A 72089-nucleotide genomic window follows, 5' to 3' on the forward strand; every position below is an offset into this window, starting at 1 on the left:
AAGGGAGAATCCATCCACACTTCTGAGGAAGCCCATTTCGGCCGCTTGTACTCGCGACCTAGTTCTTTCGGTCATGACCCAACCTTCATGACCATAGGTGAGGGTAGGAACAAAAATTGATCAGTAGATCGAGAGCTTTACCTTTCGACTCAGCTCTCTTTTCGTGACAACGGTGCGATAGAGCGAATGCAATACCGCCCCCGCTGCCCCGATTCTCCGGCCAACCTCCCGCTCCATTGTCCCCTCACTCGTGAACAAGACCCGAGGTACTTGAACTCCTTCACTTGGGGCAAAACCTCATTCCCTACCTGGAGTACGCACTCCATCGGTTTCCTGCTGAGAACCTCTATGAGAAGGTCATCTGACCTCTATAATGTCATTTCCATACATGCACCAAAGCTGACATTACAATTGTTGACCTTGTAGCCTATTATACTGATTTATTTTGCGTTTTCCCCACTGTGCTGGGAGATCATGGTACTAAATGCTTCATCACATGGTTGGACCACTTCAAGGGATAGTTTACCAAAAATGAAAATGGTCATTTACTCACCCACATGTTGTTCCATCACTGCATTAATTCATCTCTCTGGTTCTGTTTCAGCATATACACTCACCTAAAGGATTATTAGGAACACCATACTAATACTGTGTTTGACCCCCTTTCGCCTTCAGAACTGCCTTAATTCTACGTGGCATTGATTCAACAAGGTGCTGAAAGCATTCTTTAGAAATGTTGGCCCATATTGATAGGATAGCATCTTGCAGTTGATGGAGATTTGTGGGATGCACATCCAGGGCACGAAGCTCCCGTTCCACCACATCCCAAAGATGCTCTATTGGGTTGAGATCTGGTGACTGTGGGGGCCATTTTAGTACAGTGAACTCATTGTCATGTTCAAGAAACCAATTTGAAATGATTCGAGCTTTGTGACATGGTGCATTATCCTGCTGGAAGTAGCCATCAGAGGATGGGTGCATGGTGGCCATAAAGGGATGGACATGGTCAGAAACAATGCTCAGGTAGGCTGTGGCATTTAAACGATGCCCAATTGGCACTAAGGGGAATAAAGTGTGCCAAGAATACATCCCCCACACCATTACACCACCACCACCAGCCTGCACAGTGGTAACAAGGCATGATGGATCCATGTTCTCATTCTGTTTACGCCAAATTCTGACTCTACCATCTGAATGTCTCAACAGAAATCGAGAGTCATCAGACCAGGCAACATTTTTCCAGTCTTCAACTGTCCAATTTTGGTGAGCTCTTGCAAATTGTAGCCTCTTTTTCCTATTTGTAGTGGAGATGAGTGGTACCCGGTGGGGTCTTCTGCTGTTGTAGCCCATCCGCCTCAAGGTTGTGCGTGTTGTGGCTTCACAAATGCTTTGCTGCATACCTCGGTTGTAACGAGTGGTTATTTCAGGCAAAGTTGCTCTTCTATCAGCTTGAATCAGTCGGCCCATTCTCCTCTGACCTCTAGCATCAACAAGGCATTTTCGCCCACAGGACTGCCGCATACTGGATGTTTTTCCCTTTTCACACCATTCTTTGTAAACCCTAGAAATGGTTGTGCGTGAAAATCACAGTAACTGAGCAGATTGTGAAATACTCAGACCGGCCCGTCTGGCACCAACAAACATGCCACGCTCAAAATTGCTTAAATCACCTTTCTTTCCCATTCTGACATTCAGTTTGAAGTTCAGGAGATTGTCTTGACCAGGACCACACCCCTAAATGAATTGACGTACATCTGTATGTTTGGAAGACTAAGAGGGCAGTGTTCTGCAACTGCTACGGCAACAACAAAAACTTTGACAAACACAATTTGTCTTGAGGTATTATGTGAGAGTGGTGGCGTAGTGGGCTAAAGCACTGAGCTGGTAATCAGAAGGTTGCTGGTTCGATCCCCACAGCCACTGTGTCCTTGAGCAAGGCACTTAACTCCAGGTTGCTCCGGGGGGATTGTCTCTGTAATAAGTGCACTGTAAGTTGCTTTGGATAAATGCCTCTGGTTCACATAATACGTTTACATTTATGCATTTGGCAAATTATTCACTTTCGCAAGTTTTGGAAAGCTTAGTTTCTCCCATCACTACTGTACCTTTATAGTCCTTATTTAAAAGTCATTTTGGGGAAAAGTTGTCAATGAATAAATAAATGTCTTTAATGAAAACACTTTTAAATCAATCCTTTATTTGATCATTGCAAATATAAACTGTTGCAGCAAAATAATCAGCATGCGAGTGACAATCCACAATTCTTAAAATCAGAGGTTCATTTATAATCAAACGTATGCATAAGGCTAGTGTTTGTTAGACAGTACAGACAAAAACAGTGACATTTCAGCAATCCACTGACATGTTAGGCCATATCATATATATATTAAAAAAAAACAAGCGCTACAATAACAAAAAAAAGATACAGTACTGACTCTCGATGAGGTTTATTAGCTTTCTGCGATGGCTCAAAACCATCTGAGCTAAAGGATCATAATGGCTGGCAGTGTTTTCAATGCCCACTGGCATATTCAATGGCTTGAACAATGCACTTGTGCAAGTCTGTGGAGGAGACATTCACAACAGTGAAAAGAAACACGTTTTGGACCAAAAACGTCTCTTTAGTATTAATGACATCGGTTTGAGATTTGGCTGGTGTTTACATTCCACAATATTACACCTGAAAAAACACAACATTAGGTTTAACAATAAAGTAACTTCTTCAAACAATTGGCAATATTTCCTAACACATGTGACCGAGACAATCACGTCCCATATATTGTAAATGTTCGTTTGTAAGGTCTCGGACCGTCTGTCACCATGTACTGCTGAAGAGATGTTTTGGGTTCAGTCTGTGATCATGTAATTATTTACAAACAGCTTCTTTAAATAAAAATCACACTAATATTTCCAAACTACCAAGCAACAGTAATTTTCACTAAAAACCATTAGCCAACTATAAAAACTGGTCTATAAAAGAGACCTAAAAATGTCTTATAAAATAGAAACATGATATTAAAAAAAAAGTTAGTCACAAAACCTGACGTGAATGAGTCTATAAAAGGGGTTCACTCTCAGAGAACTTATTTATACAGGAAAAGAAAAAAATATTTGGTTCATTCAATTTTAAATTGATACAATAAATTCAAATGAAAAGCTAAAAATAAAGGACAAACAGAAAAGATCTTCACTCAGAAAACAGTTCAGAAAAACAGGGAGTTGAGCGGCAGCTCTGATTGGCTGTAGTGTGGATCACATGACAGAACATCCTCTCTTAGCAGCATGGGGATCACCCTGCACAAACACACAGCAAAACATGAAGTCATTTATCCACATCGACACATTCGTAATTCAACTGAAATGGATGAAGCTGATCTGTGAGACCTGCTGGTGAAAGAGATGCTCCTTAATGACTTCAGCTTCCCGTTCATCTTCCTCCTCCACTGCAGTCTTAAACACTGTACTCCTCACGGCCACTTCCTGCAAGAACAATCACGCTTCAGAACAGATGTAGTGCTGGACAATCTAACACAGAGAACACTTGAACGTTTCAAGTCAACATGAAACGCCATTTACATCCTTTTTACGTTGACACATTTCTGTGGGGAAGACTGGAATAACACGCAGATAAATCATTCACAATGGCCAATGTATTAAGAAAGAAAGAGTCCATTTGTAAGTGAGCTGTTATGGTATGACTATTACATTCTCTGGAAGACCTGAAGCTTTACTTCAGATTTGGTAGAATCAAATAATTGTGTTTGTAGTGATGGTGGCATCTCACCTCTCCATCTGGACTCATGAGAATTACTTTAATGTCCTCTCCGGTTCCCCACAAGTTCTGGTTCTTCCAGATCAGATCAGTGGGAGGACTGGAGCTCACACCCGCATTACACGCCCAGATCTGATCAAATCAATCAATAAAAGCACCGGTGAGGAGTTACATAGAGACTACGTGAAATGCTTCAATTAAGTGTGTAAAGGAGGTCAAGTCATCATGTTAAACTGAACAAATCTCTTCATTTAAAGCTCCAGAAACATTAAATGGAACGGCGTCTACACTTCCACCACTGGATGAACTTATGGCACTTGTACAGACCTGCAATCAGGGCTTAATCCTTTTGGACCAATTCATTTCCATGACTTAAGATATCTTGAAAGTGATTTTTAAGGATCATTTTGATTCAGACTGAATTGCCAATGAATCAAATCGGATCTATTTCTGAAACATTTCAAACAAATAACTGAAAGAACAGATTCACAAAATCACACATTGGCTTGAGTAGAGACTACACAAGCTCTAACCAAGAGAACATATATATATTTACTGTAGACATATCAAAGACTTCAGATTTCAGAACAGGAAAACAAAATCAACCATTCCCTGGTATTTCCAGGCTTTCCATGACTTTGGGAACCCTGTTGAGAGCAGACATCTAGGAAATTGTCTCCAATATTTGAATCACAGACACGCATGTCTCTTAAGCATCCTCTTTATTCATTCATTAAGTTTTTCACCAAATGTCTTGTGAAACTGTCTTCATCTGGCCAAGAACACACTTCTAAAAGACTGTTCATTCCTGGTTAAGTAAAGATGAAGTCCACCATTATTTTAACTGACTAACAGTCTGAGAGCAGATGACATCAGTGAAATGTGTGGTTCATACCGTAACTTTATGTCCAGCTTTCAGGACGTATTTGGCTGTGAACTTATATGTAGCAGAAACATCAGCGACAGTTCTGATGAGGTGAAATCCAGCCATCAGCTGATCCTGAAATAATCAGACACACAGTAGCGTTTTATTCAAATGAATCGCATGCAAAAGTAGTTCATAGCAAACAAACATTAAAACACCTCTTTTCTGGTGAATAAATATTTATTAAAGTTCACATGAAAATTCTCATAATTTACTCTTTTAGACCATTCTGCAGTCTCAAATTCGTATGACTTTCTTCTGCTGAAAACAAAGACATTTGGAGATATGATGTGAATATATTCACATAAGTTAATGGGTTCCAGCCCTTTCAAGCTCCAAAAAAAAAGTCTCCTCGGTGATCATTATTTCAAGCAATTACACTTCCTAGTGCTTGACGCATTCACTAGACGGTGCTACAGGACATGTAATTGAGCTTCATGATTTGAAGATTTATAGTGAAAATGGAGTTCCATTTTGGTCTGTTTCTCACCCAAAACTGTATCAATTCAGAAGACATGGACTAACTTTATAATGCCTTTTAGTCCTTTTTGGAGCTTGAAAGTGTTGGACCCCATTGACTTGTATTGTAATGATACATTCACATCAAATCTCCATCAAATATCTTTATATGTTCCACAGAAGTCAGTCTTACGAGACGGCATAAGAGTTTGTAAATGATGAAAGTGCTGAACGATGAATTAGCATTTTAGGGTGGACTATACCTTTAACATATTAGCTCTGATCCAAACCCCAGTGAGTTAGCTTGCAGTCTACGGCCTATATAGACAGCTCATTAATAATTAATTTAGTCGAGTCATAATTAACAGTTTGATGTTAGCCTTAAAAATATAACAAATTCAGCACACAAATATTGGTCAAAATAGTACATTTTAATTAGACACTTCAATAATGAATAATATTATATGAAATATAATTAGAAGTATTAATTAAATTCTTCAAAAAATATATAATTATCATCATTATTTAATCTGCGCGTTTTACCACATGGCTTGTTGAGCGCGTTACTGCGGAGACCTAGCACGTGTGGAGGCTTCACGCTATTCTCCACGGCATCCACACACAACTCACAACGCACCCCACAGAGAGCGAGAACTACATTATAGTGACCATGAGGAGGTTACCCCATGTGAATCTACCCTCCCTAGCAACCGGCCAATTTGGTTGCTTAGGAGACCTGGTTGGAAAATATATAATTATTATTATAATAAAAAATAAATATGAAATGATATTTACAAAATATTACATTGCTGTATTAAAATAATAAACTATTTAGATAATAAATGATATTCTAATACTTAAATGTTTCATTCAATATTTAAAGTATTGACAATTAAAGTTGGCAAACATTTTATTTATATTTCACACTTCAGTTTGTCACCAAGATGGATGAAATCCAAGATGGATGGATTTTTTCCACAAAGCTTGTTGAAATGCATTCTGGGATTGCCTTTACCACTACAGATACTTGAAATGGTGTCTTAGAAAATGTCCAAAACAAATAGTCTTAGAAGAGAGCATCATGTTGCTGCCCACATTTTGGAACAGCCCTCACGTCAGGACGGAGTGTGACTAGGAAGCTCACTCTGGTTGGGTCAGAGCTTACAGACTGTGTGGTGATGAGCGTTGCACCTGTTCAGAGTTGTTGTACAAGCGGATGAATTTTCCATCCACGTCAAGTTCATCGATACAGACGTTTCCAGTTGCGGCTGCTGAGTGAGCGATACTGATACTGCTGCTCGCCTCGGATTCCTCCACATCCACACGTTTCCTCTTCCCACGCGTGGTGCGAACGCTGTGACTGGAGGACGCGCGAGACACCGTCACACGAGACGAAGGACTGGGAGACAGCTTCAACCTGACACACAACACACAATGATACTATAAGTCTGTGTATGTGTGCTCTTGATTCACCAGTAAACATCAACATGTGAGACTGATGAGAACAACAACCTTAAACTAGATCAGTGTTACTCAACTGAGAATCAGTGAGATTCGCAGTTTGCGGTTGGGGAGGAGCTATCAAGCCGGACACTGTGCGCTTACCGTACTCTGCTGAACCTACTCCAGTCACGGAAGATCACGTGATGTTTGCATAAGAGGTGGAATTCAGATGCATGAATTTGACAAAATATTTAGAAACATTTTGAAAGGTTTATGTGCTGATTAATAGGTACAGTGCCTGTTGGGTGTGCAAGAAGAAAGTCCAATAGAAGTCTTTATTAATTTTATTGACAAAAAAGGAGTCAGTATTTTTAAATAATTTTTTATTTTTATAAAACATGTATATGATAAACATAACCTAAACAAAGCACTGTTATAAAAAAAGGATTTGTGAGAGTTTTTGCAGAACTGAAGGTGTCAGAATAAACACTTTGATAATGACATACTACTCTTATTTATAGTCTGACATTAGAGAAGTATTTTGTGAAGTACAGGGCTGGTGATTGTGTAATGATTACTAATGATTATCTTTGATAATCGACTAATCTAATGATTATTAGAATGATTATTCTGCGATTAATCATTAGCTCTTAAATGACTATTCAGCTTGTGCCCAGACTTAAAAGGTTCAATTAATAAACGTGATTACTAACAATAAAGACAAAATCATCTTTTAAAAATACCTCAAAATGACATTCACTGAATTAAAGGAAAAAATACTTTTATTAAGATTAATTCAGTAAAGAAATTCCTATTATCATCAAGTGTTTGTCTCGTTTTCCATTTAAACATATTTTAAAGTCCTTAAGAAAGACACATTTACTTGAGAAACAACTTCACCTTGCTTTCAGAGAAACTTGAACATAATTGAATTCGATTTTTTACTTGTTTATTCATCTGCCAGAGCAGTAAAGACAAAAACACACTTATATTCCAGATCTATTCTCTAAAAGCAAGTCTAAATATAATAATAGATTTATTATATTCATCATTCTCAGACAACAGATTCTTCTTCTGCAGCTCCTAAAGTAAACATATTTTAAAGGTGTTTTAGATATTTATATTGGAAAACAAGCCAAAACAAACACAAATCAAAAAAGTATTTAGTTGCGGTGTATAATGGGCAAAGACTCTCACCTTTCTGTTCACATCGACCCATCTTTAACTCTCAATAGAGCTGCATATCGCAGATTTTCTTCATAAGATAAGATACACATGTATTATGATTCAGCAATCATGTTATAATCCAACTGAAGCAAGCGTGCAACAGAGTGTGCATCAGTCGGTGCAGTTTCAATCTCTCTCCCTTAGATCGGGACACTTCACACGACTCATAGAAGCAGCGCTGACCGCACAGAGAAATGACCGTTTCAGCGTTTATACTTATTTAAATGTCCTGCTTCCTTATTATTTGAACTTTAATAAAGGCTGCATTAAAGATATAACGGTGAGTGTTTCCGTTAAAGACGCTCTGTCATGCAAGTTTTGCTTCAGTGGAACGGCAGCTCCAGCTCCGCTGTATTTCACAATGAGAGTGCTTCTGTATTTATTTACTTTGTATTTTTGTATAATTCCCTCTTACTTTGTGATGTACATCACCTGAAGCTGTTTTGAAGGTTTAGAGTTCATCTGGACTGTGATCTGTGTAATTCTTTCTCTCATCAATCAGAACTGCAGTGCTGCTCTCACACGCCATCATTACAGTTTAATGTGACCTCAAGTTACGTTAAATGAGAACAAACTATTTGACAAATGGAAATGTATTTTTTCTTTGTATTGTCAACGTTGTCAATAATGTCGACTAATCGTTTCAGCACTAGTGAAGTATGCAATTGCGAACAGCCCAAGAAACGTGTAACCTTTTGGCACTTTTCCATTGAACGTTACGGTTCGACTCGCCTCAACTGTACTCGCTTTACTTTTCTGAGTTGCATGTCCACTGCAGTTTAGTACAGCCTCATCGTGGGTGGGATTATAGGCTGATCGTCATAGTTGAAAAAGTTTTGGTCAGTTTGTGTCGTGTTTAAGATGATAAAACAACCGCTAGCTGTTAGATACTAGCTCATTGTGCTGCAAAAAAAAAACGTTGCTGCATGGTGATTTTACAGTGTAACAGTTAAATTGGCCTGGTTGTTTTAGAAGCAAGCATCCAGTAGCTGGTCAACTAAACTATACTCCGCTTGAAAGCTTCACTTTATTTAGAGTTAATGTAACAAAACGTACCATCCTCCATAATGGATCAACAGGGCACTCTCCCTCCCATTACTCGCCGGTTTAGATAGCGTCCATTTGGTCGAACCACTTCCACTTTTCCTTGATGGTTTTGTAGTCACTTAAGTTTTTTTTTTTACTATTCCCTACACTGTTGGTCCGGTGGTAGCAGTGTGTAGCCAACAGCTGAGACATCTCCCGAGACATTTTAGTTCCGCTCATCGCTAATGAGTGTTCCGTCTGCACCTCGTTTATTGACCACAGCCATTTCTTTTTTCACAATTCGAAAGTCACGTGAACAAACGATTAATGGCTTCCAAGAGCATGACACAATCTAAATTAATGAGACATTCAGAAACGGTAATTTTGCATATTGTTGGACATAATGGTCATGGTAAAATTAATAAACTTCAGTGTCTGAAGCAGAATTTTAGACAAAGTGGCGACCAAACACTACCGAAATTGTTCTCTGTAAAGTGTTTCGTCGCCACTTTGTCTAAAATTCTGCTTCCTGAAGCAAAAATATTAGAGAAGTACAGATCTCTATATTGATGTTAATTATATTCTAGGTCACCTCTAAAAAGGTCAGATTGTCATTATAAATGAATGGTGAAGGTGTCACCTCTCCTCCTCTCCCTCCAGCAGTTTCCTGTAAGCGTTAATCTCCATGTCCAGAGCCAGTTTCACATCCAGCAGTTGCTCATACTCGTCTAGCTGTTGCTGCATTCTTGCTCGGACCTCAGCAATTTCTCGCTCTTTCTCAGCCAGTAACCTGCGGCTCAAATCTTTCTCATGAGTGAGAGCCGCTTCCAGTTCACTTATGCGATCCTGCCAGCTATGAGCCTGAAGAGAGAAAAGAACTTGCATTACAGACAAAACACCGCTGCAGAAGCAGTAAACACACCGTATTCTCATATCAAAAGTTACTGTTGTTCAACCTAAAGCAAGAGGTCCAAACTTCTCAAACTGTGCTACCATGACAATGAGCTCAAAGTCTAATGAATTTGGGATTTGATACTCAATTGCACTTTGTGATGAAATGAAATCATGTGTTTTTAAATATTTGCAGGTATTGCACACAGTTCTAATTACTCCTGCAAGTTCCACTATCACAATGCACACATTAAATTTACTTGAGCATGTGGATGAGAATTAGTAAATTAATCTAAATAAATAAAAACAAATCAAATCAATAAATGTTGTCTTTCTATCAGACAGTAATTCCGTTAAATCAGCATGCTCTCATCAGGTTGAGTTTACTGAGGGCACACTGTGAGCCAACTCTTGATATTCACATAGTAAAGGAAGTGTGTTCTTGCAAGTTTGTTGAACGTCTGCCAGACCGTAAGCTGCAGTCTACATTGCAGTGTCACATCACCACTTGCTCATAATATAACTTCTGACGTGATAGGAAGAGCAAAATGCTACCAGAACTAGGGATGCACCGATCCACTTTTTCTCTTCCAACCAGATATAGGAAATCTATCGGCCAATCCCAATCAGATACCAGTGTTGGTTTTTGCATAATCTGTTTAGAATATCTTTACATTATTGTGTGGAATTTATTGGGTGTACTCTTTAATATGTAAAGAAACACAAACCTTTATCTACACATTATTTCATATAAATGTATAGATTATTAAGAAACATGTTATTATTAACAAGTATACTGGATAATGTAGCAGCAACATGAACAGTAATTCCAGTGTAAGTCATCAGTAGAAAAGAAACCAGTGTTTTATTTTAGCCTTTTTTTCTCTTTCAACTTGTATCTGGACTTCAAAGGTTTGTTGTAAGATATCAGCTCACTTTTCATTCAGTTATTTTTTGGAGCCCATTCAACTTAAATATTATCATAATATATATATATTATAATAGTAGTATATAGAAATATATCTCAATTGTGCACCTTTAACTTTTAAATCCTCACACTTTTATTTTGTCATTCTAAACTCTCCAGGAAGTCCTGTCTGTGGGCAAGTTCACAGTAGTTTAATTCACTTGTTCAAATTCTGGTAAAATGCTCCTCCGGTGTCGTTCTAAATGCATATTATTAATGAACTGAACTATTGAGCATCTACATTACGTAATCGTGAAAACTAAAGATTACAGCGTTCAATTTAAGTCTTCTGTTGCGTCAATGGTTTCTATTTACAAAGTGTTTTTGTAGCGGTTGAGTATTCTAACCCATCACCAACAGGTCCATTGAGCAATGAAACAGCAATGGCCAATCAGAGCCGCTTCGATTAGTCCTCTGTCCTATCTGTAATGACAACTGATCCTAATGCGCAAGCTTTAAACAATCTGAATGCCCAGATGCTTGCCTTATGTTCTAGCTCTGTTCGCGCAGCACACGGAAATAAATACAGAAGAAACATCACCTGACACGTGAAAAAAAAGCTGTAGAACAAGAGCGAAAAGCACTTTGTAATTATTTTGGATTCATTGCATATTGCACCGCTCGCTTTGAACGTAGATGTTAAATACACTGCAAATGAGCAACACGACAACTAAAACGCTCCCGTTCTAATCAAGGCACAGACGCGGTGTAAATAATTCATTTATTATGCTGATTAGACAACTTTGTTTTTAATGAGAGCATTCGTGAGAGTGCAGAACATTGTGCGGAGCGTCACTGAGCTCACCTCGAAATGCAGATTTCAAACCTGCAGTGAGTGACCGCAGTTATTGTAATGGGAGTGTTTGTCCTGTTGTTCGAATTCGGTGTACAATTTATTAAAAATGCAATAACAGTTTTGTCATGTTAATAAGTAGGCCAATGTGAATTTGATTTGTACAAAACAGCAATTAAGTCATTCGGCTGAACTGTTCAAAGTGTGTTTTGGAAGTGTACCCATCATAAAGAATATGGCATGAATGGCATATTTCAGAACTCACCGTCATTGTTATCATGTCTGCTCTAATAAGACCCATTTGCCACGCAGCTGGTATTGGTAGATTTAACATTTTCACAAGTCGCACAAATTCTGAAAGCAAATGAATGTTTTTAATATCCAAAGTGCAACCACTGAGGCCAAAAATGATCTAAGGATGATCTTACATGAACAAGATCACCATTGAAGATCTAACAGGATGAATGGTCCCGTCTCTCCACTAAATGTTTTTACTGAATGCAGTAAATTGGTCGATTTAAATCGGCTGTTAATAAGTTTGAATATGCCATATTATTTACTGTACATGGACTAATCATTTAAGCATTAATTTAGCAATAATTACATTTATTCTATACCATAGATATCAATATACAATAAATTTTATTTGCCTTAGGCATTATATTGTATTGTCTTTTTATATTGTTATAATGTTTAAAAGAAACTGAAGTGCAGTTCATATCCACCAATGAAATTTGCTACTCCGAAGAACCACACAGTTGCTTGCTTTGTGAGGTCACGGTAATTTAAGATTTTAAATCGACATTATATCAAGAGCAATAATTGACAATTATAATTTTTGCTAGAATTACGCACCCCTAATCTGAGATGTTTGGGAGTAGTGCTCAAATATTGCACACGCGTGAAAGCTACAAATAGCCATGAGTGTGTGTTAACAGAGCAGCGCCATTCACTGATGCGCTGGAGCTGCGTGCGCATTTTATCCATTTAATTATTCAACACAGCTTTTTGTTTTTTCACAGAGCTATCACACGTCTTCAAGTGGCTTTGAATAAAATGCACGAGTCTTATGAACTACTTTAATGGTGTTTATATGGTTCTTTTATGTCATTTTTGGAGCTTGACAGTAACGAACAAGACTAACACACAATATCGGATTTGAATTGGGCTCTGACCGAAACACGATCCGTTTAAAAACGTCAGTATAGGAGCGGTGCATCCCTAACCAGAACTACTCCACTGCAGAGTGAAGAGATATGCTTAAAAATCTGTTACATCACTCATCTCCAATGCTGCTCCATCTGACGTATACACACATTTTCTCTTCCTTGTGAATCAGTCAATTTCAATGTTATAATATACATAAACATTAAAAATGACATGTCTATATATATTTTCAATAAACATCATAACGGACTCAGCATCAATGTCCTCTCTCTTAGGATTCCTCTGGTAATATTTTCAATGCATTGACAAATTGCACAAAGCCCCAATTTGTAATATCCTGTGGAGACCCTTATCTTTCTATTAAATGTGCTGAATTGTGAAGTCAGAAATGTTTAAGTCCAAGGAGAGGAAGTTTTCATGGCAACCACAAAACACTCCGATTCTCTAAAAAGCCTAGGGTGTCTACTTTCAGATACATACATTTTAACTGTTACATGTGGTCTTAGAGAAATAAAAAACATTTGTCCTCTACAGAAGACAAAAACAATTGACTGGGACTCACTACTTAAAAAGGTAGTAAAGGTCGATTTTTATATCTGCAGAGAAGAACATTATAACCTTAAGTCAGTACATGATTGCGTTATGTCTTGCTGTGACTGATCAATCATTGACTTCAATAAAGTAGACCCGAAAGCTGACGATTTCTCCAGCATCATCCTTTCACTTTCAGGTGAACATGGCTGGCTAGGTACAAAATAAAACTAGTGTAAAAAAGAAAGAAGATTCCCCTTGGGAAGAGCGGCAGTTCATTAAGGGGAAATTAAAAACATCATTAACCTAGTTTCCATCCGCTTTTCGCACTATTTTGTTATCGACGATGTGAAAATAGGTAAAGCAAATTTGGCATCTTCTTCCTGCTTCCATTCAAACGGCCTTTTATCGAAAACAGTTGTGTGCGTGGTGAAGTCATGCCTAAAAAACACTGTGGCATAAGTTTTGTTTTATCGCAAAAGAAATCTGCCATTAAGCCGTTTCCATACAGAAATGTATGTTTATCGCTAACGGTGTACCTTTTGCCTCCCAGATGTCCCTCATTATTTTCCCTGAAGTTTTGGTCAAATGGGGAGAGTATTGACACAATTCATTGAAATTAGCCAGCTTACTGACATTTTAATTTCACAAATAAATGCAAATCAAAAGACAAGGAATTACAATCAAAATGGAGCAGTTGCTCTTCTGACAGGACTGTAATATTGGTCCTGATGTTGCGCCTATCGCAGGTTGCCACCGGTTCCGACCAGAAAGCGAATCGCCATGACCCTGTTCAAGCTGGCATCCTGCACCAAGTAGTGGGTAAACTTTCAGTCTTGGTATAAGGACCATCCATTATTAAAGAAACATTGATGTGGTGTAATATATGATGCATAGAGATGCACCGATTGCAATTTTCTTTCCCGATTTTTTTTGCAAGTGTGAACTGCCAATACCGATTCTTTCCGACTCCGATTATCTTTCTTAGAACTATTATTGACCGCATATACAAACAGCTATTAAAAGAAACATTGATGCTGTGTAATATATGATGCATTATTGATATTCAATAGGCCATTTTGAACTACCATCTAATCAAAAGCGTCGCCATCACAACTGCATTATGTCCCGCATATTTGTCCAGCAACTTCATCTGAAATTAATTTTAGTGTCATAATACAATTTACATTTTCTGAAGAAGCTCAGCAAATGCGATCCGAGGTAAAGAGGGTTAAATTTAAAATATTTCAATGTTCAAAAGCTTGTTTTCTGAAAGTGCATTTCTGCATTGGAAAATTGTTCTGATAGTTTCTAGAACATTCTGAGAATGTCATTCAGCCGACTTTTTTCATCCACAGAACAGGGTAAAGCTAATTTAAGTTTGTGTAAAGAAAAGTATATAGGCCTAACAAAATTATATTTTCATTTGGTAATTTATTTAATTTCATACAGAGAATTTTGAGAATGTTTTAGAATTGGGCTGCAAGTGTTCCAAAAAAACACACTGATGTTTTTCTCCTAGTATTGTGTATTTGTTTTTTTATTTAAAACATCTTTGTCCTCAGAAATTATATGTTTTTTTATATTGTGGGCTAATTCCATGACTGCCATCTATTATTTTGAATGGTGTGGAAAAGCAACTTTAATAAATAAACTGACGTCTACAGCAATTAAATTAAATCGCAAAGAGTGGCCATTCATTTGTTCTCCGTGCACTTGTCCATGACAGGTGCATGATACGAGATATTTCTACCCTCCTGGATGTGTCATGTTTCCATCTAATCAGTGTTGATCTATATGCCATTAAGATCAATCCATAATCACATACAATAAATTGGCTTTCAGTGCTGTATACCTTGTCATTAATATCACAGGCTAAAGATTGGGCTAAACTCTGCCACGTGACACTACATTTTTGTGTAAATGCCAATTTTCTCAACAAAAAGTGTTTCCAAACTAGTTTTTCGCAACATTTGAAGTATCGACAGAGTTTGTGGGAGTTAAACGGAAAAATATTATTTCCATCAGCTTTATTTTGATGTGCCAAAACTTTTTGAAAAGCAACAAATTCTTGGATGGAAACGTAGTTATTGATAGTTTTTCTGTTTTGAGGCTAGATATTTTTAACTGGATTTCAAATCCAAATGTTTTGCATTAAGTGCATTTCTAAAAGTTAGACTAAAGGAAATGCAAATCAACTTTTACCTACATCATGCTAATTATTTTGAAAGAGCCCACCTTGTCATGAGCAGCTGAATGTTCTCTTTGCTTTGGATGGATGGAAACCCAGCAATTGAACAGTTATGTTTAAAAGAAAAACTGTCCTATCACTTTAAAACTACATAATATAGAATTGATATAGTCATTTCAAACACTAATTTAAAGTGTGTATTGTCAGTTTTTTTGTTTTTAAACCTAGACTACAGTGTCACAGAGAATTAAGGCAGTCAAATTAAAATCTGTCAAACTTTATATAAAATGCACATTCGAATGCTATAATAAACATTTACATTTTGAATATGTGCCAAGCACTGATGATCACTTACATTCTCGAGCTAAAACAGGCACAGAAAAATGTATGAAACAGAACTAATGTTTCAAGACTGGTCTTGAATTTCCTTTTAAATTAACACGTGTCTAAAAAAATGCATCGTTGCTGCACAAGATGCTGAAAATTCAGCAAGACACAGCACAACACTCAGACGTCGATCAAAGACATGTTTACATTGAACGCATTCATCTTTTTCTGAGTGAACGGCCCCCCAGAGGTGGAGGTCTCTGGTTGTCTTGACTACGTCTTGCTCTGTAATAAGCATGGACATTGAAACATACAATGAAACAAAGATAAATAGAACAATAAAAATATATACAGAAGATGAAAAAGATAACTAAATAGGATAACATGATGATTGAGATACAATTTTGTACTTCTAAAACATTTATGCAATTTAAAACTACATTTTACATGTATACGATAGAACATTACAAATTCATACTATGTGTATATTGTAGTGGTCGACTGATAATCGCAGAGGCAGATAAATCGGCCTATATTCTGACTTTTTTCATTATCTGCATCGTTCAATATATATTTTCCCGTTTGGCCGATTTGTTTCTTGAGGGTGCTGAGAATCACCTGCTAGCGTGTGAAATGATTGAGACATGTAAATGAGCAATCACAGTTCATTTTGTGCCATCGTGTTTCTACAATAATAGGCCAGTGTGCAACACAGTCTTATTTAAACAGTCTGCATATCAGAGCCATGGCAGATGCGTTTGAGCTCATAATGTTAACCGGTTTCATTCTCCCTCTCTCTCCTCAACAGCTCCCTGTAACCTTTAACTGTCTTGTCTAATGATAAAAAGGCAAATATCAATAAAACGTCAACAAAGATGCATATATCGGAATTCAGTATTAACCCTCTGGGGTCGACGGACACGCCGGCACGTCCTGCTGGATTTTTTCGTCATTACAGCGGAAACATCATCAAATTCTCCATTTTTGGGTATACAGATAAGTGTAAGACATCATTAGAGACTATAAAGTGTCTACTTTTATTTGTGTACACTCACAATAACAACAAAATCTTGTGCTTTTGTAAAATAAAGAAAATAAAAAGGGTGAGCTGTAAGCAGTCTCTGTGTTCACGAGCATATTTCTGAAACACGTCACAAATGAACTGAAACTCCGCAAATACTTATCATACAAACATGAAACATATGTCTAAAGAAAGCTTAAAATGTCTACTTTTAAATAAAACAATTCAAATTTAAAACAAATATTCTCTTGCAATTTTTTTTTTTTTACATTTTATGCATTTGGCAGAAGCTTTTATCCAAAGCGACTTACAGTGCACTTATTACAGGGACAATCCCCCCGGAGCAACCTGGAGTTAAGTGCCTTACTCAAGGACACAATGGTGGTGACTGTGGGGCTCGAACCAGCAACCTTCTGATTAACAGTTATGTGCTTTAGCCCACTACGCCACCACTACTTTTTACTGGCTCCGCTCATTATAGCTAATGTGATCACTCCCACCAGCAGAGCGCGCTATTCATACGCTAATGTGCTGACACGATTTAATCAAAATGGTAAACGGCCCCGACTGTGCCGTAAAAATAAAGTTTGAAAGACAACACGATACACAAGTTAGAAAACTCCTGGATAGTGACGAAGAGTTACAATTTTCCTCAGAAGAAGAGCGGGACTCCGATGAACATTTGTATTTTGAAGAGAGACGTGATCCAGATACAATTTCAGACGAGTAAGTCATTGAGTTTTAATTAGTTGACATGCTATTTTATATAAACATTTTCATATTGTACTAGTGGGACTGTTTCCAGACAGGATTCAGAATATTGAAATATGTCCTAATAAGCAAGATTTAGTTACATGTAAATGCTGCTTCAGCTAAAGCAGGTATTTAAATTGTATGCTGTATGATATAAATATGATATAAAATTATATGAATGTTTAGATTATATTTTAAATAGTGTTTATGCTGCCTCATTATCATCAACAAAGCTTGTGCTTGCAAATATGTGTTAAGGTTAAATGAGTAAAATGCACTTTAGAATATGCTGATTTTCTAATATGGACATATTTAATGATTTCTGAAGTATCATGTGACACTGAAGACTGCAGTAATGATGCTGAAAATTCAGCTTTGATCACAAATTGCATTCTACAATATATTCAAATAGAAAACTGTTCTTTTAAATTGTAAAAATAGTTCAAAATATCACAGTTTTTACTGTGTTTTGGATCAAATAAATGCAGTCTTGGTGAGCAGAAGAGACTTCTTTTAACGGTAGTGTAGGTCTAAAATTATGTAAAGTCTTAATGTAAAGAAAATGTAGAGTCAGATTACTTCTTTTAACTTAAAACTTGATTTTGATCATTAAGTCTCCTCACATTCATTCTCTTTCTCTCACATTCCTCATTGATAGGACCAGGGGAGGGGTCTTTTGTCTCTCATGTGTGAATTACAATCAATATTCATGATAGTTCACGCCTCCTCGCATATGACCTTTCTAACACTAAAAGTGTCTTACAAAAGTTCAATTACTATATTGTTTTGTATGAATGAGTGATCAGGATGGTTTTCACATCATTTTGTAGCAAAAACTCTAGGCTACAAGATCCAGTTCTCAAAAGTCTTGTGGACAAATGTTTATTATGTGTTATATGGCCTTATTTCAATTACTTAAAAAACCATGCATAAACGTTATTTTCTCAAAAATACAAACATGTACACACATGTTGCTCATATATTATTGTAGCCCAGTTTGTGCTGAATACAGTGTTATCAGACTTTAGACATTGTGTTTTTAAGCAACTGAAAAAAGCACAATGTCAAGGCATGTCAAAACTTCTCCAGGGCGCAAAACACCCTCAGACCCCAGAGGGTTAATATGGAAAACAAATCACATCCCTGATGTTGTAAACGCAGTAGAAGCAGACTCTGATCATTGAATTATTGAAAATGAATTCACATCCAGGGTGTAAAGGCTGTATCCTGATTGCCATGCTTATAACTGATATGCCTATGGTTTTCATCCTGACAATAATTGGCTAATAAATATCGGCAGATGAAACATCGGTGCATCCCTAGTGTTGAGCATGTTAAATACAGAGGAGCATGCCTCTTTATTAGCAGCGTCTGCTTGTTCATTTCCTGTGATCTCACAGTGGCCAGTTACCCAGCTTCTGTGTCTTCAGGGCCACAATTTGATTTAAACATTTACAAGAGCTGGGTGGTCATATGAGGAATGCAATCCAGTGCTTAAATTAGAGCATTGGCCTCAGCTGTAAAACATAAGCTTTGAAAAGTGATCATATTCCCCTTTTTGGTGATCACAAATGCAGCAGACAGGAACTCCAAACATTGATCCATTGAAAAATGTATCTGATATTCAGGAGTTGTTGGTAGTCATTTGGATGGGTTAGAGCAGGGGTAGCCAACCCTGCTTTTGAAGAACTACCTTCCTGCAGAGTTTAGATCCAACCCTAATCAAACACAACTGAACCAGCTTATCAAGGTCTTCAGGATTACTTGAAAATGACAGGCAGGTGTGTGGAGCTAAACTCTGCAGGAAGGTAACTCTCCAGGAGCAGGGTTGGTCACCCCTGGGTTAGAGATTTGTTGTCATTCTTAATATTGTGACAGGTCTTTAAGAAAGTTTTGTGGTAAAACTGAAACCAAGATTCTGTTTTGACTGCCAGACAGCACTAAAGGACGTTTAAATCAAGATTGATCATTCCACATTATATTATTATAACATTATGATGTCATTAATGCATCAAATCAAAAGTTCTGAAAATGAAAGTTCCATGAACAAAAGTTCCAACATTCAGAAAAGAGGAATGGAGTGTCTTCAGTGTAACGGTGTAGTAAAGTGTGTGAGCATCCTGCTATAAATTACATACCTCTTTCTGCAGGTTTGCCAGTTGTGCGGCGAGATTCTCCACTCTGAGCGAGGACTCGCGGAGCTCCTCACGGGCCATACTCGCAGAAGAACTGTTCATCTCTGACGACAGACGCACATTCTCCAACTGAAACAATTATGAGATACGCAGACACTTGTACAATGAGGAAGTGAAGACGAGAGTTCACAGGAAGCCAAAGAGGAAATGCAGATGTATTCACACATGCAGATCAGTGTTGACAGAAAATCTCAAACTGTGCTGCTTGAACATATTTATTGTTGATTGTGCTGTAGTGAATGTGAAGTCACCTTGGCAACATATGTCTGCTCCATCTCATCCTTGTACAGTCTGACCTGCTGGTCGTGTTGTTGTCTCATGTCAGTAAGCGCTTGAGCCAGTTTAAACTCGTACTCCATCTGTCGACCAGTGTCCACCTCCACCAGACGAGTCTCATGTCTGTGCCGAGTGTCTTTGATCTCCTGTCAACATCAAAACATACAAGACTTGAAGTCCAAATGAAGCCCCATTTCATGATCAGACAACTGACATATTCAACAAATAAACAATTACACAAAACCATCATAGTCAAACATATCCATATCGAAGGGAATAGTGCTGTAGCAGCTTCTGTGCTGCCACCTGCTGGAGTCTCAAAACACCTGAAAATTCAATACTGGAGTCCATCTACATTCACTGGGCTCAGCGGTAGAGAAGAGCATGTCAACACAGATCATCCTCTCCCTTACACCTTGACAATAATGTGCATATCCAAATAATGTATTGTTTGTTGTCTGTTATGTATTCTAACAGCAGAGTAAAAACAGCACATGTAACTTCTGCTGTCTGCATTGATAGAACATTCAGTAGATATTGTTTTGAATTCAACTAAATTTCAAGAACATATCTGAACTGTTAACCAGCGGTTTTGTAATTCTAACAATAAATTTTTTTTTATGTAATCTTTTCAGTGACAATTTTATGATATGCTAATGCTCAGTGAGATGTGAATGAGACTGACCTCCTCATACATGCTCTTCCTGAAGTCCAGATCCTCCATGAGGCTTTGACAACGGTTCTCCAGATCCACTCGGAGAAGTGTTTCTTCTGACAGCTGCTTCTTAGCAGAACTCAAACTCGCCTCCAGCTGAACACAGAACACACAGCTCTAATCTGTCTTTCAGAGAGAAGACATTTGCTTGTCATGGGTGTACATGTATGAATCACATTTAAAACATCTCTGCTGAATTTAAAATCTTTTACAAAATTAAAGCATTCACCAATATATTTTCTGAAATTACCCTTTTCACACCTCAAATTTATTTTGACAACCTTACCGTACAATAAAATCAAGAAAATGCACATGTGAGCCAAGCACTGACTGTGACCTCAGAACGATCACTAAAAACAACAGGAGACTCATTTTTAGTTAATGAAAACAGTGATGCACCAAAATTAAACTTCAACTTTAAAACTCTCTGCCTTTTATGTTGGCAGAACATTCCAGTAAGAACTTTGAGCTGCACTAAAAACAGAAGTGCTTCACGAGCCGTATGCGCGCATGCAGACGAGAGAGAGAGATATATACATACAGTATATATGCACTTATTAAACGCATCCTTTGAGATTCACTAAATTACTGTAAGACTCAAATGGACTTTAAAGTTGTCAATATGACTGGTGCATTATATTCAAAGCCTTTATGCTTCTTTAATGTCATATTGGAGCTTGGCAGTAACTACTATGACAAACAAAAACATGCATATTATCGGAGCACAAGAAAACTCTTCATTAACGCACAAATAACCAAGACAGCGATGTGCACTTAAATGCCAACATATTCTTTTTCTCCATGTTTGTTATAATATTATTAAGTAATTCTTTCTGCCAAGATTTTCAGCCTTTTTTTCCCCTCTTTCGGCCAGAAACCAAAAATAGCCATTTATGCCATTTTCAGCAAAAAAATGTCTGTGTATCCCTAGTTATAAATGCAGTGCTCCTATACGAAATGCTGAAAAAGTAGCAAGATGTGGCCAAATAGTCAATGATGTCCATCTAGCGCATATTAACATAGAAATTATATATATAAAAAAATAATAATAATAACTGAAATGGCGGATGGACACAAACATGTTCACAGTGAACGCTTCCCTCAAGTGGTGGACTTTGGACATTGCATTTTGCTCTCTTAGCAGCATCTCGGAAGCATTAGCAATGTGACAACTATATAGCGTTAAATGTTGGACAAAACAGCACAAGCGCATAAACACAGCGTGCAAGTGAATTACAACAGTGATAGCACCATGACAAAGTTTGCACGTAAAATTTAAACCTGCAGAACAAAAAATATGATTGTGCACACAAATGAACAACTCGCGAGCAGAAATAACAAAACCTCGAGTCATGATAGGTCTCACACACGCTCGCAGATCTGCACACACACACACGAGTTATTTTCTGCACACGCGCGCTCCGATCTGAACACACACGCATGTTATTTTCTGCACACGCGCGCTCCGATCTGAACACACACGCATGTTAGGGACCTTACATAGTCAACGCATCGGTACGCGTACGCGTCTGAAAGGCTACGTGTCGCTACGCTTCGGCCGCCATTATGCGTCGATGCGTAGCCAAATGTGTCGTCCTAGTTTTTGATACGCGACACACCGATGCACGCAATACTATGCGTTGTCGGTGGGGGCGACATTGCAAGTATTGTACATTAATTCAAGTATATTATGTTTACAGAAGAAGATTTGAATACAATGGCGGGCGAAGAGGAAAAATTATGCAAGCTTATACGCATACATCCGCATTTATATGACAGTTCGTCGCAATTACACTCCAATAAAATAGCGTTGGAAAATGCCTGGAGGGAGGTTGCAACCGCGATGGGAAAGACCGTAGATAAGGTGAAAACGGACTGGAAAAGTGCCCGTGACAAGTTTACTAGGGCGCACAAAAAGTGAATATGACGTGACCCGACTCTACTAATATCACCAGACTCTACTACCCCGTTGTGGGAGCGGTGTATTGCATTTCACGCATCACCCGTGACACGTGCGTCTGCTTGCGTCCACTGTTTAGACTATGAAAGGGAGCGCGTCGCTCACGTCACTCGCGTTGACTATGTAACGGCCCGCACACACGCGCTCCGATCTGAACACAGACGCAAGTTATTTTCTGCACACGCGCGCTCCGATCTGAAAACACGCGAGAGTTATTTTCTGCACACGCGCGCTCCGATCTGAACACACGCGAGAGTTATTTTCTGCACACGCGCGCTCCGATCTGAACACACGCGAGAGTTATTTTCTGCACACGCGCGCTCCGATCTGAACACACGCGAGAGTTATTTTCTGCACACGCGCGCTCCGATCTGAACACACGCGAGAGTTATTTTCTGCACACGCGCGCTCCGATCTGAACACACGCGAGAGTTATTTTCTGCACACGCGAGAGTTATTTTCTGCACACATGCGCAGCTGAAATCTTTACGCACACAAGTTGGTTCCTATTTGCTATGGACTGCTGATCAAATCCTGTATTGATTTGCTGCATCTCGTCGAATCTCCTGATTGGCTGTTGTTGGACGAGGACAGACAGAAAGCGGGACGATTGGAAGTGGATGATGCAGGCAGTAAAGAGGTTATGGTTTCTTTCTAAATTCCTCAATTTCTTGTAGCTGTAAGATGTTTTGTGCGTGTAATATATATATATATATATATATATATGAGAGGCAAGATGACACTAGCTGTGTTTGAATAAAACGAGAGCACGTCCATCCCAAGTGTGATAAGAAACATGGAAGGGCCGGATGAGCGGTCATTATAAAGCCTTGCTACTGACAACGATCGTTATCGGTCGTTATAATGTTGCGACTGACAAATCAGAATAAAACATTTCAGAGAGCCGTTTCATAAGAATCTTAATGTACACTTGATTTCCTAACCTGGCCATATTCTGCTGCGCTTTCCCAGCGCCAAGGGTCCCAGGGCCTGACTGGCTTCCTCTCGGAGCCTGCATTTCATCTTCATAATTAATGTAGAGGCTGATGAGTAGTGGATGGCCCTTGCAGTACCAGTACCACACTAACAAGCTTGGAACTAGGGCTGCAACTAACGATTATTTTGATAATCGATTAATCGGACGATTATTTTTTCGATTAATCAGATAAAGTTTTTTAAATTCAATTTGATTTTTTTTTGTAACAAAATAAAACCCTAAATCAGTGTATTTATGTGTAAAAGTGTACTTTAAAAAGTGCAAAAGCCACACATTGAGTTTTACTAATATAATCTTTAATTTGGACATTTTAAACCTTAAAACACAAAAGCTTGTCCAGTTTTTAAACAGTAAAACTTAAATATCCAAAATATAAATAAACAAAACAAAATATTGAGTTGTGCTCATATAAACTATTAAGCAGCAGATTTAGTTGAAATATCAAAATTATAAATAATAAACAAACAAACAAATGTTACTGTTTTATACAGAGGTAGAATGTAGAAGAAGAGGAAAACTGTCACTGTTCAGTGTTGTTCATACGAACATGTTTCTTATTCACTATTCCAAAACTTTGAATTGGAATGCAAAAATGTCAGCATGTCCACATGCTCCGGGCTGAGGCTGGCTCTCTTTTTGCAAGCTATGTTACCTGCAGCAGAGAACAGACGCTCAGATGGTGTTGAGGTGCTTGGGATACACAAGTAGGATTTAGCTAATTTTGCCAAAGTGGGATATTTATCTTTATTATCTCTCCACCAATCCAAAGGATTTTCTTCCTTGGCTAGGGGCCTCTCAACAAAGTAAGCCATGACTTCATTTCTTATTTGAGTGTTGTGGTCCTCCTCAGCTTTCTCCTCTCTGCTCTCTTCCTCACTGCTGTCTCCAGACTCAAGGAGTGAGTCAATCAAAGATGTTGAAGGTTCAGCTGCGGTTCTTATGGTTGAGGTGGTAATTTGCTGCTGCTGCACCATCTCCCTTCTTGCTGCAAGTGCTTCAGTTTGCAGTTTAGCTTGAACTGTTATAATTTGCTCAGGTGACAGAAATTTCAGTTTTCTGAACCTTGGGTCCAGAGCAGAGGAGAGAATCACAGGATTATCTACCTGATCAAAGAGTGTTTCCTTCCATCTGTTTTGAAGCAGCTCAACTGCTGTGACTTGGAAGGACTTCACTGAAGCTGTATCGTAGGCAGCACCTTCAGTGGACTTCAAGAGCCCTTTCACAAGTGGAGGCAACGAAGAGACTGTTATATATTCCTGCCCACTCATAAAGACAGTGGCACATTCAAACGGCTTAAGAGCAGTGGAAAGCTCTTCAAGCAGACTCCACTGGTCTGGTTTCAAGTCAAGATAGCGTTTGCCTCTGTGAGTGAGGGATGGGTCAGATAGAGTTGCAGTTACAGGCCACCTCTGTTCAATCAGTCTGTTAACCATATAAAATGTACTGTTCCATCTTGTACTTACATCCTGAACAAGCTTATGGTCAGGTGTGCCCATTTGTTTCTGTTTTTCTTTCAGCTTGCTGCAGGCTAGCTCACTTTTTTTGAAATGCTCGACAAGACATCTTGCAGCTCCAACAGCTCTTTGAATGACTGTGTTCTTTAATGCAGCATTAATCACCAACTGCAAGGTGTGGCCAATGCAGCGTATACTGGTCCACCCATGTTTCTCCTCCAGTAATTTTGCAGCAGCCACAACGTTCGCACCATTGTCATGTACAATGGCACAAATTTTCTCAAAAGGGATTTCAAACTTGACTGCTACTTCTTCCAACCACTCTGCAATGTTGGTTGAGGTATGTCTGTCTTCGAGTGGCATGGTGGTAAGGCAGACAGATGTCATCTTCCAGTCATTCCCAATGTAATGGCATGTAATGCCAAGGTAAGCTTCAGTGGCAACACTTGTCCATATATCAGTAGTTAAAGCCATTCTGCTGTTGGTGGTGTTTATAGCACTCTTGATTTTTTGGAATGCCTCCTGGTACTTCCTCTCCATTAATTTTGTGAAGTGGGTCCTTGAGGGAAGAATGTATCCTGGGTTGAGTATGCTGACCATTTTTTTGAATCCTTCATCTTCCACCATTGCCATTGGCCGCATGTCAGTTACCAACATACTAAGTATGACATCTGTTACAATGGCTGCTTGTTGAGGAGTGCATGGGGGATTTCTCCTCTGAACAAATTCACTCATGGTAAGCTGTTTCTTTCTGGAAAAAAAAAAAAACAGCATTTGAGTATGCAAGGAGAAACAATTTATGTTTAAATCAACATTTGCATTGTTTTTAATGATAATTGCTGATGGCAAGTTGACAACCATGATTAATGTAAAAAAAAAATCAGAATTATATAAAAATTTACACAGACATGTTGTTCAGATGTGAAGATATAAACCAAAAACATCTCAAATATATAATTCATTTAATTTTTATGAATTATAAGAATATATTGATAAATTAAATATAGAAAGACTGAAAACAAGCTTGTGAACGTAGTAGAGCTACGCATTTTTTTCCCGACAAAGCCTTTTTAATCGGGTGATTGATGTAGAATAGAATGACTGCTGCACTTGACAGGGCTAAAACGAGCAGAGAGAGCTGAGGCCATGAGAGAGAGAGCCCGGCGGCAGCTCTCTCACGTCTTCAAACAACACGAGCTGTCTTGCTCTCTCTCCTCGCGCATATTAATCAAAATCTATTGACACGATAGTAAAAGGTCAGAAGACCGCAGTTTCACGTGGAGCATTTGGAGATTTTTAGAGATTAGAGACTCTAGGAACAACATCTCAATGAACAAAATCTCAACTAAATTATAAAAGGCCTGTCTCAAATACAAGCCGGTGCAGTTCGACGATTTGGGAAAATAAAAGCCCGGGCTATTATTTGAAGTTTTACGGGTATACCATTTTCACATCTTCATATAATGAGGATACAGTTTTTGCTTACCGTGCTGTTTCACCTTCATCCGTGACACCAACGTGTTTCCTCTTCATGTGTTCGTGCATCACTGTGGTACTTCCATGCCACACAAGCTCAGCTTTGCATAACTTGCAGGTAACGATCTTCTTTGCTGCATTTAATGTAAAATGCTCCCATGCCTTAGATGACTTGGGGCACACTTTTTCTGCCGCCGATTGATTTGTACTCTCTGCCATTTCGCGTGTGACTGTTGTCATGAAAGTGACGTCATCAGTAAACGCTCCCTGTGACGTAAGCAGACCAACTAATCGATAATGACATTCGTTGACAACGATTTTCATAATCGATTATTATCGATTTTATCGATTAGTTGTTGCAGCCCTACTTGGAACTATCTGACATCTTGCCATCTACACTTACCATTTTGTGAAACACTAACGTTCCCTTCAACATTAACGTTAGATGGACCTGCGTTCTCAACAAGTTCACTAAACACCTTGCTGTGTTCTGTATTTCCACCTATTTTCAGAAATTGAGGAATTTAGAAAGAAACCATAACCTCTTTACTGTCTGCCATCATCCGATTCCCAATCTTCCCAGTTCCCTCCTTTGGAAAAATAAAACCCATTATATTAGGATATCACAGTTAGTGAAAGAGAATGATAAGGGTGGCATCAACGCCTTGGAATCAATGTTTGGGGCATTTAAGGGTAAATGGTTGAAATCATACTTCTCACAACCTTACTCTGTGATTTCACATGCCTAGATCTCTATTTAGGGTTAGGTGGGTTTGAATTTCTTTTAAAATGTGATTTTGAGGTAACTAAGATTCCTATTAAATTATCAAACTTCCAGAAACCACTTCTCCAATACTGTAAAATTATATTTACCCACAACTTTTTTCCCATGGATCCACCCTATGGACCCTATATAACAGGGTCATTACAATTAATAAGAAATCGTTGTTTAAAAGTGATTGGTATGAGATGTGTCTTGTGTTTGTGAATGATTTATTAGAAACTTCTTGGAACATATTGCCTTTTTGCTCAAGTATAATCTTAACCGCACTTATAGAGAATATAATATGATGTGTGAAGCAATACCGTTATTACAGTTAATCCAAAACACATTGATGTATGTGAGAATAAGACTTTCACCAACCTTACAAAATCTAGTAATTAATGTAATTTGCATTACAGTAAATGTAATAAATGTATTAATGATTTTTGAAATCTAGAACGTGTTTGGATTATTAGAGGATTGTGTGTACAAGTTCCAAATATGAATGCCTTGTCCATAGATAAACCACATTTCAAATTCATCAAATGGCCCATTTCCCCTAAAGTCAAAGAGACTCACTTTAAAATAATTTATAAAATATATCCGGTTGCTGACTTTCTTAGAAAGAGGTTTAAATTTGAAGTAGATCCCTGTGTATTTTGTGAGGCAGCTGATGAGACTCTGGAACACTTGTTCTTTGTATGTCCTATGGGCAAAAGCTTCTGGTCTGATTTACATAATTGGCTGTCATTTAAGATTGATGACATCCTGATGTTTGACTTATCACACATTCTCTTTTATATGGATCATGTAGACTCATCCCTATCTGATTTGGTTAATACGATTGTTCTCATGTGTAAATATCATATTCATTGTAGTAAGTGGAGAAATTTGAAGCTGCCTTTTTCATGGTTTATGAACGATTATATATTGTATTTTCCTCACTAAATAAGTCTAGTAAAATTGCAAGAAAGATGTGTAGTGATATATCCAGACAATTGTTTCGATAAATATCCACTTGTATGCCATTTGTAAAGGATGCTTTTAATTTTTTCTTTAATATTAATTTTTTCTCTAGAATTTGCTCTCGAGACTCTTTTTTAAAAACGAATACCCCCTTGTTGTTTGCTTTTTGTTGTTCAGTATAGTGTAGGGGATGCTTTTCTTTAATTTACACTGACAATAATTGTATTGTTCCTATTGATGTACATTTCTTATTTCTCCCCTACGAGAGTTTTGTATGTTTTTTTCTTGTCAAAAAAAAAAAAAAAAAAAAGCAAAGTTCCATCTTTCTGTCTGTCCTCATCCAACAACAGCCAATCACGAGATTCGAAGAGATGCAGCCAATCAATACAGGATTTGGTCAGCAGCCAATAGCATTTGTTAAAGGATTGGGCCCCGCCCCGAGTGTCAAAACCGACTTGTGTGTGCAAAGATTTCAGCTGCGCCTGTGCAGAAAATAACTTGCGCATGTGTTCAGATCTGCGCACGTGTTTGGGACTCATTATTACTCGCGGTTTTGTCATTTCTGCTCGCGAGTTCTTAATTTGTGTGCACAATCATATTTTTTGTGCTCGAGTTTGGTATTTGCACGAACCGTGTCATTGTGCTAACACTGTTGTAATTCACTTGCATGCCGTGTTTATGCGCTTGCGCTGTTTTGTCCAAAATTTAACGCCATAAAACTAACTCATGCACTTCCATCTGTGAATATAACTACCCTTCATACAACTGTATTGAAAACCACTGCGGAAGGCTGAGTACCGTGGCATCAGTATGCAGTACAACACTAAGTTAATATAGAACAGTCTTTTGATGTTTTTTCCGTTTTCATATTTTTCCCTTAAGATTTGAGAATAAAAACTAGCTAAATCTTTCATTTAAAACTAGCTAAATCGAAATCTTTAGTTTCAAATGGAATGCACTTTTGTCTCTGTTCTTTGGGTTTATGTATTTGTTGTGCCCTCTAGTGGACTTAGGAGACAACATTGATTTAACAATTAACACAATATTAACCATTTTGCTTAATTGCACTGGTCTTAAATTCAAAAATTCAATTGAATTTTGGAAATATTGGAATTGCACACACTGTTCCTCACTATCAGTTTGAGATGTTAAATGTGTTGTTTTGTACCTCTTGCACTTGTATCTGCAGATCAGCGAGTGTGATCTCCAGTGATTTCCTCTCTGATACAGCAGTGTTCAGCGCAGCTTCTTTAGAGTTCAGCAGAGCTTCTAGTTCCTTCAGTCTAGCATGAGAGCCGGACAGATCTGCATCTTTCTTAGAATAACTGACATACACACAAAGCAACATTATGAGCGCATCATCATCATCATCATCATCATCATCATCAGACGGATGTAAAGAACACAGAGTAAACCTAAAGGAGTTCAGCTGAGTAAAGAGACATCAGCAAACATACACAAATATCAGTAAAGTTCTGTGTTAATATCACATGGGGTTTCTATCTGTTACAGGGGTCAAAAGTGCTGGTCGATACCAAAATAAAAAGCTGTAATGATACCAGTCGTTCTGCAGTACAGAGTACCGATTCAGTATCATTGCCCGTGTGCTGTCTGGCAGACAGGTGAATTCACAATTCAAAAATGATGTCAAAATGCCCATTAACCTGTTGATACGCACCCCCTTTTTGAGCACAACCCATGAAAATGACATACCTGAACTTAAAGGGGTCATGACATGGGTTTTTTTATTGTATTATTATGTTCCCTTAGGTGCAATTATAGTATTAATATATTTTTTTTTAAGAAAAACTTTTAAAATCTAGTGATTTATGACCTTTTCCCACCCTGTTTCTCATCCTCTGATTCAAACAGTCTGTTTTGGGGGCGTTTTCCATTTAAGACTTCAGTGTTAACGCCCACTGTTATGATTGGCTAACGTCAGTGCCTATGTATCAATTATTGACGCTCCAGCCAGAACAATATGCAAGTAAACTAAGTAAAAACACTGTGATTATTCATAATGAATGAAATTGCGCTTTAAAAAGTAGTTTAAAGTTTAAAATAGATTACTTACAGTTTGCGTCGTCGTTGTTCCCAGAATAGTCGGCACGGACTTATCTTTGAGCAACAGTTTTCTGGCAAAGCCAGCATCATATTGAGATTTGTTCTCAAAACAGTCATCCTTAAAATGTACAGAACAAGCGCTTAAGTTAACACTGCCGTGACTGGGACGTCCGCAAAAAATAAACTGCATCCATTTTTCCCTGACGTCTGGATCTTTCGGCAGCTTATTCAGAGGTTTTGTTTGACCACAGCCAGGAACAGCACATCTGTGTGGCATCGTAATTTTCCTGTGCACAAGTAGTCTCTGTCAGAGCTCGCTGTCCATCGACTGAACACTTGTGAGGCGACAGCGATACTGAAATGAGCGTAGTTGTCTTGGCGCTTAAAGCGTAGTTATCTTGTGCTGGAGGCGGTCATATGCAAACGCTGGTACGTCACTTCTAACCATCACGTCACTTCTAACCATGAATCCAGAACGAGCTGTATTTTGAGCTTGATTAAATAAATGATTCGTTTAGAATGGGGAGGACGTCTTAAAATATTAAACTTGCAGGACGTTTTAATGATACAAAGACCTCTTATATACCAAAAGATCAAGGCAAATTTGGTTTCTCATGTCATGACCCCTTTAAATGGTTGTATTTACTGGACCCTTTGGAGTATGGACACATACATATTTGAAAGAAGACACTTTGGCCTTTATTTCCAAATTATTTCAGAATTAATATATGTTGTTATTTTTTAAAGTTAGAGAAGCTGAACTTTACAGTATTGGAAATAAATTGTGCTGATCATATTTTATAAGTTAAAATATTTAACAAGTTTTTAAAATCTCAAAGCCACGAGTCTAAAAGACGTTATGTTTCAAATTTGAAGATGATCTAACAAATAATGAGGTTTCTGCAGCTTTTTTCTCTGTAAAAATAGCTGGAAGCATACAAAGTCAAATAAATGTATTAATAAAACTACACCACATTTTTAAAAATAGACTTGAGACAGGCTGGTTTTGTTTATGAGACTCTAATATATAAAGATAATATACAGTTTTACAACATGAATGCTGCTCAGATTGCAGTTTCTTGAAGAACGATGATGAAGGGTAATTCTTTCAGGAGAGATCTCATGTAAACAATGGAGAATATATCAATATTTCTCAAATGTATCACTTTTATGGACAAAAAGTGCTATTGGATGTTTTTCAATGAACGCTTGTCCATGGACGATTGACCCAAGTGTGTTGAACTGGATTCATCTGCCGATCGTGTTTTCATAACAAAGGTATGAAGTCCCATTTTGATATTGAATGTTTTCATTTGTACTCCTGACACAAATAACTCAATTGCTGTTTCTGGAACATTGCTATCATGAAACAGAGATCGGATACCGCGTGCAGGCGATAGCGTATCAACAGGTTAAGATGAGATATAACAGTCAGTTATGTCTAAAGTGAACACTGCAGCCTAGCACATTTTTACTTTGGTATTCAGATTAGTATTGTGAAATTTTAGTGGTACCAACTGAATTTTATTATGGTGACAAAACTCATGTGAGCTCCTTATTAAAGTCCCGGGCATTTAAGATTTAGTCTTGCAAAAATGAAAACACACAGCCTCTATGCCTACTGTCCTCCATTACTGCTGATCTAAAAGGTAACCACAGTAAAAGTAAAATGTGTAAATATATAAATATTTAAAGAGGTCATCATACATTATTAAATAGTTTTAATTCAACAAACACTGGAAATGATCATAATATGCATAACTAAACTATTTATTCAAAATAGGCTTACATAAAAGATGTAATATATACATTTTCAGTTCAATGTTACAGAGAGATAAGCTACTATTCGTCATTTAAATGGCTTACTCCAAGTAATACTGGATTTAGAGGGTGACAAAGCAGCAGACCCAAAAGGGCAAATATACCAGTGGATTATATATAAAGTAGGGCTGCACAATTAATCGAAACCTTGTGCGATTATTAAATTTCAAAGGGCTGCGATTTAAATAAATCGACTGCTCATTTCAAAGTTTATTTGCACTGCTCTGTCCAGTCTATATTAAATTAGCGCATTGTTAGTGTTTTCAGATCGGTTCTGTGCTCCACAACTCCCTCTCATGCTTACAGTAACAGAAGTGCTCAGAGTTCAGTTCCGTTTGCTTATGTGCACTAAATGCTTTATTTACACTAAACTGGCGTGTCCTGCGTGAAGCATTTTTTATTATTATCTGCGGTAGCAGCATCTCCGTCTCCACAAGGCACATCAAGGTATCATAATGATAGTCGCAGAATATAAGATGGGGTATAATTCAAACATCTTTATTAAACGATTGCTGAGCAAACAGCATTAACAGTAACACCTGTAGAGTCCAGAAACTTCTCTTCATTCTTCTGTCATTTATTTAACTCACGAGAGAGCATGTCACCCTTAATACACTCCCCGCGGAAACAAGTGAAAGAGGAACTAATATTACCAACATCCAACAAAATGAAAAGGAAGGAACATACAATAAATCTATATCATATATTTAGGTACTATAATATAGTGTTGTCACGGTACCAAAATTTCAGTAGTTGGTACCAATACCAGTGAAATTTCACTGTACTCTATACCATTTTCAGTACCAAAGCAAAACACAAAAACAGGTTACTACACACTTTAACAAAGTCTACAAAACATTAGCAGCAGAACTAAGAACAGAAATATGCCATTGAGCAACACTTTAAATAAATTACTTTTTAATTATAACAACACTGAACAATGTATGCTTAAAGTATTTTTGAACACTTATGTAAGATTTGCTTCAACTTTAAGTTTTTACCAAGTACTAAAAAAAACCTAAATAAACAAGCATACAATAGAATGAATAAAAAACAATTCCCAAACTAATGTGCAAAGTGCTCTCATATTAATAAAGCTGCATTTTGCCATTTTTCTTCATAATAAGAAATGCATATGGATATATATAGATATTATGATTAAATAAGTCACGAGCAAATCGCGTTCTAATCTAGCTGCATTAACACTAGAACTACCACGGTGGTCATTTTCAAAAATTTCAAATTTTGCAATGTAATAACTTTGTTGAAATAAAACCCATATAACCATAGGACCATGACTTTTCTTAAATGTGTGTATATTTTATTCTAACATTTTATTTTTTTTATGTTAATAAAATAACAGAGTTCTGAGTATTTCTACCTTGAATGGCCATAACGGTCATTTTGACCGCACGCATTTCAGCATTTGCTACGTAAAGGACCAAACGGCGCTGTTCACCACGGAGGTGCTGAGAAGTGACAATGCAAAGCTCACAGTCTATCAGTGCAAAAGAAGGAAAGCACTGTCCACACAGCTGTTGCCATCACAAGTGGCCAAAAGGCTAAACCAGAGACGGTCACATACTACAACAGAAGTTCGGAGTAGATGAGATCAAATGGCAAGGAAATACTCTGTGAAAGCACCCACACGTAGACGGCCAGTGGCTGTGTTTTATAATATCCTTGACCTGTCTGCGAAACATGCTTCCATCATGTTCAAGAAATGCACAAATGAGAGAATGTCACGTAGGAACTTCATAATGCGACTGGCAAATGAACTTCGCTACGGCAATATGAGAGCAAAAGCCACACGGCTGACGGTGCGAGGACCCAGACAGGAGCAGCTGATGATGGAGAGGGGAAGGCAGTGCCCATTGTGGAGAAACTGCAAGAAAAACTAAACTAAGGGCACTTGTGACAAATGTCAAAAGGTAGTGTGTGGGAGCTGCACATGGAAGGTAGAGAGTACCTGTGTTGAGTAATCAATCCACAAGCGTCAGTGAATGATTTTACAGCATAATATTTTCATTATAGTTTTACAGCATGATATTTTTGCTCACAGAAAAACAAATATTGCTTTCTAAATCAGTTCGTTTTCCCACAGTTTAGCGAACGTTCATATTCTTTATTAACTGTTTTGGCAATTTTGGGTTAGGCCTATATGTGTTTCATACATGTCTATGGTTTTTACTATGCATTGAAATACACATTGGTGATGTTTTTATAAGCTATTGTATTGATTTGTTTTTATTTTACAAAGAAAATAGAATATGATCAAATTTGTATCTGTAATTACTACAATAGCAAGTTCTGTGGTTGTCGATTAACTAATACATTTTCACATTCATTAGAATTTAAATTTCGTGTCCTGGTGTTTATTATTAATATAACCGATTAATTTATTCGTGGATTTTGATTCCAGTGGTGGCTGCATAGGATTGTTTCCGATTCATGTTGTCCAAACATTTCCAATAACTCCAGAGCATTGTAAAGTCCAAAAGAAAACATGTTTTGAAAAAAAGATATGTAATAATTTCCAAAAGTCACAACCATGTCTCAAGCTATGTTTGTTGGCGTTTAGACTTTTCAAAAGCACTTTCCCTGTGGTGAAAAAACTTGCTGGACACAGAGCGAGGCACGCACCTTCCGGGGCAGTCTAGCAGTTATAATATATATATATATATATATATATATATATATTAGTCTAGCACTATTTTTAAAATTAATATTTTGCATAGTCTAGCATATTATTCCATTTTATTCAAATTGAGGATTTTGTTCGAGGATTTTTAAATTTTTTAGGGTGATGACATCATAAAACATAAAAGCTTCATTCTAAAACCTCAATAGAAGTTTCGAATGGAGTGCAATGCTTGTTAGTGATTTCCATGAAGAAACCCACCAGAATTTTACTCCAAGAGATCTCCCCCAATTGCAAGTCACAGCAATAGTATTAAATAGGAGGTCGACCAATATAGTGGCGCCAATAACAGATTTCTGGAACTATCGGCAAAAACATTTGCACAAATTTTCTTCACTGATGCCTTGTGGTGTTTTTGACACGCGAGACTACACTCTGCATGAAGCAGAACACTTAAGATGCAGATTTAAAACATCGACAATGAAAAGGTATGCATACAGAACATGTTGTCATATCATTATAAAGTAATGAATTTGTTGACTAGATGCTGCATTAATAGAGAACAGCAGTATGTTTGCAGAACAGGCAGAGAGGACACTAACATTAAAGCTAACCTCAAACAGTTAGAACAATGTGACAAAAATACACGCAAGTCCTACCCAAATGTTTAAATGTCACAATTGTTACCATCTATTAGCATTAGTTTATATCCAGCAGGTTATGTTTATGCAATAGTTAGCCAGCTATGATGCATATTTCAAACTAGTGACGTGAGAAAGGAAATTAATCTCTTCATGCAACCAAGAGAAACGTTTAAACAAATCAGAAAAGCATCATATTTCAGTTAAATGTTTTTATCCTCCCTGTAATACGATGACTTCAGATCGATCACATTCTATCACTAAAAGGCTAGAAAAAATTGTTTTAAAAGCATAATGCTTTCTAAATGCTTTCTGTTGAAGTAATTTTTAATTAGATATATCATCTAAAAACCCAGCGCTCATGACCCAGACGCTGAATAACAAAAACAAAGGGAAACAGAGGTTCATCTAGCGCGCGTTTACACACGGTGTGAACAGCCCCTTAATGTTGGCGGAGGTCTTTGGCCGCTGCGTCTAGCTATCTTTTAAGCATTTCTGAGATTATGAGTGGTTTAAATGCTTTGTTAGGAAAGATGTTCAACTTTGAAACATGCATCTCGAGATGCTCTCGTTCGGTTCCAGTCTGTTGTGTTCCGTCTGTTTGAACAGCCACTGGCCTGTGCTCATAGTCCGAGCCACTTCACCAGCGAGGTCAGCCGAATACCACTGCTATCAATGAATATTGCTACTCTACATACAAATGTGGTATTTCGCTTTTATTATGAAGCTCGGGTCTGGAGTTGTAGGAATCAGTGCTAGTGTAATATGAACTGCCTATTGAAGAGTTCTCCCTCATTTCACTTTTACTTAACATCTGAGAATATGGACAGACTAAAACATTTCATTTATTTTATGCACATAAATTCAAAATGAAATGCTTTTTTTTTTTACAGCCAGGATAGGAATGTTCTATGCAATAATATAACACTGTATGGTTTAGGTTTATGATTTAATGCACCCTCTTGTGGAATAAGGAACTAGCGTATATTTAAAAAACATCAGCTTATTTTAAAATCTGAATATTAGTCAATATATATTAATATTTATATATTTATGGCATTAAAAAAAGTACAATGCATTTTAATGGTTCAGTCAGTGCTGTTTATTTTTGTAATAAAACACTTATTGTAATAGATTGTATAGGTGTACTTTTAGTATAATACTTTATTTTAATTATATATTAATTATACATATTAAATCCTCTGCACCTATCTACTGAGGTACTTCACCTTGGGAATTAACATTACTTGTGTTTGAACATTTACGACTAAATTGCAGTTTGTTTTCGAATTGTAGGTTGGGAGTGCCACAGAGGATACACCTCATGCATCCTCCGAATTCCCGTGAACGAATGCAGCCTTTGAATGAGACCTTCTAAGTGTCCTACTCAATTTTCTTAAACGAGGCAGCTTCGATGACATGTGGCTGACAATTGTGACCTCTGGAGAACGCAGCCTTCCAAACGAGATACAGCCGATGTCAAAAATTGGTGACTGCAGCACAGAACATCCCAATATTTCACTGTCTCCTACATCGGTGAGTTTTTCTTGTGCGATGGAGGAGACTGGACATGACACTTATTTGGAGAGAGTTGATGCACCTCCATTTTTCCCCACATCTGTTTTGAAAGCATCGTCACGTGGGTATGCCTACGTCATTACCAAAGCAACCCATGCAGATAGATTGGTTATGTCCGAACGCACAAATCTGATTTGATCACTTGCAATTAATAGTGCAGACAGCCTGCCTGAAAAGATCTGATTTGTGAAAAAATCTGATTTGCCTGCAGTCTGAACATAGCCCATGTTCGCTTTCGCCCGCACCACATGTTGTGTATCCCGCACATGTGCAGCATTTGTTTTACCGTTATCACTTTTGGGAGTGAAGAGCAGATCTCGCTTTGATTGAATATCCCTAAAATGCAGCTTCCACACGTCTCCGTATTTTTCACTCCACAATAACATGGTGAACCTCGTAATATTCAATTAATGCTTGTCATTAGCAGGACCATACACAGGGCCTCCACTGTCTTCACTGATCCTGGAAACTTTCATCTCAACCCACAGAGCAATTTTTATTTTTTATTTTAAAATGTACATCTGATGAACAAAACATTGATTGTTTTGTTCTGCACAAAACGATTTAAAAACAAAAATGCTATTAAAGTTGTACATTTAAGAAAATATTTTGTAATATTTCCAGCGAGATAAATTACAATTGTTTTTAATGTTTCGCACAAATTTAATGAAGTTGCAATGACAAGCAGCACTATACGGTCACTTTTCAGCACTTCACGTTTATGTACAGTGTCTCTCTCTCAAGTAGCACTTAAAGCACGTCTTCGCACGTTCATATTAAGTGCAGTTCTGGAAAACGCACATAAAAAATAACTAACATTTGTAAAATCACTCATAGAAAACGCTCAAGTGCAAAGATCAATCGTTATTGGGAAATGGAGCCCAGGTTAGTTAGCTGGATGGTTGGTGTCCAAGCACAGAGTCAAAGACATTTTCTCCCTCCATTGCCACTTTTGTTTGTGTCTCATGCTCCCTGTACTAAAGCTTTCAATTGGTTGATGATTTGGTCAGTCATCCGATTGATGCCGTTGTGCATCATTTGCTGCCATATCACCTCGTAGACATTTTTTCCTTTGCGATCGCTCTAGTTTATCTTGGATCTCCTTAGAAGACCAATATCGCAAGTGGAGTGCTCGTTTCCTCAATGTTTTCTGAACGCTTTTGATGTTTGACCTTTTTGTGGGGTTTTTATTTTTGTTACAGAGTGATGAAGTACTCCTTGCTACAGAGGGTAACTACTGTTGTTGTTGTTAGGAAACTACCTGGTTACGAAACATTTGTGTGTCCCCTCCAGTAATCCGTTCCTGTATAGAGACCAGCAAGCCTTTAGGGCCGGTGTAGAACCAGATTTTCTGCCCCGGGACGGCATTTACAGTGGTGGAACTGCACGGAACAGTTCGAGAATTCGCAACACAACCCTGAACCATGTTGGTGGAAAAGAGCTAACAGAATCACTTTCACACTGACACACATGAACAGCTGCAAATCAACTGTACACCACAACACAAAAACACGTATTGTAATCACTTAACAAATGTTAGTTTCTTAAGTTTGCCTGCACAAATAAAAAAAGCATGACATGAGGAGCACGTGTTATATTCACTTACAAAAGCACAAAACACAGCATTCATTCACCTCTCAACTTCCTGCCGCTGTCACTCAAACACTGATAGACGAGTCCTGCCTTACTTTGAATGTGTGAACCACAAAAATCAAAACCCCCACAAAACCTCTGCATGAAAAACTAAATATTATCAAGTCATTCATGCATAAACGGATCATACAGCATGAGTTTGTTCTCATTTAATGTAACTTGAGATCACATTAAACTAATGATGGTGCGTGAGAGCAGCACTGCAGCTCTGATTGATGAGAGTAAAAAAACAGTCCAGATAAATTTTCCAAACAGCTTCAGATGATATAGATTGCAAATTATGAGGGAATGATAATGCAAAAATATAAGTAAATTCAGAAGCACTCTCATTGTGGAATAAGTGGAGCCGGAGCTCTCTAAAAGGAAACACCCTTGTGTTACATCTTAAATTCAGTTATGTTTAATGCGTTATAGCTTTATTCAAGTTCAAATAATACTGAAGCAAATCATGTAAATAACTACAAACTCGGTCATTTTTCTGTGTGGTCAGCACCTCTTCTATGAGTTGCGTGAATGTCCCGATCTAAGGGGGAGAGATTGAAACTGCACCGGCTGATGCACACTCTGTTACGGGGACGCTCATCCCTCAAGCACGCACTTGCTGCAGCTAGATTATAACGTGATGCCTCGTGACTTATTAAATCATTATATGTCACTGTGCATTTCTTATCGTGAAGAAAATTGAAAATACACAGCTTTATTTTTTGCAGTGAATTTCTTTAATGAACTAAACTTAATAAAAAGTATTTTTTCCCTTTAATTCAGTGAATGTCATTTAGAGGTATTTTTAAAAGATGATTTTGTCCTCTTTATTGTTAGTAAGCACATTTAATACAACCTTTTAAGTCGGGGCACAAGCTGAATAATCGTTCTGAGCTAATCGGTGCAGTAATCGTTAGATTAACCGATTATCAAATGAATCGTTAGTTGCAGCCCTACCCAGCTGTAATTCAGGTGCATGTTTATAGTCACACATCATGTGTCAGTTCACTCGCACTATTGATCGATCGATCAGGTGTTGTGTGTAATTCATGCATTCGCAAATTGATCTTCCGTAATGTGACAGAAATGTCACACTGGACAACTTCAGTGACTGCAGTCTAATGAGCACATGTATGCATCAAACAAACCGTCTATAATATCATTGTTTTCAGCGATACACCTGAAAAACTATACAAGAGTATAGTGGGAGCACTACTCCACCCCATCAGCACCCTCACACTGGTGTGGCACAAAAAAACCTACATTCAGGAAACTCACAGTACAGATGAGACAAAACCACTGCAGCAACTTCTGACATTTTAAAGAAGTCATATTACAATTAACATTAGCAACTCAGTGAATTATCTGATATGACGTCAGTTCATTTCGAGTTTATTTGGCGGGTAATTTTGTTAAAAAAATATTACAAATAATGAATGAAACAATCTAAAAGACCGGAAAATAAACCGTCCGAGAGAAAGAAAACGAGGCATGTCACATAATCAACCGCGCGCGCAAATACAGTTCAAACGGGAGTTTAATACACACATCATATTTGAATCAAATTACAGACTTACTTGTGCAGCAGCTGCTCGTGCTCGCTTTTAATCTTGCCCAGCTCGATCTGCAGCCGCGCGCGCTCCCGCGCCGTGTCATCCAATGACCTGCGCGCGTCCGCCAGCTCTGTCTCGTAGAGCGCTTTGAGTCCGGTGAGCTCGCGGCTCCGCACCTCTTCGCGCTCGCTGATTTGCAGCTGCAGCACGCTGTTCTCCGACTCCAGACTGCGCACTTTATCGATGTACACGGCAAGACGGTCGTTCAGCTGCTGCAGCTCCACTTTCTCCTGCAGCCGGGAGATCCGCGCCGGGCTCAGAGGAGTACTCACACCGCCGCGGGACACGGGCTGCTGCCCGGCCGGGGTGGACGCCAAGCTCGCCATTCTTCAGCTGAAGCAGCGATTACAAGCGTGTTGAACGAGTAATAGTGAATGAATGATTCCCACCCACTCTGAACAAATAACTACAGAAACACCGCACTGACCGAACACACAGTACCCCTGAATTATAACCGCTTTAAAGACTAATATTTTAAATGATACATTTTAACTATACATAGAAAATAACTAGTGAGTATGAGGTAAGAGCGCGTGTCTTACTGTGAGTCGAACCGAACAAAAGAATGAATTGAACTAATATGGCCGCTCATCAGCGCGACAATGACACGTGACCACGAACACCAAATCACGGCCCGCGACGTCAACCGATGTTTTCAACCGAGCAGTTAATATGGCGGGAACTCCGTGCCAAAACCCAAGCGACCGACCGAACGTCTGACCTTTAGATGCAGGGCTCCAGACAAAGAAAAAAATACTGGGAGCAATTTGATTCTAAACTGAAACATCAAGAAGCCAAATGGCTGTTTTTAGTCGCAAAATAACAGATTTTCTCGATTTAGATTGCTGTTCAGACACCAGATAGAAAGCCGAAGAAAAGGAAGACACCTGATAACCTATTAATCGGAGGTTTATAACAGTATATAGGCCTATAGTTGAGAAGATAAGTTTGCATTCCCTTTTTTCTCAAATGTTCGCACCCCTTTCATAATTTCAAAAAATGTAAGAGATAAAAGATTGAGATGAATGTTGGCACCTTGTGTAATAGTTGTGTACAACCCACACAGCAAAGGAGTCTGTGGCGGACCCGCCCTCAAGCCGCCAGATCTGCCTGACTGTCAGATTCGTTTTCACTGCGCTAACAGGATCGGCCCCGCCTCCAGGATCGGCCCCGCCTGCGCTTTTAATTGGCGGACCCAGAACGGATCACATACGGATCCGCACTTCGGACGCGCCTTAGATAACGGACGCCGTACGTGGGATTAGTGTCGGATCTCTTTCGCGTGAAGGCTGCCCAGTAAGTGTAACATTTTATTAATGTTATATCTGTCATTGAAATATAATCTATCGGTCTAACCTGCTTTGTCGAAGGTTTTGGTAAAATGTTCGTGGATTTTGGTTGCTATTTTATAAGGCGTTGCAGTATCAGAATAGCCTGTGTAGCATAAAGTAGACCAGTGCCTGATTTTAATTCCCATTCCCCATATTCGAGCTCTATCCCGGACGTCCTATGTTAAGTTGTTTTAATTTGGGAAAGTTATGCCTAAATTCATTGCAGTAACTTGTGCTAGCTTGGTGCTAACGATATGGATAATTTGCAGACCGGATCGCTGTATAGGTATTGACATGTTGACTCGCTATTGGGCATTCAAATGTGATCCGAAGTTTACAAGAGCGAAATAAATGTCTTGATGATGATTATATCGTTTATGTGACTAATGTGCAGAAGACATCCGTTTTTTTCTGAAATCAAAGAATCCACTGACCACCCTTACAGAAAGTTTATTCAAGTGTGCTAACGTTACTTCTTTTACACTAAAATATGTTCAGTCTACTTTTAGCCTATACTACTCCGAAATATAGCCTAAAAAAACAGTATACTTGACTTACGACAGTCTACGTAGCCTATATTTGGCCTACAGGCCTAACGTTACGTAACGTACACATTCTTTTGATCAACATGTACTTAAAAGTAATTAATCTAAGTGTGTAGACAAATTAAACGTGTTGCGTTTATATTCTGGGCTCATCTGATTTTTTTTGTAGTATAATCAACTTTATTATGATTTTAGTATCATGATTAATAAATGCACGCACAATTATCTGTGAACTTGATAAATGTTGCAGATATGTTTTACTATGCACAAAAATGCCTTTCAATGTGCAAAATTCAGAATTAAATGAATGTGCAGCAATTTGCACAAATAGAGAGTCTGTAGGCCTACTAATAGCCTAAGCGCATTTAGTTTCATATTTGTTCAAATATTATAATGTTTTTTATCGGTGGGTCAGACATGATTTTGACTCATTAGCCTACGTTGTGTTTTGTAAAGCCTTTCTTTAAAGTGAATTTCGTTTTATGTGTATCATATTAATTGTATAATTGATTTTATGATTAATTGTATCATATTTTTTTTTATTCATCAACCAATCGCCTGGATTTAATAAATAAAAAGCAAATATAGCAGACAATATAATCATGACATGGAGGCGCCGACGCGGTCACTTGCATTGCAGTGAACTTGAGCGCATCTCATCATAAATTAACCGAAATATGCCTCACAGGCATGATAAATATATATATATAGAAAGCTTGCAATTAAATCTTTAAACTAAACGAAACAATTCCAAACGAAAATAGGCTACTCTCTGATTATGTTGCACACACACATATGTCGAAATGACGAGATATTATGTTGAAATAACAATAAACATTTAAATATATTTGATTGAATGTTGTGCTTATTTAATTTAGTAAAATTAAAACTTTAGTTGTGATAATTAAAATGATTGAATATTAAATATTGAAGTTTTGCTCATTTAGTAATAGTAGGCTATTTATATATAATATAGGCTATATAATTGCGCAGCTCCCCCGTCAATGATCTAGCACCCCCTCAGCACCTGCGTTAAAAATTATCTGGCGCCACCCCTGCTGGTGTTTCTGTCAAACTGCTAGCCGTACCACGCAAGCGCAGTGGTAAATAAAACTCACAATCCACTGTTAGAAGTACATTTACTGTAATTTTGTGCTACCTCAGCGTGCAATATTTAATAGTTCACGTCTGTCAATCGGAATCACTAGGCTAAGAACTAAAAAATATATTACAAAAGAAAACAGACATATTCAGGTTTGTTTATTTCACCTCCCCGTTTTGAAATTTGTGTTCCATATATGTACCACATGGAATTATTCTATCAAACAGTTAATAGTGTGTTGATGGTAGAATCATTTTAGTTTTGCAGAACAGCGCCATATTCGTCAAATTGTTTTATTGATTCGCACTAGCTCATCTCGACAGAACAGACTGAGCTATAACGTCATGCCACTTCAGCTGCATACTGGTATCCAAAATCCTAATCACAATTTAACATAATTCTGTTTTCTTTGCAGCTTGTTATTGGATCTTGGGCTGAGGACTGTTCCACCTGTGTGAAGTAAGATCAACATTTAGGATATATCACCAATTGCATTGTTTCATTGTTGGAGCATAAATAGTGACGTCACTGTTAAATGCTAAGGTGTTGATATAGACCCTTTCAACAAGATAAACAAAAACAATGCGTGAACGTTCTATTTTGTTCCCAATCTACTTCCTCTGCATTAAGATAACATATGGAATGTAAAATCGGAAGCCTGGTGGGAACAATTATGATGCTGATAATGGAACTCTCTTGAAATGGTCTATAGTAATGGGCTGGTTTTTTTTACAGAATCCTCATGTCTTGTCTATAATGACACACCAGTTTGATGATGCTCTGACTAGTAATGTAGAGCAAGAAAGTTAAGTTTTCTTATGCCCCCATCTGTTAGCGTTAGCTGTCATTTCGCAAAATTCGGTTTACGTTGTACCAAATGCTGTTGTTCTTCTATCTACCGGCAGCACTTGGTAGCTTCAAAGAACAGGGATATGGCCTGATTGACTCCAAATTACTTGAAGCAGCATTTAAAAATCTGGTTGTTTAACCCCTCACTGGTTGCTTTCTGAAATGTTTCTTCAGAGGAAATGAACAGAAAGAGTGTGCCAGTTTCCAGCTCCACCATAAGACGGAGGACCCGTGTAGATGTGAGAAAAAGATTTGAACAAATTAGGGATGAGGATGACTATCTCAGTCTGACTGACATGGACACAGAGACAGGGATAAATGACAGGCATGAGAATGACAATGACAGGGTAGGATTGTTAGAAGATTGTCTCAGTTGTGCAAATGATTCCTTCAGGTATTGCAGCAGGAGCAGTCTTTCATGAAGAGGAAGGTGGCATGGAGTTTGAGTCAGACTATACTGAGGGTCTCTTAGCTAGTGGCAGTGATAGTTCCGAGCCTGAAGATGAGTTCTATGAGATGTCCTTATCTGACAAGATTGTGGACTGGGCCAGACACTTTGGGATTTCATTGGTTGCTCTGACTGCCCTACTAGGCATCCTTCGCCTCTCCCATCCTGACCTTCCAAAGGATGGCAGGACCCTCCTTAGGACAACAACTAAATATTCCATTCAAGAGAAGGCAGGGGGAAAGACTTTGACGCTTAAACTTGATACAGTAATTTGTGACACACCGGCAAGAGCATTTGTGAAACACACCAAAAGTCATAATGCCTACCACGCCTGCGATAAATGCACAAACCCTGGTAGACATGAACAGAGCCGAATGAGTTTTCCATGTAAAGATTATGCACTAAGGACGGATGAGTCTTTCAATGACAGGTTAGATGAGATACATCACCATGAGGGGCCACATGCATTTGAGGGTACTGGGGTTGGCATGGCGTCACAGTTTCCCCTAGATTACATGCACCTTGTGTGCTTAGGTATCGTTAGGCGCTTGCTCAATATGTGGCTTACGGGTCCTCTGACTGTCCGAGTCCCTGCAACTATAGTTGAACAAATGTCCGCTAAATTGGTATCCATGAGGCCTTATATTCCGGTGGAGTTTGCCAGAAAGCCGCGATCTCTTAGAGAATTGGATCGCTGGAAGGCTACTGAGCTAAGGCAGTTTCTTTTGTACACTGGACCTGTAATGCTGGCCAGTTTTCTGGACAAAGACCTGTATCAGAATTTTATGCTTCTCTTCTCTGGCATCTCCATCTTAGCAAGCCCAACATTTTCCTACCTCACTGATTATGCTGACACTTTACTGAAATCGTTTGTGCAGCACTTTGCTACACTTTATGGGAGACACCACATTGTGTATAATGTACACTGCTTAACCCATCTGGCAGGTGAAGTTCAGCAGCATGGTTGCCTTGACTCCTTCTCTGCCTTCCCATATGAAAATTATCTGCAGAAGATAAAAAAAACTGGTTAGAAAACCGGAATATCCTTTGGCACAGATCATTCGTCGTCTGTCAGAAGGAAAAATCCGGGAGGTCACATTACCTGGCAGCACTTTAAGACGGCAGCATTTTGTGGGCCCTATTGTTGGGGGGATGGCCATCAAGGCACAGTATGGCGAGATGTCCACTGAGAAGTGGACTCTCAGAACATCGACTGGTGATAAGATCTTCAGGCTTGGAAATGAAATTGTCTGCATCCAAAATATTGTGGAATGCATTGGGGGGGGGCATTTATGCAATATAGAAGGAAGTCATTGTTCTTTAGCTACCCATTTAGCTCGGATACACTGAATATTTACATCATTTCAGAAAAATCTGAGATCATCATGGCTGCCAATGTTTCAGACCTTGATGGGAAATGTGTCGCCCTGCCCCACAGGGAAGGCTTTGTGGCCTTACCTCTCCTGCATTAACATGCAAAAAATGCATTTCAATCAGTTTATTAGTTCAGACTAATTAGTTAATTAATTAATTAGTTAATTACTTTAACATTAATTGATAGTTTTTGTTCATTGTTTTATTACCAATCATAATCATAGCATGACTAGTTTAGATCAGGGTCTGAGGACTGACCAAAGTTTGACTTGCTGGCAGTGGCTGCATCAGAAAACGGGCTGATAAGTTGCTGTAAGTACTTTGCTGAAGTTAATCATCTTTCAGGTGTCAACTGTCAGTATCAGTGTTGTGCAAGTTGACACTTCACATGAGCCCCTATATTATCAAAATCAATAAAAACAAAATGTCACAGATTTTTCCACTAGATCTTCTTACTTTGACTCACAATAACTGTGCATTCACACTTGTTTCTTTTCTTGTCTTCTCCATTAAGGATGTTCCATGTAGTTGAATTTGTCACCAATAAAACTGTAGCAGTGGTGCCCCAAAGCTGGTATGAGGATGGTTGTGCATCGTGGCCAACTTATAACAGTGATGAAAGAATTAATAGGGCAGTAAAACATGAAGAGGAGCCACAGGATGACTGGCAGACACATGATGTCAGAATCATCAAATCATCTGGTATGCCAAATCTCAAAGTTGTTATTTGGCTAAGTGGTTTTACAAATCCTACACCTACAAATCCACTACCACCACTATTTAAAAGATTATGAAATTGGGTTATTCACGGTCTCCCCTTGAGTAAGGTAAGTGAGCAAAAACGTTTTTGTCACCGTGCATGCTAAGCTAGCAGGGGCGCTGCCGGACTAAGAAAATGCATGCACGGAGACAAAAAAGTTTTTCACTTATCTAACTGTAGGGGAGACCGTAAATAATTAATTTCATAAAATGGTGGCATGTTCCTTTAAGACTCATGTCAAGCTGCATGTTTACCTTTCAGATACTTACATGGAGGCACGTCAAATCCTGAAGAAGGCTCTGACATGTAGCACCTCGGACCTCTAAACTGAGGATGAACAGGAACGACCTGGGAGAAGGAGAACAACAGCGAAGTCAGTGTTTTTCCTTCATGTTACACATACAAACACTAACACCATATAGTTTTATTAAAAAGACAGAACAGAGATCACTGCCCTGTTCAACCATTCTCTGTCTCCTTTAAATGTTGATTTGCATGTAGATAAAGATCTTTTTTTATTTAAACAGACATTTCTTTGGTGACACTGATGTAGAGGAGGACTACCGACCCCCAAAGAGGTCCAAATCCGGGTCAGCTGCTGGGACAAGTCACCAACTCCCTGAAAATAGTCCAGAGAATAGTCAAAGTAAGAGTCAGAGAGTATTCATTTCCTAATAATTTCAAATAAGAAAAAAATGGAAATATCCTTACATATAAATGTGTTTCTATTTCTCCACCACAAAAAAAAACACATACACAAACCACAAAATGACCCCCACTCACTACACTGAAGAGCAAGTTTAGTGGCAGACTCTTGTCACTAGCATGCTCAACAGACAGGCTGAGGAAGTCCTTTCTTCCCCGGGCCATCCAGCTTTTAGCTTTATCTGCTCTATGCATACTGAATATGTAGTCATCTTACATGACTCTGTGAATGTTTCTTAAGTCTGTGTGACTGTGTTGTGTATGTTGTATAACCCCCCCTCTCCCCCCCAACAACAACACAGTGTTTGGCAGAACTGCCCCTCCCCAACAACTACCACCACAAACACCCCTCTCTCAACCTGCACAATGCAACCAGCAACAATGGGGGCCAGAGGAGCCAAGCCAGGTCTACAGACCTACCTGGAGAGGTGGGAGACATGGCCCAGAAAACATTCCCTGCTCTGGTAAGAAATAACTGTAACTACAAGCTATAATACCTTGACTTTAACCACGGGGGGACTTAAGTGCATGGAATGGAGGGGAAATAATTATTCTATAATACTATGTATTCAACAGCTGCTCAGGTCCACATTTTAAGCCTGCTGGAGCACATTAAGCAGCAGCAGGACCAGCTGGTGGCCAAGGTCAATCACCTGAGCAGCAGGGTGCTCAACACCTCAACACCTCAAGAGCCAGAGTGTCCCGAATGCATTCAGCTGCCCATCGAATCACTGGAAGCGGTGGATGGGCTTGAAGCATTCCTGAAAGACGCTGCCAATGCAGCAGCCAAACAAAGAATGGTATGCTCCTGCCAGTCACTCTCAACTCTAATTGGTAAAGTGGTGGGTGTGGGGTGGAGGTGGGGCAAAGATTGTCGTACAAGTTATTACATCAGGGCTTTATACCTTGTCTGTATTTTAAGGTGTTTTGTGACTTACTTTTAGATTTCTTTTTTGGCCACGATTGGTAATACCTCTGGTTCCAATGGGTGGAGCTATCATGAATATTCACGAGACCTTAGCGTGGGTGGGGCGACAAATACAAGCGAGTGGAACAGAAATTAATAGAGAGAGCGCTTGAGATGGCGTTTTGTCCTAAACTTCTCCTAACTGTTTGTTTCTCACGAATGACTGAGATTAAGCTTTTTAAATGTCTATTATTGTATGTTTAAATAAATATTTACAAATATATTCTTGTGTTACTTAACTCACCTCTCATTGTGAAGTTCTGTGGCCTTCAAAGAAGAACATTTCTTTCATTTTTTAGAAACACTAAATTATTTTATATTTTTTAATATAATTATTTTAATATTTTAATAATATGCAGACAACTTTGGGAGACAGAATAAAGACACAAGAATATATTTGTAAATATTTATTTAAACAGCAATCACACACCTTTAAAAATCCTAATCTCAGTCATTCATGAGAAACGAACAGTTCTATTTCATAGAATGTCAGCAACAACTAATTGGGAAAATTTGGAGAAATATGCCTTTATTGTAGGTCTTCCAATGCTTCCTACAGGATCAGGTCTGTAATAGTTCAGGTAAACTCAGAGTACTGAAACACATGCTACAAAACGATGAATTATTTATAAATTATATACGAATAGTTTAAGCTTAACTTCGTTCAACTTTATTACCTGTTTGAAATAAATAATCCATAAAACAAAACGAGGCGCTCACGTTAATAATTTCTGTTCTACTCGCTTGTATTTGTCACCCCGCCCACGCTATGGTCTCGTGAATATTCATGACAGATCCACCCATTGGAACCAAATATTTCAGGAACCGAATATATTTGCTGCGTCCCAATACTATCCCGCATACAATCCGTCCTAAATAGTATTCGAAAATATAATTAGTACGTCCCAAATCATAGTATGTTGAAATGAGTGTTTCAAAGATACCCGGATGATCTACTATTTCCGGTCAGAATCCGAAGTGCAGATTGATGCGCACTCTAACGGCTGATATTGCCCACAACCCATCGCGCGTTGGACGAGGATTCGGTTAGAACTACAAACACAAGTGAAAAGGTGTTAAAAAACTACAGACATGGAGGACGCGCGAGTCCGGCGGTTATGTAGAGAGGTTTAGATAAAGAGGTTTGAGTGATTAATTATCAGTATCTAACCTGACGAAAATGAATTTATTCAATGTTGTCCACATTACATTGCATCTGCAGCAGCATTGTGAACTTTTGTAAAGATACGTTTAACCATTAACTTTTAAATGCATCATTATATTCAAATTGCAAACATGAGGAGAGTATCCGCATGAAAGACCCACGACTGGCAGATGAACGTGCTCTCCGAAACAGTAGGAAATCAAATTCGATTGAATGGAGGATTTTAACTGTGATGAGATGATTGACAGGGCAGTTTACGGTGACGAGATGATTGACAGGGCAGTTTACGGTGACAGGATGCACGTGACAGATCTGTCCGTTAAAGATGACGTGATAGTATGTCCCAAAGCTTGCCTACTCTTTTTCTACACACTCAAAAGTATGTACTTTTTCTTCACAAAAAGAGTATATACTTTTAGGGCGTAGTATAAGTAAGCGAATTGGGACGCAGCAATTGTAACACCGGCTTATTTTCCCCAGCCGACGAAGTCAAAAGATGCCCAATCTGGCAACACTGATTAATTCCAGCCAATAACTGGGCAGCCCGGGCTTAAGTCATAAGTAGCCTACCAAATGCATGCTGAATTTAAAACCTCATTTTGTGCTTACAGGTGCTGTATGTGCAAATGGTTTGTGTCGCACAGCCACAGACATTCAACATCATGCCATAAGATGGTTTAACTTGGCTGCAGACCGTGGTGCAGCGAGGAGGCGCCTGACCAACCGGTCTAACCAGGCTGAGGCCGATGATTAGGCAACTTATATTTATGTGTTCATTTATTAAATAAAATGTTTTATTTCTTTCAAATTGTTTCAGTTTTAATTTAAATAGTCTGTCGCAGGCTACACATTGTTTTCCAATTCAGAGACCATTCCCTTTACAAATTCCATTGGCTTGTAGCCTATTTATAATCAGAGAACATCTCCTCTCGTAGCACTACTTACAGTAGTCTTGCTATAGCACTTAGAACTGTTTAAAAACAGCACTCACTGATGCACTTATTCTTATTGTACTCTACCTTTTTTTTTAAATATAATTGTTGAGAGAATTGCCTTAAAAAGCAAACTGTGTAGGCTTTGGTTAAAATGCTTCAGCCAAATATAACATGTATCACATACCAAAACCCACAGACATGGTCGAGCCTCGGATTTCACAGCCTATTTCTCCTCCTGACATCGTCAACAAGGCGCAGTGCAATCACGTTCACACACTGGATTCATTGCATGAATTTTGGATGAGTTATCAGGCAGTGTGGGTAAAAAAGTGGCATTGCAGACGGAATTTTATGAACGGGTCCAAAACGGACCCGGGCTGGATACGATGCTCATATGACCGGGTCCAAAACGGACCCGGAGCGGCTCATTCGCGGATCCAAAACGAAGCCGGGCGGATGTACCCATTTATGTACGGATACGCAAAGGGACCGCAGCGATGTAGGACCGGATCCGCGAGCCGCCATATATATATATATATATATATATATATATATATATATATATATATATATATATATATATATATATATAAAACTAAGCAAAAAAAAAGAAACCTCTCACTTTCAGATGCTGTTATTTTCAGCAAACTTAACACATGTAAATAGTTGTATGAACAAAGATTCACCAAGACATAAACTGAACAAGTTTCACATACGTTCACTAACAGAAATGGAATAATTGGTCTCTGAACAAAGGGGGGGGGCAGTATCTGGTGTGGGCACCAGCTGCAATAAGTACTGCAGTGCATCTCCTCCTCATGGACTGCAGCAGATTTGCCAGTTCTTGCTGTGAGATGTTACCCCACTTTTCCACCAAGACACTTGCAAGTTCCTGGACATTTCTGGGGGAATGGCCTTAGCCCTCACCCTCCAATCCAACAGGTCCCAGACGTGCTCAATCCGGGCTCTTCGCTGGCCATGGCAGAACACTGGCATTCCTATCTTGCAGGAAATCACGCACAGAACAAGCAGTATGGCTGGTGGCATTGTCATGCTGGAGGGTCATGTCAGGATGAGCCTGCTGGAAGGGTACCACATGAGGGAGGACGATGTCTTCCCTGTAACGCACAGCGTTGAGATTGCCTGCAAAACAAGCTCAGTCTGATGCTGCTGTGACACACCGCCCCAGACCATGACAGACCCTCCACCTTCAAATTGATCCCACCCCAGAGTACAGGCCTCGATGTAATGCTCATTACATCGACGATAAATGCGAATCCGACCATCACCCCTGGTCAAAACTGCGACTCATCTGTGAAGAGCACTTTTTGCCAGTCCACTGAAGCTAAGACATTCTTACGTCACTGGACTTCCTGTTGCTGACGGCACGCTGCATGGCACGCTGCATGAGAGTTTGTAGGCTGCTTAGCATTGCTTATTCTTATTCTCAAACGTTCATCATTATATTCATCGTTCATCGTTATATCCTTTGTCATTTTACCGCGTTTCAGGTTTTTCCTCTTTTCTACTGTTTCATCTGTGTGTATTTTACCTGTTGCTGCTGGCACCTAGCTAGAGTCTGTGTTTGTAGCCTGCTAGTTTTTTAGCATTGCTTATATATCTGTTTTCAGCCTTTAATCCTTAACATCTGCCATTTTTAAGCGTGCATCAGGTTTTCCCTCGTATTATTCTCTTATCGTGATTCAACTGCGTGCATATTCCACCTGCATCCGCGTTCTGTTTTTATCACGATTAAACTGTGTGCATTTTTTTCAGCGCTGCGGTACACAGATGTGGCAGGGCGGAGAGCAGGGCGGGGCCGGGTTGTGATTATACACACCTGGTCCCTTATCAGGCTAATTAAGCCTCCAAGAGGGATAAAGGCCGATGGCAGATGGTGGTGCAGTGAGAGAGAGATGTGTTTGTGTCTTTTTAAGTTTATCATTAAAACTATTATTTATATTGCCAAGCCAGTTCTCGCCTCCTCCTTTCCATTGAACTACATTACAACAGATTATTGCATCGATCTCAAAGCACCGCTTATCAAGAACAACCAATAACAACAAACAATTGCGTGAGGGATTCACATCAATCTCAAACCCTCACCGCTCAGGAACCACAAACAAATTGCGGTAAGTCATGGCATCCGCTCATGTTATTTCTTCCTGCATTGCATGTCACATCTTTACAATAGCCTCCACTGTCAGCAGTGAGGGATTCACATGTCATAAATGTAAGGAATTAGTCAGGCTGACGGAGAAGGTTAAAGAGATAGAGACAAGCATCCGAATGCTAGTGGAGGTCAGTGAGAAAGAAAAGCCGGTAGATACTGTTTCAGATGAGAGTAGTACAGAGGGCAACATGCACACTTTGGTTTCGGCTGTGGAGCCCCTGCGGCAGGGCATTTGGTTGAAGTCTCGGCAGCATACTCGCTCAGCAAAGAGACACCACTCTCCCATTCCTGTTAGGGTTTCCAATCGATTCTCCCCACTCAGTGATACACCCACTGAGAATCATGTTGAAAGAGCCCTTGTTATTGGCGATTCTATTGTAAGGAACATGGAAATAGAGACCCCAGCCACTATTGTTAATTATATTTCGGGGGCCAGAGCGTCTGACATCAAATCAAATTTACAAGTGCTGGCTAATGCTAAACGTAGATTTCCTAAAATTGTTATCCATGTCGGCTTCGCCAGCCGGAGATCACTAAAGATAATGTTAAAGAGGTGTGCAAATTTGCAAAAACGATGTGAGACACTGTAATATGCTCTGGTCCCCTCCCTGCTCGTCGTGGTGACTAGGTTTATAGTAGATTAGTGTCACTGAATGGCTGGATGTCTGAGTGGTGTTTTAAGAATAAAATAGGAAGAGTTTTTGGGGTAGACCTGACCTGCTAAAGAGAGACGGACTCCATCCCTCCAGGGAAGGTGCCACTCTCCTCTCTAGTAATTTGGCTCATAGTCTTAATAATGATAGTATTTGACTAACTGGGGCCCAGGTCAGGAAGCAGCCAACAGGTTAATCCGAACATCTGCTCAGACTGATCTAATGCGGTCTCAGACTCCGGCCTGTTTCAGCGGCTGGTAGGGGTCTCCTCCGCCCCGGGCAGCTCCAGGCGTTCGGTTAGGAGCCCTTTCTCTCCTCGTGGTTGGCAGGGCGTTCCTCCACCTTCAGGTGGCCGGGCTCCTCCGTCCCCCAGAAGATGGCCGTGGCTGCTCCATTGGGGTGGATGGTAGCGGCGAGAACAACTCCTTCCCGGGTTTTCGGCACCAGTGTTAAGCGAACAATGGAAAGGAGGAAGCGATAACTGGCTTGACAATATAAATAATAGTTTAATGAAGAAATAAACCAAAAGACACAAACACACACACACACACACACACACACACACACACACACACTGTGCTATTTGCACAGACACTAGTGTTCATATTGATAATTATACATCTCAATCCATCATTCTTTATATAGTCAGTTTCTGTAGCCATCTTTCCAGGAAATCAGAATCTCCAGATGATGTCCTGTGCAGCTTTATGAGAGCCTTTAATAATAATAATAAATTTTATTTGTAATGCACTTTACACATGAAGGAACATATCTCAAAGTGCTACAAGTGCACAGGTAAAAACAAACAAAAAAAAAAAAAAACAATAAAAATAGATTGAAACACTTAATAACAAAATTAAGAACAATTGGTGACAACAAGAACAGGATATGTTTTAAGAAAAAGCAGTTAAAAATAAGTGGGTCTTTAATTTATTTTTAAAAACCTCTATAGACTGTGGCGCCCTCAGGTGATTAGGGAGAGCATTCCACATTCGAGGCGCAGCTACCTGGAAGGCCCTATCTCCCACAGTACGGAGTTTGGACTTAGGAACCTGGAGTTTGTAGCTGTCAGAAGAGCGGAGATGTCGGTGTGGATTATGCAAAGTAATGAGTTCATTAAGGTACACTGGTGCGCTACCGTAGACACACTGATAGGTCAGGAGACAGATCTTGTAATCAATCCTGAGTCTAACAGGGAGCCAGTGAAGTTTTTGGGGGATGGGTGTGATGTGCTCAATTTTACGAACCCCCATCAGGTCCCTGGCAGCGCAGTTCTGAATGTACTGCAATCTTTGTATGCTCCTGCCAGGGATCCCAACAAGTAGTGAATTGCAGTAGTCAAGCCTGGAGGAGACAAAGGCATGCACCAGCATCTCTGCATCAGAAAAAGAGAGGGAGGGGCGGAGTTTGGAAATGTTCTGGAGATGAAAAAGTGCAGTTTTACAGGTGCGTTGGATGTGAGTGTTAAATGATAGGTGGGCGTCAAATCGAACCCCCAAGTTTATTATAGAGGACGTCAAGGAAATATCGTGTCCAGCAAATTAGTAGACTGTCAGGGGGGAAGATCGGAGTTGGTGTGGGGTCCCAATGAGGAGACCTTCAGTTTTGGTGCTGTTTAACTGGAGGAAGTTATCCGTCATCCATGCCCTTTAGAGCCTTCTTTCACAGTTTCTTGGCCAGACAACCTTTCATTCTGGATCTCTTCTGAGCTTCTGAAGTTTTGTCTGTAAAATATATTCATATATACCCCCATTTTCTGATGAATATCTCTGTTTTCTTCCCAATAATATCTATCATTATGTATATTTACAGTACTGTGCAAAAGGCACATTAGATGGTTCACAAAAACATTTGTCTTAAGATGGTTATTTTCTATCTTTTGCTTTAGTGTTGTAACACTTACCTCAAAGGTTACATAAAAGATGAGGGGGGATCAATCACCATTTACAAACAATTATATTTCCCTTAAGCAAAGTATACATTTTGTGATCATGCAACATGTCTTGACAATATTACACAAGGCAAAGCATTTAGAAACAAAACCTTATAAATGTGCATCCAATATCAAAGTTCAGAGTTACCACAATAGTCCTTGGTCCATCATGTTAGAAGATGTTAGAAGAACTTCATCCACGTTTCTTCAACAAAGGTTAATCCAAGGAAAATGTGTCTTCTCGTTCAGGAGTTTGGATTATAGTTCCACATTGAAGATAATAACAAAGAATTTGATCCAGTTGAGAAGCCCTCAAAATCAAGCAGATACCACACAAAAAAGAACCCTATTGAGAAGTTGAACACAACTGTTCCTAAACCGGGTTTCCCAAATGAAAGCATGGAGAGAAAGCATGTGCTCTCAGCTAACAGGTATATGTAACTCACACTTCCCTCTCCCTTTTATTCTCTGACCTGAAGAGATTTCCCAGATAATGGCTCCGTAGTGCCCTCTACTGGCAGGGAGTGAAATTGCAACTTGCATTTAACATAGGAAACAGGTGACAGTTTACCAAAACTGTTACACCCCCCCCTCTCAGAAGAAGGCCTGACCTGGCCGTAAAACCTTTTCAAATTTTCTACATGGTATGTTTCAATTTGTTTAGGTTCGGTTGACAGCTCAACTCTGTAGTTTACATTATTCAACTGTTTTAAAACTTTAGCAGGCCCATGCCACTTAGGAGCTAGTTTGGCCATAAAGGCATCCCTTGCATGAAACAACGGGTGAGTACGAACCCAGACGAGTTCCCCTTCCTGGAAGGTCTCTTGTCGCCTCTTCGGGTTGTAGTACCTCTGTTGTCTGCTCTGGGCTCTCGCAACATTCTCCTTCACCCTCTCCAGAAGCGATTTCTGACGTTCAAGAACTTCATATGCAGATTAATCAGGATCAGGCGAACGATATTGAAACAGTTCAAGGGGTCCTTTCATCTTGCGTCCTAGAGCGATTTCTGCTGGGATATACTTCGTACTCTCCTGCCAAGCTGAATTGATTGCAAACCTGAACTCATGGATCCATTGGTCCCAATTCCGATGATTGTCCTTGACATATGAGGCAATCATGGTCTTAAGAGTTTTGTTTACCCTTTCTGTTAGGTTAGTCTGAGGATGGTTTGCAGTGGAAAGTTTTTGAATGGCACCCCATTGCCTACAGGTAGCATTCAGAAGTTGTGAGGTAAATTGTGGTCCTCGGTCTGATACCAAATATGTAGGTACCCCCCAACGGGTAAAGATATCTTTGATAAGGATGTTAGTTATCAAAGGTGTCTTAGCTGACCGCAAAGGAAACACCTCGACCCATTTGCTACAGTAATCCACAGAAACCAGTAAATACTCATTCAACTTCGTGCTCCTTGGAAATGGTGCCATAAGATCAATGCCCATCATATATCCAGGTTCTTTTACCAGAGTAGATTGAAGGGTTCCAGAAAGTTTGGATATATGTGGCTTGTATTGCTGACAGGTTTGGCATTGTTTGCAGTGATCCCATACATCTCGCTGGATTTCTGGCCAATACCCCACGTTGAGTAGTCTACGCAATGTTTTCATGCGTCCAAGATGCCCACTTAAAGGATTGTCATGTGCAAACTGGAGAAATTGCTGCCGGAGATCCTTTGGGATGACTACTTGAAAAGTATGACCCATTTGACCTTCAGGGACACATCTGAACAGAAAGCTGTTCTGTACAACATAATGGATATGTTGAGGGTCGATAGGGGTAAACTGTGTTTCATCCCATAGAGGCTGCAAAGATTGATCACTTTTTTGGCTTCGACCAAGTTCTTCCCAGTTGATCGGTAAGTCTCCATTCACATCCTTTGCCTGGCATACCGCAACACTTCCCAGTGGCTCTCCCTCAGGCATTGCATGGGACAATGAATCAGGCACGACATTACATCTCCCTCTTCAATACCTCACAGTGAAGTCAAATCCCTGAAGTCGGATAGCCCATCTAGTAAGCCTCGATGTTGGACGAGGATGGTTGAATACCCACGTGAGTGCAGCATGATCAGTAAGAATTTCAAAGGGTTTCCCTTCTAGGTATTGCCGCCACTTTTCAACCGCCCAGATGACAGAGAGGAATTCCTTCTCTGACACGGCATATGTCTTTTCTGCTCCTTGAAGTAGACTGGATGCATAGGCGATGACGTGTTCTCCCTTTTCCGACTCCTGAGTCAGTACAGCCCCGAATCCTAAGTCGCTAGCATCGGTCTGCACTTTTAATGACTTACTTGAGTCTGGGGGCACCAGAACCGGGGCCTTTTGTAGGGCATGCTTCAAATCTTCTAAAGAATGTGGGCATTCTTTAGTCCAGTTCCATGGTACACCCTTTTTCTTAAGTGCATGAAGTGGAGCAGCACGTTATGAAAAATATGGAATAAATTGGTGATACCACCCAACAAGACCTAGGAATCGCTCAACTCTCTTAATGTTTTTGGGCACAGGAAAATTCTTGACAGCATCCACTTTGGAATCCTCTATCCTTCCGCTGAAATGACATGTCCTAGGAAGGTCAGTGATTTCCTTACCAATTTACATTTCTTAAGGTTACGGGTTAGGCCGGCCGATTCCAGCCGAGCAAACACCTTCTTCAGATCCTGGAAATGTTGCTGGATGTCTCTGGAGTACACAACAATGTCATCTATGTACACGAAACAACATCTGCCAATAAGATCTTGTAGAACTTTGTTCATGAGCCTTTGGAACGTTGCTCCAGCATTTTTCAATCCAAAAGGTAGACGAACAAATTCATACTGGTTGTACTTTGTAACAAAAGCAGTTTTTTGACTGCTACTTTCATCCATCGCCACTTGCCAGTATCCAGTCTTGAGGTCTAGGGTACTGAATACTGTTGCTCCGTAGACAAGACTCCAAGATCTCTTGTATCTTAGGCATGGGAAAACCATCTAGTGGGGTTTTAGCATTCAGTGCTCGAAAATCCACACAGAAACGTGTACCCCCATCCTTCTTAGGCACTAGCACTATTGGAGCTGCCCATGGGGAGACAGATGGTCGTATTATACCTTTATTCAGCATGGCTTTGACTTCTTCATCAATTAGGTTTTGTTTATTGATTGGAACGGGATAAGCTCTTTTCCGTACTGGAACAGGGTCGTTAGTTATAATCTGGTGCTTAATGATAGAAGTTTTACCTAATGTATCTGTACAGACGGTCGGCCAATTAAACAGCAACTCCTCTAAACGCCTCTTCTCTGTATGGAAAGCATCTGCAAGACTCACCAAATCCTTGATGGCAGCGGTGGTATCACTAGATACTGGCACTATTGGCAGTGCATATTGTATGTTAACTGATGAGGGTTGGTCATAACAAGAGAAAGGATGTACTGTTTCTTTCTCTCCAGGCAATGAATATGTGGAGGATTCAAAATCCAACTTGACTCTACACGTTACCAGGAATTCTAGGCCTAATATGAGCTGAAAGGCTAAGTCTTCATCTCTCATGATGAATAGTCGCAATGGGTTTGTGCAACCTTGCAGGGTACATTCCCATGTAACTTCGCCCAATGCCCTCTGGGTATCACCATTAGCAAGGGTAAATGTCTGTCCCGACTGGACCGCCAAGACTCTGTCTCTTCCTTCCATCTCCTCCACAATGACTCCTGGATTAATGAGTAAGAACTACCTGTATCCAGGACGGCTTCACAAGATTGGCCACGCAAAGTTATAGTCAAGGTTAGAAGCTTGACATTTCCTCTTGTCACTAATGCTATGTTGTGACCTCCGGGCTTACCTCTGCTGTACTTATCTTGGCCTCCTCTTCTGGAAGATTGTTCAGCCTGACGTTGCTTCCAGAGGGCCCTTTCCTCAGCAATGTCCCCAAGTCATCAAAGGTAGTCACTGTTCCTCTCAAAATACTAGCGATACGGGAATTACAGTTTCATAAGGCAGCTTGCAGAATCTCTCTCTCAGACATCGTTGGTTTCAGTCTAAGGCATAAGGCTCGATCCTGGAAAGCGAATGTTCGAAGATCCTCATCAATCCCTTGTTTTCTCTCTCTTATCCTCCTTTCCGCTTCAACCTCATGATCATCGGGTAAAAAGGACCGCAAAAAGGCAGTTTTGAACTGACTCCATGTTTTAACTTGTGCTTTTTCAGCCACCCACCAATCCTTGGCAGTATGTGTTAGTACCGATGGCAGAGTTGCTAATATTTCAGCATCACTCATGGGTCGGACAGCTAGAAACTCAGCACATTTTTCCAGATAAGCTATCGGGTCTTCAGCTCCTGTGCTCCCAAACTTAGGGAATTCGATTTTAATGGCCATACTACAGTCAACTCCCCTGCTGGTTTAGCAGGGGAGTTGACTGTACATATGGTGTTGAGGTGGTCGTTGGTGTGGAGGTAGCTCCAGGTGTAAGACAAAGCAAAGACTTAAGATGCTTGTCTCTTCTCCCAATGCAATCCATTATTGATTTGCCCATCACTTGTAGCTGGTTTTCTAGGTTTTTCTATAGGCGGCTACTCTTTTCTTCTACTAGATCAACAAGCTCTTCCTCCAACTTCCATGATTGAGTGGTCATTAGCTGTATCAAGTCTGGCATCAGCCCCTCTATAGCAGTCAAACGACGATCATATTGCTGAAGATAATTCTGAATAGAGGTGTCCACTTCATGAACACATTCAACACCCTCTTTCTCCACCTTATCCATTTTAATCTCCAGTTGTCTCATCTTTGTCGAAATAGTAAGACTGATCAGGCTTTCATCTTCCTCTTCAGGTGGTGGAGATGGTAGATAACTTGAGTCATTGTCCTCTTCTGGAACTGTCTTGACAATATTACACAAGGCAAATCATTTAGAAACAAAACCTTATAAATGTGCATCCAATATCAAAGTTCAGAGTTACCACAATAGTCCTTGGTCCATCATGTTAGAAGATGTTAGAAGAACTTCATCCACGTTTGTTCAACAAAGGTTAATCCAAGGAAAAGGTGTCTTCTCGTTCAGGAGTTTGGATTATAGTTCATATAGTTCCACATTGAAGATAATAACATAAAGAATTTGATCCAGTTGAGAAGCCCTCAAAATCAAGCAGATACCACACAATAAAGAACCCTATTGAGAAGTTGAACACAACTGTTCCTAAACCGTGTTTCCCAAATGAAAGCATGGAGAGAAAACATGTGCTCTTAGCTAACAGGTATATGTAACTCACACTTCCCTCTCCCTTTTATTCTCTGACCTGAAGAGATTTCCCAGATAATGGCTCCCTAGTGCCCTCTACTGGCAGGGAGTGACAGTGCAACTTGCATTTAACATAGGAAACAGGTGACAGTTTACTAAAACTGTTACAGTGTCAATGGGAAATGTAAATTTTATATTTAGCACATAAAATTGAATAGAAGAACAAGAAGCCATACTATAAATCTGGGATATATGAATATAGTGAAGCAATCAAGGCAACCTATGTCCATAGAAGAACTGTGTCAAGTTCTTCATTAATCTTGGAACCTTGGTGAATTTGTTTGGTTTTAAAGGCAAAGGATGGTAACCGTGACAAACTGGATATGAAGCCAGCTTTAGAATCCATATGCAGGAAGTTTATGAAACAAATCAGGCAAACAAATAGAAATCGCTGAGCAGAGAGATGTAGTCGATATAACAGGCAGTGATTCAAATACAGGCAAGCAGTCCAACGAGGCAAACAAAGCAAAACAATGATCTAAAAGACGATATACAGATAATCAGGCACAATGGTCATAACGTGAGACATAAACAGCAGGCAATGTGGTAAGACAAGGGTTAGTTGGCAATACTTCACAAAGAACAATGGAAAGGCATGGCTATATATACACAGTAATCAGGAAATGAGCAGTGAAGTAATGTGTGATGATTGGTATTCGGGAGAGGGCTCACTCTGGTGGTTTGTGTGATGGATAACAACCTCAGATGTTACAGTAACACCAAATATTGATTAAGCTTTTTATGTTTACTGCACTTTGCATGAAGTTAAATGATAAATAAAGCTATTTATTAAATTATTTTTGAAAACTCCACACTTAACAGCATTTTCCAGAAATGCCTAAAACTTTTACACAGTTCTGTATATTAAACTTTTCATAAACAGTTTAAAGCAGTTCAGAAACTTTTCAGGATTGATATCAAAACTAATACATTGGCACGATCTTCTGGACAATAAAGGTTCTACATTATACAATTGTACAATAATGTCATTCTTAACTACAGTATATCAAACTTATAAGGTAAAATGGTAATATCCCTACAAACACACAACATACCATTTACGTAATTTATTGGTCCTTTTTGGTAATTTCATGACTTACTACTAGGCAACATAACCGTTATGTCACAGGCTCATAATTTCATTACCATTATATGACCAATTCACAACGTCCTCCTAAAGTTGCAAGCTTACCCAGAATGGCCCAGTTACATAATACAATCATAATATTTTGGTAATTCCATGACTTACTGCCAACGTAACTGCAATGTCATGGGCCCATAATTTCATTAGGCCTACAATTAAATTACCAGTTCACAACTTCATCTTCAGATCTGGTGGATTTGCCAAGCTTACACAGAATGGTCCAGTTATGCAATGTATTCATAATATTTGGGTAATTCTTTGATTTACTGGCAATGCAACTGCAACATCATATGTCTATAATTACCTCCTCACCTTCCAATTCCAATTCCACTTTTTTACATTCTCCATGTGATCCAAAAAACAAAAACAAAGGCTGAGTCCAGTTGCAACACAGGAAAATTGCATTTCTATGACAGATTTATGTTGTAGGCACCTAACCTTTGTACACCTGTATTTGGATGACTAACAGGAAAGAAATTTAGCCTTACAAAATGTGTCATTATAAAACTAAATGTTTACATTCTAATTAGTATTTCATGCATCATTAGCTTTTGTATCTGTTTGCTTTTTACAGTATCTGATGATTCATTATTTGTACATTAAATATTCTCAATCCTCTGCACAGTATAAGAGCCTTCATGTCAAACTGAAAAAAATAAATACCAGTGATTTGAATTAGATCTGTTGGGAAACATCCACAAAATGTGCATAAACCATGTGCCTACATATTTACACAATAACCAATTGAAAACACAATAACTTTGCAATGTGTTTTGATGACCAGAATTTTTTATTTAAAATGTCTCCAGTCTGCTAAATGAATAAATGTAAATGTAAAATAACAGCATGCTCCTCCACATGAACTCTTGTGCATGCATCATCTGAACTCAGTGTTTGCACAGCAGAAATGTGTCTGACAGGACCATTTGTTTTTCTGAGGTAAGACACTTTTACCACCTTTATCACAACACAATATATAAGTGTCTGAAGTAATGAAAATAACACTAGAATATTTCTATTTTTACACAATGCCTGACATAATGTTGTCTAACATCAGATAAACAGGACAACCTGTATTTCTGAGGCAGTTTTACTTCTGCTGCATCTAACAGGATAGTCTGAGGTAAAAAAAACACTTATTACTTCACAAAAAAATAAATGACTTTTATAAAAAAAAAATATAATGAAATATTGTGTGTAAAGGAACATTGAGCTTTGGAAAGATGCTAAAAACATAAAACTTAATGGCAAATGAACCAAACCCAAACTGCAGAAAACAGCAGCTGCACCTCCGTCTCTGGTCAGTTATGTCACAATAGTTCAACAACCACATCAGATTGGTTAAGTAACATTATTACCTTCTAGTTGATGTTCTGTTAATATTTTTGCATCTGTGATTATTTGACAGATTTAATCACCTGAAATGTGATTAATGCAACATTATGCCAGGTTTTATTTCAGAAGTTTTATTTATTATCGCATGTTTGCTAAGACTCTTATTTTGAAGTGTTTTCCTGGACTACATTTCCCATAATGCACTGCCCTCATCACTGCCATCTGCCTCATTAGCTTTTGTATGTATAAATACTCTTTAGTTCTGCATTCCTTTTTAAGTTATTGTTTTTGCTGTATGAGTTCAATTTGTTTGTTTGTTTCACTGTTATTAACGTCATTAAAAGCCTGCAATTAGATCCAGCATCTCCGGTCTCATCTCAGCAACTATCTGTGACAGAAGAACTGACCAACATGGATCTAGCAGCTGTCAGAATTCTGCTTCTCAAGCAAGGGAACAGTTCTTTGATTTATCGAATTTAGTGCACTATCAGACCGCTCTCTGGTGGTTTTCTTCTGAACCGTTCTGAATAGTGCACTGAAGGAACCGATGCCTCCTGCTGATCCTCACTGGACACTCTGGGAATATGTTGAAAAGGCTCTGGAACTTTGCGGTTCCCCTTTCACATTGGATTATGGCAGGAACCCCAGACCAAAACCTGCATCTTCGGCTCCTTGCGCCAAGCCTTCCATGGCGCTTGCTCCAAGTCTTCCATGGCTCCTTGCTCCAAGCCTTCTATGGCTCCTTGTTCCAAGCCTTCTATGGCTCCTTGCTCCAAGCCTTCCACGGCTCCTTGCTCCACGGCCAACGAGCCAGTGCCAGCGAGCCAGCGCCTATGGCCTTAACCGTCCCAGCACCCATACCTGTGCCCTTGCCCGCTCCCATAACTATGCTCCCAGTGGGCCGGAAAAGGACACCTTCTCCCCAGAGGTCGTTCCCCAGTTGCTGTCAGAGCTCATGACCACGGAGGTCGTTCCCCAGTCGCAGCCGGTGCTCATGACCAAGGAGGTTGTTCCCCAGTTGCTGCTGGTTCTCACGACCACGGAGGTCGTTCCCCAGTCGCTGCGGGTGCTCACGACCGCGGAGGTCGTTCCCCAGTCGCTGCCGGTGCTCACGAACACGGAGGTCGTTCCCGGTCACTGCCGGTGCTCAAGACCACAGAGGTTGGCTTGAAAAAGCCATCCTACTGATATACTATTTAAACGTATTATTAGGGGTTCAAGTGCATAGCGCTGAAACCCTATGGTAATTGTTAAGATTGTTATTATTGGGAGTTCAAGCACTTAGCGCTGAAACCCTATTGTAATTGTTAAGATTGTTATTATTGGGGTTCAAGCACTTAGCGCTGAAATCCTATTGTAATTGTTAAGATTGTTATTATTATTATTAGGGGTTCCGGCACTTGGTGCTAAAATACTATTGCAATTGTTAAGATTTTTATTAGAGGTTCAAGCACATAGCTCTGAAACACTATTGTAATTGTTAAGATTTGTATTATTATTATTAGGGGTTCAAGCACTTAGCGCTGAATCCCTATATTAATTGTTGTGATTTTTATTATTAGAGGTTCAGTCGCTTAGTGCTGAAAACCTATTGTAATTGTTAAGATTGTTATTATTGGGGGTTCAAGCACTTAGCGCTGAAACCCTATTGTAATTGATAAGATTTGTATTATTATTAGGTGTTCAAACACTTAGCGCTGAAACCCTATTGTAATTGTTAAGACTGTTATTATTAGGGGTTCAAGCACTTAGCACTAAAACCCATTGTAATTAATAAGATTTGTATTATTATTAGGGGTTCAAGTGCTTAGTTAGGCCCAACTGTGCCTCAAGAAGCACTGCTGTCAATCAAATCATTCATTAAATATTCACGTTTATGTAAAATATGCAACATATAATTCTAAAGAAGCATACAAACTTTTATGGAGATTAGACAATAGGTGGCGCTATAACTGTTAAAAAGCTTTAAAAACCATATATTTGCATAGTAAATTGTCTGTATTGGCTGTAAATTGTCTTTTAATTCTATGATCTAGGTGGTTATATGCTTGCTAAATAAAACGTAATACCTTTTTACGCATGTGCTTAAAGGCCTTAAACCGCTTATACCGCGTTAATTGCTGCTTGCAACTATATTTAGGGGTTCAAGCCCGAGGGGCTAGAAACCTATTGTAATTGTAAGGATTTTTATTAGGGGTTCAAGCCCGAAGGGTGCAGGAACCCTATTGTATTTGTTCTGATTTTCTTATTCTTATTGTTATTTTTTTTCTGCCCTAAAAGTGTCTGGGCATCAGAGACCATAAGTCGAAGAGACACCAAACATGGTGGGATGGTCAGAACCCCCCACACACACACACACACACTACTCAGGCATCCACACACAGACCCTTCGGACACTAGGTGGCACTATAATAGGCACCTTTGCATTTGTGGTCTTAACTCTGGTACCAGAAGGGCTATGATCAAAATAATTTTTTCCACTGAATCCTTGAGTCCAATTTCATTTCCGTCATGAAAATGTTCGCGCTAATTTGCATAATTCGAAAAAAATACTTTTTTTAACTCCTCGTAGGCCGTATTTCCCATTCGCACAAAAATCGGTGTTTATGTACTATGCGCCCTCCTAAAAAAAGATATCAAGTCAAGTCAATTTTATTTGTATAGCGCCTTTCACAACACACATCGTTTCAAAGCAGCTTTACAGAAGATCAGACATTAACAGACGATAAAGCTGTAATGTCTATAAAGTCGATGAATCATCATTGTGTAATTCAGGCCTATTCAAATAGCGGCCCGGGGGCAAATTTGGCCCGATTGAAATTTATTCTGGCCCACGGCAGATTAAAAAAATTAAAATAAAAAAAAGTCTAAAAAAAAAATCTATGAATCTGCCGCGGCGCACAGACATAGTACATGCAAATATTCTAGAGCGGAGCAGGTCGTCTCCATGGTGACAAACACTCATTCTCGCTGATTCCATGTTCTCACGCTGCCTATGACACATGCATCTAACATGGCGTTGTCCAAGCCAAACCGCAAAGTTGACAGCGAAAATCGTAAGTTTCCGAGTGAATGGACAGAGAAGTACTTATTTACTGTGCCAACTACGGCAAGCAAGCGAGGGACCGATAGACCTGTGTGTTTACTGTGCAACGAATCAGTGGCTGTGGCCAAAGAATATAATGTGAAGAGACATTTTACTACAAAACATTCGTCTTTTTCTGCGCAATACCAAGAGGGCTCAGTGGAGAGACAACGTAGAATAGACAGACTGGTAACTTCTTTTGAGCAAAGTCAGCGTGCAATTGGCGGGTTTTGTACCGAACAAGAGAGAGCTTTCATTGCCTCTCTACGAGTGCCGTGGATAATACTCACGAGAAAAAAGAGGCCCTTCACCGAGTCAGAGACTATTAAAGACTGCATGCTGGCGGTTGTTGACGAAATGATTGTTGACCAAAAAATGAAAGACCACGTGTCCTCATCTATTAAAAAAGTACCACTGTCAGACACCTCAGCTCTTCGTCGAGTGGATCTACTAGCAAAGGATGTATTTGATAAACTACTGGAAAACATCCAAAAAACGGAGCTGATGTCCATTGCTATTGACGAATCGACAGATACAACTGATGTGGCCCAGATGTGCGTTTATGTGAGATTTTACGATGGAGTTCGCTTTCGTGAGGAGCTTCTGGGACTCATTCCACTGGCGGGACATACGACAGGTGAAGTTCTGTTTCAAAATTTTGTCACGTTTTTCAGTGAGCATAAACTGGATTTACAAAAGGTTTAATTGCTAGTAACGGATGGAGAACCAGCTATGCTTGGAAGAGTGCAGGGACTAGCAACCAGGCTGTCAGCTGTGGCACCTCAAATGCAGTTTTTACACTGTATTATTCACGAGTCTGTCTTGTGCGCGAAGCTCAGCGGTGAATTAAAAAACACTATGGACAAGGTCACAAGCATTGTCAACTTCATCCGCTCAACTTCAAGCCTTCAGCATCGTCTTTTCCGTCTGTTGCTCGATGAGACTTCTTCTGAGCACGCTGACTTACTGGCTCATTGCGATGTCAGGTGGCTCAGTAAAGGAAAAGTTTTGGATCGTTTTTGTGATCTCCGCAGTGAGATTATTTCTTTCCTTCGCACATGTAAACACAAACGAGCGGCTCATTTCTTGGAGCACATGCTTGATGAACAGTTCATGACACAAGTTAATTTCCTCTGTGACATTTTTGCACACTTAAACTCACTAAATTCAGAGTTACAGGGGTGAGAGAAATGTATTGCGGATTTGATTGAGAGATTGTGTGCTTTCAAAACAAAGCTGAATGTATTTGTGTCTGACCTAAACACAAACAAATTGATGCACTTTACACACCTTCGTACATTTTTGAGCAGTACGCCAGGGGCACAAGTCATGCCAACTATGATTGAATTCATGACAAAGCTGACTGAAAACTTCAGTGACAGATTTCAGGGCTTTAGTCTCCCAATGGAGATTATGCAGTTTACTCGCGATCCATTCTCAATAAACCATGACTCAAACTTCATTGCAAAAGTTAAAGAGCTCATGCCTAACATTGATGAGAGTGCTCTTCAGCTAGAAATGATTGATATCCAGTCTTCAGCTTGCTTTGAAACTGCACTTGCAGTCTGAAGGTCCAATCAACTTTTGGTGTAACCATATTAGCCAGGCTAAATACCCCACAATTAAGAAAGTGTCTGTGCTGATACTGACAATGTTTGGATCCACCTACACGTGCGAGTCTAGCTTTTCTCATATGAATGCAATCAAAACAAAGGCATGTTGCTGCCTGAGCAATGAGAAGTTATCCCAGTGCCTGAGAATTGCACTTACCACATATGAGCCAGATTATGTTAAAATGGCAAAAGCAAATCGTTGTCACTTCTCCCACTGAGTCACATACTCTCACTGATAAATAAGGTAAACTAAATGAGGAAAAAAATATTCTTGTTATTAGTTAATTTTCATCAGGAGTATGTTTACAGCACATAGTTAGCAGATTTGTACTTACTGTACACTTGAAATGTTTTTTCTAGTTTCAAAATGTGTACTCACTGTCTGAAAGATATACTTCAGGGATATTTGAATGTTATTTCCCCAAATAAGATTTGATACTTGAAACTGCAGTTGCAGTTTTGCACTTATGACAGCTTTATTTTGATTGTTTGATTTTTGATTTGATTACTTCTTATGTTTACTGTTTTAAGGGTAAAAGCTGTGTATATGTCTCAGTATTTGCAGTTTTGCACTTTGATGTAGGCCTAATCAATACAACTTGAATGTGTTGAAATAATAAAGGAAACCAAAAGAATAATGTACCTTATTTTATTTAATATATAATGTACCTTAGTATATAGTATATTTTAATTTCCTTCAGCTGATATCAATTTGTCCGCCCGGCCCTCACAAATTTTGGAATTTCCTAGTTTGGCCCCCTTGCAAATGTATTTGAATAGGCCTGGTGTAATTAGATTAATACGATTGTTAATCATGTTTAAAAAAAAAAATTAAATAAAATTGTATTAATAACCCCAGTGAGCAAGCTGTAGGCGACTGTGGCAAGGAACACAAAACTCCATAAGATGTAGATTAATGGAGAAAAATAACCTTGGGAGAAACCAGACTCACTGTGGGGGCCATTTCCCCTCTGACTAACATCATTAATATAATGCCAATATTACTTATGTATAGTTAAAATCATGGTTTAAAATGATTAAACAAAGTAAGTGTTAAGGGTCAGTGTTTAAACATCGATTGTGTTTGATCTGTAAGATTAATGACCAATGTCTGAAGTCCATCTTGATTAATTGCAGAAGTTCACATAGATGCAATTGTCCTTGTTAATTGGCTGATGAAGGCTTTTGTTGGCAATAGTTAGTCTATGCATTCCATTTCAAGATCGTAGTCCATCAATAGACAGAGGTGATGCAGGTTGGAGTTGGCATAAGTTCATCCTCTGAAGTCCATCATAATAGACTGAAGTGATGTATGGCTGGCACCGGCTGCATTTAGTCATCATCATTCAGTGACATGTAGCAGTGGAGTCCAACACAAAGCAGGAATGGAGCTGGATCCAGCCATTTCTGGTGACCTCAGGATAGGAGTCCCGAGGTTGAGACTTGGAAACAAATAAAATAATATACGTAAGCATGGAAACCATTAAATTTATTGCAGAGTTAGAGATCCTGCTCAGTGTTTCTGGTTCCGGCAGGCCCAACTAAAGCAGCCTAATTGTTGGTTGGAGGATAAATTAGGTGTATGCCTGTGTGTGGAAGACTATTCCATAGTTTAGGAGCCAAGTATGAAAAGGATCTACCTCCTTTTGTGGATTTTGATATTCTAGGAACTATTAACAGGCCAGAATTTTGCGATCTTAATGAACGTTGAAGGGTGAGGGTCAAAATCCCTTGTCTCTTCAGATATATCAATACATATATATATATATATATATATATATATATATATATATATATATATATATATATATATATATATATATATCCTTTTATATCAATATCTATCTGTATTCTGTTGCTTAACTTCTTTAATAAAGTGATGAATTAACTATATGCATGATCACATAATCAATTCTATTTTCTTATGCATAACTGAAATATACTTTGAATCATATGTGTGTTGAATGCTAACTAGTCTCTTTTAGGAACATTCCAGAATCTTTCTCTCTGTCCTGCACGTAGGCTGAAGGTCTTTTGGGGATAAGCTTATCTGTGATGCTCTCCAGCCCATGAGAATGCGTTAAACATAGGTTCCAGATGTATTCTGTGTTTGATTGTTACCTTTCCATGACTAATTATATGGTTTAAATTCCTATGTAATAATACCTGAATAGTAGAAGTGTGATTTTCTCTTATTATTTCATTAGGGAAGAAATGTATGTTATTTCTACCCCTCTCCTCTGCCCGAGGAGTGAATATTTTATCTCTCTGTTTTGGTTTAAATGGCCTGATAACGTTGTGCTCTGGCTCTCTTGTGCCCAGAGAAGAACTGTCGATTCGATCAGTGTTTTGTGTGTGCGTTTGACCTTCTACCCAGGTTTTGAACCCAGGGATGCACACCAGGCCAACTCGAAGACGCCCCACGACCATCTGCAAGGTCACTTCAGATGTAAATCTCGGGCTCGGACGACAAGTGCGCTGATTAATGTTGATAGGCCGCATAGCTGTCTATATGTTGTGACTTTATGGTCTTTTAGCCAATCGGGAGTAAAATAATGGAATGTACGTCCTTGCAAATGGTATAATTGATGTAAGATTTTGTGTAAGGTACGAGTTGGCTTTCGATCTCCTCGTGAGACTTTGCCGCTGGCTCTACCAATTTCACTGCAGACTATACTTCAGTAAATTTTTGATTCTTTAATTGAACTTCTCGACTCCTGGTCTTCTTTCTCCATATCTGGTCCGGGTCACAACTGTTATACCCCTAACAGTTTGGTGGAGAATGCGGGCAATCACTCCGTGGTGACATATCTGGCAAATCAGCAAACAAGGTAGGAAGCTTTTATTAATTGTTAGGGCTGTCTGACTGGAAGAGATTTTGAAGGGGAGCGGGAGAGCTTCACTCCGACGAGGCGAGTGAAGAGTAATTTAATTATACTATTGAAAGTATAAGAAGTCAGCTGAGAGAGCTGTTAAGGGTTAAAACAGCAAACAGCGCAAGTGAAGCGTGCTCTGTGGGGGCCCAGGTGGGCATTGGTGTAGCACCACCCCGGCAGAGTGCGTCCCTGGATGGGAGGTCCAGTGGCACCGTAAACCTGCTCAATCTGTTCCACCTCAGATAGGGGTACCCGAGCTTAGTGAATCAGGCAGTTAGGGATTCAGATATTAGGTATAAAATAAAATAAAATACAATAGGGATTGTTTTGCCAGGGATGCATCAGGAGCGGTCCCAAGTAAATAAATAAATTATGACCCGAATTGGTATGGATCAGTATATGTGACCAGGATGTTTGTGAAGAATACTTTGTGGTGTATTGTGTAGAAATCCAGTATTGTTGCTGCTATAGTTAATTTATCCGCGTAAAATATTTGCTGCTAAAATCTTTTCGGTATTGATTTTCAACTGTGACCAAGAAAAATGACTAATAAAGGGAATTTTCTGAGTAGTTCTGACCAAAACGAGGAGGGCACACGCTGTAAACAGCTCTGCTCTGACGAGCTCAAAAAATAGAAATGTGCACAGCTCATTAAGAAAATGGTCAGTCAGGGGTTTGATTCTGATTGGGACGTCATGCAGCAGATTGACTGGCTGCAGAACAAAAAAAAAGACGCTGATAGGGCCAAATATCTATCCGTGTTTGCCTATTCATGGATTTGTAAACTGGGTGGTATACCTTTAAGCCATGAAGAGGCAATTCCAAATATGATGGACGGATGGTCTAGTTTGATTGCCCAGCGTGATAGAGTGGCAAAAATTATTGGGCAGGAAGTCGGCTGTGATCTGTGTAGTTTGAGTAGGGGTTTCGAGGCTGTTTGTGAGAAGGCAGAAAATGCTGTGAAAAATGAGACAGTTCCCCGTGCTCCATTGGCCCCCACCTTCTCTTCTCAGACTGCTCAGGCAGCTGCTGCTTTCAGCGCTGCTGATCAGACTGATAATCAGAACGATGGGCCATATGCTGAGGCACACGGATTGTTGAATGTGGCTGTTTCGCGCCCCCCACCTTATGACATTTCGGAGATTCCTGCCGTGCAAGCAAAGCAGATTAAGCAAAAACCGGGGGTCGGAAATCTTAACTTGTCCCCCAGAGAAATGTCTAAACGGCATTCGCCGCCCCAATCCGACATCAGGCTTGGGGAGGATTGAATACTGAGATGGGTGCTGGCTGGGAGGATGGTCAATGGGTCAGACTCACAGTGGCTGAGAAAAACAGTTTGCTTGCAGGGTTGGAACCTTTTAAGTTGTATAACCCAAACAAAATTCTATGGGACAGGCTAGAGGCCGTTGCTAGGCAACAGAATCTGGGGATGGCAGATATACAGTCTTTGGTTGAGGGTTTGGTTCCCACCAGCAAATTAAGGGCGGTTCAGATTGCTCCTTTCCACCCCAGAGTCCCCACAGATTGGCCTGAGTTTTGTGAAGCTTA

General features: G+C 39.3%; 1 protein-coding gene and 2 long non-coding RNA genes across 3 annotated transcripts; 2 read left to right on the forward strand and 1 right to left on the reverse strand.

Moving 5' to 3' along the window:
* Positions 1-2183: 2183 nt before the first annotated feature.
* LOC127637021 (lamin-B1-like) lies at positions 2184-40845 on the reverse strand. The gene is made up of 11 exons (XM_052117864.1): positions 40253-40845; positions 29464-29620; positions 20650-20775; positions 19940-20110; positions 19632-19757; positions 9493-9713; positions 6348-6573; positions 4668-4772; positions 3785-3904; positions 3385-3480; positions 2184-3294 (listed from the first exon to the last, which is right to left on the reverse strand). The coding sequence occupies exons 1-11, from the start codon at positions 40612-40614 to the stop codon at positions 3253-3255; spliced, it is 1752 nt and encodes a 583-aa protein (XP_051973824.1). The 5' UTR covers positions 40615-40845; the 3' UTR covers positions 2184-3252.
* A 195-nt stretch (positions 40846-41040) lies between these two features.
* LOC127637023 (uncharacterized) lies at positions 41041-46610 on the forward strand. The gene is made up of 3 exons (XR_007969660.1): positions 41041-41584; positions 43682-43725; positions 46452-46610. It is a non-coding gene; the product is annotated as an uncharacterized LOC127637023 (long non-coding RNA).
* A 344-nt stretch (positions 46611-46954) lies between these two features.
* Positions 46955-50290, forward strand: LOC127637022 (uncharacterized). The gene is made up of 5 exons (XR_007969659.1): positions 46955-47070; positions 47225-47343; positions 47705-47866; positions 47979-48202; positions 50146-50290. It is a non-coding gene; the product is annotated as an uncharacterized LOC127637022 (long non-coding RNA).
* Positions 50291-72089: the final 21799 nt, after the last annotated feature.

Source organism: Xyrauchen texanus, chromosome 44, assembly GCF_025860055.1.
Source record: "Xyrauchen texanus isolate HMW12.3.18 chromosome 44, RBS_HiC_50CHRs, whole genome shotgun sequence".
In the NCBI taxonomy this organism is placed as follows: Eukaryota; Metazoa; Chordata; class Actinopteri; order Cypriniformes; family Catostomidae; genus Xyrauchen; species Xyrauchen texanus.

Coding starts and splice junctions, on each gene's coding strand:
- LOC127637021 (XM_052117864.1), bottom strand. CDS start 40,614: ATGGCGAGCTTGGCGTCCACCCCGGCCGGGCAGCAGCCCGTGTCCCGC. Junction 29,621..40,252: donor CACGAGCAGCTGCTGCACAA/GTAAGTCTGTAA, acceptor TGTGTATGTCAG/TTATTCTAAGAAAGATGCAG. Junction 19,758..19,939: donor AGCAGACATATGTTGCCAAG/GTGACTTCACAT, acceptor TAATTGTTTCAG/TTGGAGAATGTGCGTCTGTC.